Genomic DNA, 70,690 nt, shown 5'->3' with positions numbered 1-70,690 from the left:
TGCACACTGTTTTTAAAATATTTATCATTTTTTTTTCTATTGACTCTTTTGAGATGATTCTTTTTTTGTCTTTTCTGTAACACCCCAATCTTGCATAATCCAGAGAATAAAAAATTTCCTATGTAGGGAAATAATTTTCTGAAACAAAACAGCCAGCACAGAGTATGTAAAACAGGGGATTCTGTAAAAACTGGAAAAAAAACAGCAAGAGACCAAAAGATAAACACAATGGAATTAATGAAAAGGAATTTGTGTAGATCTAAACACAAATATGAACTCAAACTAAAAAAATAAAAGGTACCAAAAGATCAAAACACAGCAGATTCAAAACAAGTATTTAGACCAAAATCAAGAAACAATTAAGCCAAACAAAGTACTACTTATGATTTGATGACATTTTGGAAAAACATGACTAGACAAAACACATATGGATTCAGAAATTAAAAGACTCAAAGAGCATAAAATAAAACAAATAAACTTGCAATAAAGACTCAAATACCTAAAATAAAAACAGTCACTCAAAGGTGTATGGAATCCTACCAAAAATTGTACAAGGATTGCTCAAGATCAATTAAGCAAAGTGCACCGATTGGATTTTCCAATAGCACACCAAAACAAAGTAAAAATTAAAAACAGCAAGACAAGTATGAAAACAAGATGAACAACATGAAATAAAGAAGAACTCAAAATGAAAAAGACCAAGAACTACTCATCTTTGAAGAACCTATGCTCATGATACCAAATGATGGCAAATTCATGGAGCTCTTCTCGGAATCATGTGAAAATGGGTGCGGAAGCTATGGATTGTAATGTGCAAGATCCTCCTAGGAGCTATGGTGATCTTGAAGGTGCATGATGTGTATGGAAAGAGGGAGGTTCGGCCAGCCCTATGGTAGGTGATGAAGATGAAGATTAGATCCTAGAAACTAGGGAAAAGCAAAGTATGGCACAATGTTGGCAGCATAACTTTACTCTCATTAATCTTGAAAATACAAGAGCTAGGCATCTCCTTTTATAGGCTAAGGAGGCCGTAAATCCTAAGCTAATTACACATGAAATGTGAGAAAAATGAAATGGAAATGAGAAGGCACATGGCACATGGACCACATGGCCGTTCATGTGAGCTAAAGTTCTAGAATGTGCACAAAATCTAGGGTAAATCACATATAAGACAAGTTTGTGCTTTCTAACACTACACTAATTACTAAGCGACCCCTAATGGGCCTCCATGTAACATATACAAGGTCTTCTCTCTTCCATCCGTGGCTAGATCCATTTGGGCGTGAATGTGCTTAGCCATTGACCTTGTAATAGGTCCTAGACGGTCTAGGCCTCCTCCTAGACGCTCCATGTGTAGCCTCTCTTCATCATGTCCTAGACGCTCCCTTCTTGAGTCTAGACGCTCATCACGGTCTAGTCTTGGGTCTTGGCTTCCATGGTGAGGTGTGCTTGGCCCTCCTCCATCACCTTCCGCATTCAGATCTTCTATCCTAGGGTGCTATTAAAAATTAAATTTAGCTTCCCTTACATCAATTGCTTGCTTTCCAAGCAAATTTTAGAATTTTATTCCCCACAGTCTGGATAAGCTTCAAGATTTACGGGCCTAATGCAAGTTATCCAAATTGAACAAAAATTCAATATATAGTAGAGTAAGTTGAGAGGATTAAACTTCTCAACTGACCCCACCAAGATTGATGACTAAATCCTAAGGAAAAATAGAGAACAAAGGAACTTTATAGCAAAAATGAACTTACTCGGTTTGAAAATATGATCGGGTAGAAATGTTCCTTAACTCCTCTGCTACAATGTGGTATTATCAGATTCTAAAATAGATGAGGTATGAAGTGAGAAATTAAGAGAGAAGGGAGAGGAGAGAAGTTGGTAGAGAGAGAAAGTGATTTGGAAGAAAGAAGAAGAAAGAGATTAGGGTATGATGCTCGTATCACCTCTTCAATTTCCCAAGTGGAATCTCCAAAGATGAGATCCCACAATACTCTCACCATGGGAATACTTCTTCCACGAAGTTGTTTCACTTGTGAATCTAAAATTTTGATTGGCTTCACTTCAAACGACAAATTTTCTTTGACCTGGATGGAATCAGACTCTAGAATGTGGCTAGGATCAGACACATACTTTCTTAGTTGGGATACATGGAAAATATTGTGAATGTTAGCTAAAGGAGGAGGCAAAGCAATTTCGTAAGTCACAGGACCTATTCTCCTGAGAATTTGATAAGGTTCTATGAACTTAGGAGTCAATTTCTTGGATTTGAGTGCTCTTCCTACACCAGTGAACGGTGTAACTCTAAAAAAGACATGCTCACCCGCAAAGAATTCTAAAGATCTTCTTCTTTGATCTGCATAAGATTTTTGTCTGCTGAGAGATGTTTTCAATCTTTCCTGAATCATTTTTACTTTCTCATTGGTTTGTTGTATTAATTTTGGTCCAATTAACACACAGAGGTGTCCTGCACTTTCTTCCGTACAATGCCTCAAATGGAGCCATTCATCTGCTTGCTTGGTAACTATTGTTGTAAGTGAACTCTACCAGTGGTAGAATTTCATCCCAACTGCACAAATGATCTAACACACAAGTCCTAAGAAAATCCTCTAAGGACTGGATAGTTCTCTCTGATTGTCCATCAGTCTGAGGATGATATGTTGAACTAAGTCTGAGTTTAGTCCCCAAAGTTTCTTGAAGTGTTTGCCAAAATCTGGAGGTGAATCTGAGATCTCTATTTGAAACTATGCTGGAGGGTACACCATGCAATCTGACTATTTCATCTATGTAAATCTGGGCCAACTTCCGCATAGAGATTCTCAAGTCTATAGGTAGGAAGTGTGTCGTCTTTGTCATCCTGTCCACTATGACCCAAATAGAGTCATGCTTCCTCAAAGTACGTGGTAAGTGGGTAAAAAAATCCATTGAGATACTATCCCACTTCCACACTAGAATGTCTAACTGAGTTAACATGCCTCCAGGTCGTTGATGTTCAATCTTTGATTTCTGACAAGTCAAGCAAACAACTACAAACTTAGCTACATCATTCTTCATGCCATGCCACCGATAAGACTTCTTGAGATCTTGATACATCTTGGTCATTCCTGGATGTAAACTGAGTTTGCTTTTATGACCTTCAGATAACACTGTTTCCTTTAGTTCATTATCCTCTGGTATGCATATTCTATTTTTGAATCTCAAAATACCATCCACTCCTAATGAGAAGTCTTTAGCTTTGTCAGTATTTAATAAGCCCATGAAGTTCTTCAATTTTGAATCTTCCAATTGCTTCTCCTTCACCTTCTCCAGAAATTCATTAGTTATAACAAGTGTATTACAACTAATGCAATGTGAAGACATGGAAACCTGCAAAGTCATACTCCTGAAATCTTCAATCAATGCTAGCTCTCTAATCTTAAGCGACGACATTTGTATCTTTTTACGACTCAACACGTCTGCAACAACATTTGCCTTCCCGGGATGGTATATTAGCTTAAAATCATAGTCCTTTAAAAATTCAATCCACCTCCTCTACCTCATACTAAGCTCCTTCTGATCAAACAAATACCTCAAGCTTTTATGATCACTAAACACATCAAAACTAACTCCATAAAGAAAATGTCTCCATATTTTTAAAGCAAAGACAACTGCTGCCAATTCTAGATCATGAGTTGGATAATTTCTTTCATGCACCTTTAATTGACGAGAAGCGTAGGCAACAACTTTCTTATTCTGCATTAGAACACAACCCAATCCCTGATAGGAAGCATCACAGAAAACTTCAAAAAGACTTATTGGTATCAGGGATTGTCAATACAGGAGCATTAGTCAACCTTGTTTTCAACTCTTCAAAGCTTCTCTCACATTGTTCAGTCCATGCAAAAGGATGATCCTTTCTAGTGTATTGGGTCAAATGAGCCACTATTTTAGAAAAGCCTTCTATAAATCTCCTGTAATATCCAACTAACCCAACAAAGCTTTTGATTTTTGTAACTGTTTTAGGACGTTCCCACTGAAGTACAACCTCCACTTTAGAAGGATCTACTGATATTCCCTATGCAGAGATGACATGTCCTAAAAATTGTATTTCTGACATCCAGAAGTCACATTTTGAAAGTTTAGCATATAACTGTTTTCCTCTCAAAATGTTCAGGACGGTTCTAAGATGTTCTGCATGTTCTTCCCTTGTACGAGAATAGATCAAGATGTCATTTATGAACACTACCACAAACTTATCAAGAAAAGGTCTGAATATCCGATTCATATAATCCATGAAAATAGTTGGAGCATTAGTCACCCCAAATGGCATAACTAGAAATTCATAGTGACCATACCTTGATCTAAAAGCAGTCTTTTGAACATCTTCCACTTTCACTAAAATTTGGTGATAACCTGAGCGCAGATCTATTTTAGAAAAGACAAATGCTTCATGCAACTGATCCATCAGATCGTCAATTCTAGGAAGAGGATATTTATTCTTTATTGTTAACTTGTTTAATTGTCTGTAATCTATGCATAGACGTCATGAACCATCTTTCTTCTTCACTAATAACACTGAAGCTCCCCATGGAGAAACACTAGGTCGAATGAATTGTTTCTCTAATAAGTCTTCTAGTTGTTTCTTCAATTCAGCTAACTCTACTGGTGCCATTCGGTATGGAGAAATTGACACAGGGCCTGCTCCGGGAATCAAGTCTATTGCAAACTCTATCTCTCTTTTAGGTGGAAGTCCAGGAATCTCGTTAGGAAATACATCCATAAACTCCTGAACTACAAACATATCTTTTTGTACTTTATTAGTAACTATAGAACAAGACAAGAGCATAAAACATTTTTCACCTTCTTATATCTCTCTTTCAAGTTGTTGAGCTGAGATAACCTGCATTCCTTCTAATCCAGGAAAAATTAACTTCTTTCGACCACAATCTATAAGGATATGATTAGCAGACAACCAATCCACTCCCAATATAACCTCCAAATCTTTTAGAGGTATACAAATCATGTTGATTTTGTATCTCCGCCCATCTATAATTACTGGACACTCAGCACACATGGAAGAAGTTACTATAATACCTTATGTTGGTGTAGATACCACCAACTCAAATTCTAACTCTCGGACTAGCAACTTAAGCTTCTTAGCACAATCAAAAGATATAAAAGAACGGGTTGCCCCATAATCAAATAATACAGATGACTGTGTTCCAAGGATAGAACAAATACCTCTAACAAGGCTATCAGACTGTGAAGCTTCAGCTCCACTAATAGCAAAAACTCTGCCAGCAGCTTTGGGTTTTTTATTACTATTTTGTTGTACTTGTTGCACTCTGCCAGAATTTGGAGCTCCCAATTGGACACGACAGTCTTTTGTTTCATGACCATACCTGTGACATCTATCACATGTCACATTTGACACTGGATGAGGGCAAAATCTAACAACATGTGGCCCACCGCATCTAAAACATCTGAAACTAGGTGCTGATTGAGAACTGGGTCTTCCACTGCTATAAGATTGATGTTTGAAATAAGGTTTCTTTCTATCTTCATATTTAGGCATGCTTTTAGAAGGTCCTCCCACTAGAGGCTTAGCAAGTCTGCTACTATTTTTCAAACTCTCCACTAGTTTTGCTTTCTCCACTAGAGCAGGGAAATCTCTAATGGACATAGGAATCACCACTTCTTTAAGCTCTTGCTTCAACCCAAACTCAAATTTTCTACATCTCCAAGCCTCAGTCATGGTCTGGGTGTAAAATCTAGCTAGGTGTTTGAACCTAGTAGCATATTCAGTGACTGAAAGATTTCCTTGTTCCAGCTGCATGAATTCAATTTATTTTGCATACCTGACACTATCAGGAAAATACTCCTCCAGGAATCTTACTTTGAAGTTCTCCCAAGTGACATCTTCTCCTTTGTCTTCCATCATTTGCTTCATGCCTATCCACCAGAATTCAGCTTCTTCAGTTAGTATATAAATGGCATAGGATAACTTTCTCTCTTCAGGGCATTGAGTAGCTTCAAAGATTCTTTCTATGTCTCTCACCCACTGGTCTGCTCCATCTGGATTTACCTTGCCATTAAATCTGGGTGGATTGTGTCTCAGAAAATCCTCCAGACTAAAAGTATGGGGTTGTTGATGAAGCTGAGATGCTTCTGTTACTAATCTAGCTAATTCTAATTGATGAAGGGCGTCCTGATGCTGTTGTGCCATAGTAGCACTCTGTAGTTGCAAGGATGTTGCCATCATCTCTATTGCCCGAGCTAGGTTGGGCATATCTACTGGTGGAGGAGGAGTAGGTGGTCTACGTGCCATCTACTAAGCACATAAAGAATTGGGTTCGAAATTACTAAAATTTCCAACTACATCTTTAAGACAAATTAATTTCAAAGAAATTAATCATACGAAACAGGTAAAAACCAATCAAAACTTATCTCTAAAATGTACTTTAGCTATTTAGAATTAAGATAGAAAATAATCTTGATCCATTCATGAGTGTGCACCCTCACCACTCTATCAAGATTCTTTTCATTCTTAATACTTTCATCTATATTCATAACAATTAAATTTATTTGACTCGAACACAAAAAAGATTTCAAGAAAAAAAAAACTTTGTCAAACATCTTATTATAAACTTTTAACTAAGTCTGGAGGCTAAACTTAAACATAAATCTACATGCAGGAGAAACATAATAAACCCACTATCCTCAGGTTATCCTAAGGATGAACCGCTCTGATACCATTAAATGTAACACTCTGGAAAATAACATCTAACTATTACAATGCAAGTTCTACATATTTCTATACAAGCATAAAGTTTTTCAAAACATTCATAATACATGATGAGGACATATAGAAATACAAATATTTACAATATAAGTTTCAAAATCAACACCCTAAAGCTCTTCAAATCCTCAAACACCTGTAAGATCATCTGCTCATGTACGTAGTACAGTCATCGCGGTTCAAACACAACAAGAAAAACAAGGGTAAGCTAGTGAAAATAGAATTTTATAATATACACAATTAAATCAAAAGAGAAAACCAAGTTACATGATCAATTTCTCAAATTATTCTATCTTCTCCAAATCTCAACAATAAAACAATCACATAGATCTCACATGGATCTACACATTCACAATATTCAACAAACAACATCTTCCGGAAGACCCGTATTAAGTAAGTCCTACTAGAGACTAACACCTGATCCAAAAATTACCAATGAATCCAACAGAAAGGATCAAGGTAAGTTCAATACAACCCAAGTCGTGCATCTCATATGTCACGGTGTGCATGAACTCCCCCATCAACTTCTCACCACCTGATATCTTAGTCAATGTGACTTAGATCATCAGTGAAGCTCAGAGATCTTTGTTACCACATAGGCATTAATACTTAAGACACAACAAACATCCGTCCATACATTATCCCAAATGTGTGAATTCAATTCCATACCATTTTGTCATACAATATCATTCAAAAAGTGATCCACAATATTCAAAAGCGTAATTAATATAAAAAAAAAACATTTAAATATTAAACCATCAAAATATAATATTTTTACAAATTTAAATAATATATAAACATACAACCCAACATATAAACACACAACATCCCTGCAAGAGAAATTGAATATGGGGACCACGTCCCTTCCACATTCAGATCTTCTATCCTAGGGTGCTATTAAAAATTAAATTTAGCTTCCCTTACCTCAATTGCTTGCTTTCCAAGCAAATTTTAAAATTTTATTCCCCACCATCTGGATAAGCTTCAAGATTTACGGGCCTAATGCAAGTTATCCAAATTGAACAAAAATTCAGTATATAGTAGAATAAGTTGAGAGGATTAAACTTCTCAACTGACCCCACCAAGATTGATGACTAAATCCTAAGGAAAAATAGAGAACAAAGGAACTTTAGAGCAAAAATGAACTTACTCGGTTTAAAAATATGATCGGGTAGAAATGTTCCTTAACTCCTCTGTTACAATATGATATGATCAGATTCTAAAATAAATGAGATATGAAGTGAGAAATTAAGAGAGAAGGAAGAGGAGAGAAGTTGGTAGAGAGAGAAAGTGATTTGGAAGAAAGAAGAAGAAAGTGATCGTGTGGGATGGGGGAAGTGTGGGGTGGGGGGAAACCTTCTGCTTTTAAAAAAAAAGTGTTGTTACAAAGTTATATATAAATATACAAATTAAAAAGATTTCAATATCAATAAGATTGAATAATTATTTCATATAATTAAAACCATATTCATTTTTATAATTCAAAATATTTTTTCTTTAATCGCGTGTATTACAAGTAATAAACAAAAGATAAAGAAAGCTATGAAACACTACGTACATATACTTAGAAGAATGTTACCAAAATAAAAAATAATTATTAAAGAAAGAATTAGTTTAAAAAATAAAATTTCTTAACTGACGATTAGTAAAATCTCAAAAAACTCACTGACAAAAAAAAAGTTAAGAGTAGGAAAATTTAGAACAAAAATAGACATTTTAAATTAAATTTTGATAACCGGAACTGTTTTTAAATTTTACTACCTTCCAGTCGATAAGATTTATTTGCGAAGAAAAAAAGAGTAACAAATTCCTTAACAAAGAGACAAATTAAAGATGAGTTGAAAAGGGAATTGGTGATAAAAGAAAATAATTTGGAAGAAGACGAAGAAAGGGTGTTTTATCCACCACCCCATCATTTATAAAAAAAAAAAAAATCTTATTTAATTATTTATCATTATGGAAAGCTTTTTCCGAAATATAATTTGAAAATATTATTTCACAAAACATATTTTAGAACATGTATAATGTTCAAAAAAATAATTTTTCAGAAATATATTTTATAAATTCTAAAAAATATGTTTCGGAAACATTTTAGAAAAAATAATTTAGAAGTCCTTTTAAAAAGGTTTAAAATAATTTTTGCCAGAATATATGGGGTTGAGAGAGAAATTTGTTGGGTGCACAAAGAAACACCCAAGAAAAAATAGAAGATAAAAAAAAACTGGAACTAGGCCCAATTCTTGTGATAAATTTATTACATTTAAATATTTTCTCTAAAGTAATTTATTTTCTCAATAAATACATTACATTTTATACTATAAATATTTACATCGACATAATTTATTCAAAACAAAAAATAAAAAAAATCTTTACAAATTTAGAATATGAGTCAACCACGATGTTTACAAGAAAAACATTAAAGGATCCATTTTCTACTGAAATATGGTAGAAATTAAATTAATTTTAGAGATCTTAGATGTTAATGTTATGCAATGAATGACTCCGATGTTTAAAACATAAAAACAAATAATAGCGGGTGACAGCTAACAAAGGAAAATAATAAAAAAAGAATGAGAAAAAGAAGTTTCCTTCGAAATTCACGAACATGAACACCAAAACCAATGTCTATATATGTTCCTCTTGTTCAAGTGCTTTGAAATCCTGTTAATATATATATACATATATGGGTGGCTTAGCTAAGATAAGAAGACACCATGTTGTGAGCCTGGTGGTGGCAATAGGATTGTGCATCACTGCTGTTGAATGCACCAAACATGTGAGCATCAAGAACAGTCTAGGATCTGGAAAAAACATGAGTTTGCATTGCCAGTCCAAGGACAATGATCTGGGACAGCAAAACATAGAAAATGGGAATGAGTTTGGGTGGGACTTCTCTGACAATGTTTTTGGAAGCACTCTGTTTTTCTGTGATCTGGGGTGGCAAAATGTTGAGCACTACCATTTTGATGCTTATTCCTTCGGCAGGGACAGGGTACGATGTGATGGTGCAGGATGTTCATGGCTAGTATCTGCTGAAGGCATTTATGGCTTCAATGGACAAACGGGCTTCTGGGAATTCATGTTCCAATGGCCAAATTAATTCATCATTTCATGAAATTCAACCTAAATCACACATCTATTTTCTGAGAATGATTATAATAATAAACACCTACTTTCAGTCTCCTATGTTCTTTTGCTTCTTGTCACTCTTCTTAAGTCTGGGGTGATTATTATCACCTTTATTCTATTAGTGTTAGTTTAATATCGATAAGTATTTATCCTTACGTTCAATTTACATTTAATATTTTGTTTAGAGGTTAAGGTTAAAGACCATTTAAATACAATTTCATTTATTAATTTTTTAGAATATTTTTTTAAAGATAAAATGATGACGAAATCTTAATATAAATTGCAATGATTATCTTCATAAATCTATCTGAACGGATTCGAGTGGAACCATTGATATTCTCTATCCCTTCCTATGCAATGATGGAAGTAAAACATTAAGAAGGTGAGTAATAAAAAAAAATATCACATCGGTGATAATATCTCTTGCGTTAAAATATGTAAAGAAAAAAAAATAAAAGATGTAGAACACAATAAAAGAAAAGAAAACATTAATATAGAGATGTTATATTTAATCAAGGTATGCAATATTCAAATGTGTAAGTTGTGGTTTTTATTTATTTTAGAATATTATATTATTTATTCTAAAATATACTTTTGTTGCTAAAGAAACAAATTAATATATTTATTAATATCATAATATATGATTATTCATTCATATGTATAAATATTTAATGTTAGCATTATTATATATTTATTAGCATTTAATATATACTAATAAATATAAATTAATATGTTAATAAATATGAAGTATTATATTTATCTTAAACCTTCTTTATTAATGAGAGATAGTAGGAAGATTTTTAAGATATTTCCACAATTCATCTAGACGAATTATTTTCTTTCTCTACAGTTCATTTTCTTGAAATATAGTAATTAAGATTAATTATTTATTAAAACCATTAAATTTTAAGAAAGTAAATTATGAAAATGAGAAATATTTTCCTCAAAGTTTTTTTAAGAATAACTTAATATCCTTTCTCTATCTGTAATATGTCCAATATAGTTTTGATTCATGTGTTAAACCAAAATTTTAACTGCGGTAATTTAGAGGTGAAGGTGTGTGAGCTTCCAACCCTACTATCATTTTTCAAATTTCTTCATTTTTTTTAAGTAATCATGTCACTCCAATTTTTGTTTAGCTCTTTTAATTTTATTAAAAATATTTTAACTCTCACTGGGAAAAAGAAAATTTTGGTCCCTTTATATGTAAACCTCTACCTCACTGCTTGGATTGTTATGTTCATCATTATATCATTTGTAAAATTACTTCTTAACATCATATAAGTAAAATATGTTAAATATTCTTTAAAAGATAATGAATTCAACCACAAAAACATCACAAATCTAAAACTTGCACAACTTAAACTAAAATGAAAAATAATCACATCATTATAATATTTGAAAGATTTTTATGTTATACCTTTTTTCAATTTTTAAAAAATAAAAAATATTTCTTGATTCATGATGGAACCAATTTCATGCCTGAGATGGATATGGAAATCATCTCATGGCTTTTTTAAGTACAAGACCTTTTACACAGAGATGAAAATATTTTTTTTTTTATCTTCAATTTATAAAACTAATAAACATTTTAAAATTTGGAAATTAAGATTTAGACCTGTGTTGGGGAGATTAATAAAGCCCTGGATTCTATTACTATGGTCTTTCGATATTCTTTTTATTGATACTAGGCGAATCCATCTTTTTTATTTTTATTATTTATTTATAATTATATTTAATATTAAAAATAAAATAAAATATTTTATTATTTATATATTATATTATCAGTATAAATTAATAACTCATTTTAATAGATATAAATACACATTAGAAAACACATTTTTTTATTGTATCTGTGATTGAAAACATAACTAAAATAGTTGTTATATATAACAATAATTTAATTATGATTAGATATATTTAAAATCTTAGTTTATATCTTAATTTATAATATTGGTTGATTTATTATAATAAATATATTTATCATATAATATTTATAATTGTTTATTAAAATTTCAAAATTTCAAAATAATTAAAATAAAATAAAATAAAATATTAATAGAAAAATAAAATAGAATAAAAATTGTAAAAAAACGATTTTAAAGAGAAATTTTTTATATAAATATTATGTTATTTTTACTCAAATTAATCCTATTTTAATTATTAAACTTTGTTTTAAACTCTTTTAGAGTCTGTTTGGATGTACTGTTCACAGACAAAGAAGTGAGGAGATATCCGCTATTTAGATTTCGGGTTTTGTGGGGAAGAGAATGTTAGGATATATATGTGAATAGTAAATATTTTCTCCCCTCAAAATGAAGAGAGGTAGAAGGAAAGTGACATCAACATATAATTTACCCTCATTTATTTTTTTATTTTCCATCACTACAAGATTTTTAATATTAAAAAAATAGTATTTTGTTTATTTATACGAGATGTAATTTATTTTCTAATTTTATAATATGTATTTAATATTTTAATAAATTATTTGAGTTTTTGTTTTTATTTAATTTATTATTGTGTTTATATTAATATATTTTTGTGTATAATTATTATGTTTATGAATTATAATTTATTTCATTATAATTTTTTATGAAATTATTTTTATTATTAATTACCTTAATTTTTGTTTAGTATTTTTTATTTTTCATTAGTACAGGGTTTTTAATATTAAAAAATAATACTTTATTTATTTATATAATATCTGATTTATTTTTTGATTTATTTTTTAATTTTATAATACATGTTTAATATTTTAAGAAATTATGTGAAGTCCTATTTTTATTTAATTTTTTGAATACATATTTTTTTTAATTATAGTTTTTAAATTATATCTATTTATATTTAATACATATTTATTTTTTCTAATTATAATTTTTAAATTTATGATTATGTATTTTTAAAAAAACTCATTTTATTATTAAATTTTTTAATAAGTAAGGATAAATTTGTAAAGTAATATTTAACACCTTTAAAAAAATTTCAAAATTCTTTCAGAATTATTACATCACTCACAAACTTCCATTAATTTTTCTCACACATCTACAATCCATCACGTTAAACTCAACCGTAGTTATTTCTTGTTTTCTTTTCTTTCTTCTTTATTATATCTTTTGATAAAGTTTAACGTTTTGCCTTTATTTTCTTTGTGTCGCGTTTGTTTAAGTTTGTAAATCCAATTCTCATAAATTTTAATATTATATCTTACCTTAAAACAGTTAGTGAGTCAATGGTCCTAAATAATTAGAATAATTTTTAATTTAGATAAGTGCATTTTTATTCTATAAATATTTAATTCTTTTTTCTACTAATAAATTTGAGTTTAATATTGGTTTATTTAGTTAAGTATATAGCCTTTGATCAAAGTTTGATTTTATTTTATATTGTTTTAGGTTTCTAGAGTTTTTGTGTTCTCTAACCTACCTTTAGTTATTGCTTAGAATACAAGTTTCTTTCAAATAAAGATAAGTTATATTTGACAAACTCTTATTAATGACTTACATTGTAGAATTTAATTAATGAGTTACATTGTAAAATTTAAATGAATCTAAATCTAGGATGACTTTATGTATGTTATGAAAGGCATGAAAGTGACTTTGTCTTGATTGAATGACAAAATGTGATTTGACTTAAGTTAGGTGCATTTTGGATAAGAAATGTCTTTTGGTTGAGTTGTAAATGACTAGATTATTGTATTGAAGCATGAATTTAATAAAAGTGAATCTAATTTGAACTTTGAATGATAATTTTGAGTTGTAATATGTATTTGAGCATTTTGAACTTGTTAAGTAAATTTAAATGTTAGTATAATTTCTATTAGTTTTGGAAAAGTATATTTTTGTTCTTTAACTTTTATTCAATGGAGATTACGTCCATCACTTCAACATCCATTTCTTCTTTGTCTTTTATTATTTAGATTCCATATTATCCAATTCCATAAAGAACTAAATCCTCTTTTGTTGAAATTAAACATAATTACCAAACTCTCTTGTATTTTTTTATTATATTTATATACAATGTTATATTTTTTTTTTTATTTGTGTTTAATTTTTATGTTTATTGTTCATTGTGATCTAATCAATCATTAATTAGTTGAAGTTATAAGAGATTAAAACAAATTTAGTTATTCGACTAAGATAAGACAACAAATAAATCATTCATCAGGATATCATAAAATGACTTATTAATCATCTTTAAATCTCTTAATGCAAATTCATTTTATTGAGTTGACATTTATGGTTTCTTTTAAGAGATTCGAAAATAATTTTTCATGATAAAGATTGATGACAATAAAGAAGATAAAAGTCTTTATTTTTAAGCTTAATAATACAAGAGAACAAGATGGTGAAGTCTGATCCCAACAATATCCATGTCAATGTCTCACTAGCTTTCTTTCAAAAATACCAAAAATATTATGATGTTTAATTTTAATTTTTCTTTTAAGTTCTTGTCATTTGATTTTACTTCATGTTTTATCATTTATTTTATACATAGTATAATTATTAGTATTACACCAAATCTTATGAATTTGATATTCTTACTTATTTTTTAAACTACTAAGAATAATGATGCACTTGACAAAAAATCAACTATTTCACTAAATATTTAAATCATCTATATTAAAATCTCAAGTTCTGAGAAATTCAAAGATTTTATATACATTTAGAATATACAAAAGTTTGGATATTGACTATTTTAAATTATTTGTGTAGAGTTAAACCTAAAAGAAGATAGTATTAGAAGTTTATTTTCATACATTAACATTCTCACACATATGCTATATTTATTATCTTTCTAAAATAATTTTAATTTTATAAAAAATCGTTCTTAAATATTAGTGTAGGTCTTCCTTTTATGTATGAATATTTGATCATGTAACAAAAATTTATAGTTATTTAACTGATTTTAAGAGTACTAAGATTTTATTTAAATTATTGAAACTACAATGATTTAAACAATTTATTTGTTATTTAATAATAATATATTTTTAACTATAAATACATTTTAATTATTTTGACTTTATTTAATGAAATTTGTTCTAAACTACATAATCCCTCTTTTTATAAAAATTGAAATAAGTACACTAAACGATAATCTACTTATATTATTTTGACTATAAATACATTTGAATTATTTTGACTTTATTTAATGAATTTTTTTCTAAAACACCCAACTTTAATTAGTGCCTAACATTTGGTTAAATTATTACAATACGCGTATTTCGTTTAATGAGAAAACATTTTAGAAACAAAGTAACTGTTGGTAAAATTGAATAAAGTCATTTTTTCTATTACTAGTTAGATGATTATTCCTATTAGAAGTAAATATTTTGTCTTCGTTTGATCATAACTCATTTTTCTTAAGTAATAAATACCTCATTTTTTATTTATTTATCAATCATAATTAAAATATGCATTTTTCATAGAGTTTGTAAATATTAAAATAGACCATAGCCACCAAATATAGCTTAAGCATTAATTATTAATATGCTTTACAAATATTCTAAATTTTAATTTCCTCCGAAATTTTCAAAATTAAACTACATAATCCCTATTCTATAAAAATTTAAATAAGCACATTACGACAATGCGTTTTGTAACAGCGTGTTGTTTTTAAAAAAACAGACCCTGCACACATTATTCTTCCTTATCTCCATTCTCTCTCTACAATTCTCTTCTCTCCCTCTCTCTTAATTTCTCTCCCAATCTTCATCTATTTTAGAATCTGATCATATCACGCTGTAGCTGAGGAGTTCAGGAACATTTCTACCCAATCATATTTTCAAACAGAGTAAGTTCATTTTTACTCTAAATATTCTTTGTTCTCTGTTTTTTCTTAGGATTTAGTCATCAATCTTGGTGGGGTCAGTTGAGAAGTTTAATCCTCTCAACTTATTCTATTATATACTGAAATTTTGTTCTATTTGTATAATTTACATTAGGCCCGTAAATCTTGAAGCTTATCCAAACGGTGAGGAATAAAATTCTAAAAGTTGCTTGGAAAGCAAGCAATTGAGGTAAGGGAAGCTAAATTTTTTTTTTTAATAGCACCCTAGGATAGAAGATCTGGATGTGGAAGGGACGTGGTCCCAATATGCAATTTCTCTTGCAGGGATGTTGTGTGTTTATATATATTGGATTGTTTGTTTATATATTATTTAAATTTGTGGAAATATTCGGTTTTGATAATTTAGTATTAAAGTGTTATTTTTTATGTCAAATAAAATTTTGAATATTGTGGATCGTATTTGGAATGATATTGTATGATGAAATGGTGTGGAATTGAATTCATACATTTGGGATAATGTATGGACTGATGTTTGATGTGTATTAAGTATTGATGCATATGTGGTAACAGAGATTTCACTGATGATCTAAGTTACATAGACTAAGATATCAGGTGGTGAGAAGCTGATGAGGGAGTTCATGCACACCGTGACATATGACATGCACGGCTTGGGTGTATTGAACTTACCCTGATCCTTTCTGTTGGATTCGCTGGTAATTTTTGGATCAGGTGTTAATCTCTGGTAGGACTTACTTAATACGGGTCTTCCGGAAGACGTTGTTTGTTGAATATCTTGGATGTGTAGATCCATGTGAGATTTATGTGATTTTTTTAATGTTAGGATTTGAAGAAGATTGTATAATTTGAGAAATTGATCATGTAACTTGATTTTTCTCTTTTGATTTAATTGGATATATTATAAAATTCTATTTTCACTAGCTTACCCTTGCTTTTCTTGCTGTGCTTGAACTGCGATGACTGTACTACGTACACGAGCAGATGATCTTACAGGTATCTAAGGTGTCTGAGGATCAGAAGAGTTTTAAGGCGTTGATTTTGAAACTTATATTGTAAATATTTGTATTTTCATATGGAGTGTTTTGAAAAACTGTAAGCTTGTATGAAAATATGTAGAACCGGTACTGTAATAGCTATATGTAAATTATGGGGTGTTACACTTTTAACTACCATTATTAAACAAGAGCGTCTTTAAAAACGTTTCTTCAATACAAATGTTTTACCGATTTTTTTCTCAATTTTTATAATTTTCAATATCTTTAATCGTAGCTTGAATTCAACTTTTTAAAAGAAATGGCATAACATTAAATACGATAATTTAATAAACAATATTATAACGGTAGAATATTGAAATAAGCTTTAAATAAAGCTATAATAATTTTAATAAAGTATTGGAACTTTTAATTAATTTAAAAATCAGAATGTACTACAAATAATAGTAGGGATAATCGCGCTTCACTTTAGTTCAAATCTTTTTATAACAAATCCTTCCATACATAAGACTTAAAATATTATCCAAAGTTAAATGCGATTCAAAATTTATTTGAATTTGAATTTAATATAAAATTTGAGTTAGATTAAACAAATATTTTAAGTGAACTTGTCAAGTAAATAGATATGTTGTAAAAAAATTACATAATTATTATAACATCAATATTTTGAACTTGTACTTACATCTATAAACAAGTTACAGTTAGAAATTACAGTAGAAACAGATCATTTGAAAAAAAAAAAATCAAAATATTCCCCTTTGATCGATTTGTGATTTTTTTTTCCGATTTGTAGTTAATTTTTTTATTTTGACGGATCTGTTTTGAACACCTACCTCTAAATAATAATAATCCTAACGTCTGAACTGCCTGTTATGAATACTTCTGCTTTGTTGAAGCTGAGGTAAGTGTGAGCGTGTTGATGTCGTCAATCATATCTAAAATAAATTCTAACAAGGATCAGCATCAACCATCAATATGACTAACACAAAACACTGAAAGCTCCAAACAATGTTATTATGCCACCAATGTCAGCAACAAAAGAAACAACATAAAACATGAAAATGCAAAACCAGCATTTGAACGGTATTATGGAAGCAAATTAAAACTAAGCATGAAAAATCAAAATCAACATACAAAGATTTGAAAGACCAACAGTGGCGGTAAGAGCAAAAGAGCCAAAATCACAAGCAAAATAAAGGCTAGGTCAACTAGTATGTGACATACAAACATCATGAAGCTACGAGGTGTGTCACCAAGAGGCAAGCCAAACTGAAGAAGCAGGCATTGGTTTACTCTACCATCAACTTATCCTCCTACTTTCTTCTTTCTCAATGGATTCACAGTAAAGTACTTCAAATGAAGAGGAAATAACGTGGTATGGATAATCGGCCCAATCCAAACCACGAAGTATAACTAAGTCTCATTATTTGCTTTCATTTTAATACTCATTATAGCTTGATAATTATTGATCTTAATGTCCCCTCCCCACCCATTGATTGATTATTTGTAAGGCTCAAAAGTTCTTTTAAGTTGCCACGATTGGTGTTAAATAGGATTACAAAGTCTCCAACTCCAGTAACTGGCACAAATATGTAACCAACTTACCGGTTCGATTGAAGGATAGCTAAGTAAGGGTCAGACAGTTCCAATTCTCATTCTCATTCAAATACAGGTACAACAGGTATTATGGGATTTGAATTCAAAATTGCACTCTCAAACAGCCAATTCCCCTCTATGTCATCCATCACTAAGGATCAGCTATGACCATGATTACACCACAGAAACCACCAGTATTTTAATCAGTACTATAAAATGGCTGATGGTTTAGGACATTCTCCCTCTTTTACGAAAGAAAATCTTCTCTTAACGGAGTGAGAACCCTAAAATGTGAAAGCATTAGAGAATGCCTCTGCATCGTCGAGTCCCCTTGGAGTAGTCTATGGCAGTAACTTCGGTTACCTGGGCTGGGCAACATGAGTTCCAACCTAAACCTTGAAAGTAAGTGTTTTTTCGGTCCAATTTTTCTTTTTGTTCCTTCTATTTGTTTGTCTAGTACAAATATAAATTGATCTTTGAGTGCATTGACTCACGGTTTCCCGATTAAAGTTTTCACATAAATGACTCTAGTCTTTTATAAGTATTTGAAATGAACACATATTTTTCTTTATATTTTATATGAAAAGACTTATATAAAAAGCAATGAAAATTTTAATCCCCCAGAAACATTCTTCTTTCAAGGATCAATTTGGGTATTTAGTATTTTTTTTCCATTTCTTCATCCACTTTCTCATGTGTTTTTGCTCGTGTAGTTGCTGCTCTGTTTATATCATTCTCGTTACTTTATTTGTTCAAAATATCAAAACCTATTATTTGTTTGTTGTTCTTATGTTTGCTTATAAAACACCATTCCCAATTATAGGATAATGTCAAGCACCCGAAAGAAACCAAAGCAATGCATCCTCACATTACTAAATGAAATATTAGTGTTTTTATGAATTATGTTCAAGACTTTATATGATGACAATCATAAGTATTTTATAAATGTGTTCAATTTTTGTCAAGAAAATTCTGCCAAATCACTCTAGCATGAACAAATTCATTGCTCAATGTAATTGCTAAGCTGACATAACCTGTCATCATAATTCTATAACAAACATATGTTTAAACAAAATGTGACATATGTGAAATCTCTATATCCAAATGTACTATTTACCAGAACCTGTAGTGAACTAAAATCACCTACCTCGCAAATCTGTCGAGTCTCCGGCGGCGCAACTCATCCAAAGGAAGGCCGTCAGAACGGGAACTCCTCTGAAAAGAAGAGAACCCATCGACACCGTTACTCGTCCCACACATCTCACACACACTCCGCAACCCAGAATTGTTCTCATACGTACACGTCTGGCATCTCCACGCCCTGTTAGTTCCCACAGTCCCCCTTCCAGTGATCCTTCCCCGCCGTGGCAAGAACTTGAAAGGCCACTTCAAAAAATCAGTTACCCCTCTAACGAGCAACGTTATGGGATTAGAACCCGAATAAGTGTTCCTCAACTTGACATAAAGAAGCCCTGCGAGAATGCCACCGAGATGCCCAATAAACGAGACACCCGGCACGAGGAGCTGAACGAGAATCAATTCAGCCCAAGCGGCATAACGAGAGGGAACGATAACTCCATGGACGTAGGAGTAATCGCTGGATTGGGAATTGAGAACGACTTTCAAGGCGAAGAGGACGCCGGAGAAGCCAACGGCGTATTCGTTGTAGTAGGGTTTGTCGTAGTCGAAGAAGAGAAGCAGGGATTTGGATAAGATTAGGGTAACGCCCTGGGAGAGGAGAAGCACGGAAGCAACCATGGAAGCGAAATCGACGCTTCCCATTGACGTCTCCAACTGAAATCCTTTCCAGAGAAGCGATAGCATGTTGTAGACAAGGTGCGGTTCACCGATGTGGTAAAACGGCGACAGCAAGAAGCGTTTCAAGTCCTTGTTCTGTTGAAAGAATTAGAATTAGAATCTAGAAGCTTCAAATGAAACTATGATAGCAATAAGAAGAGGAATTGAGAAGCGACCTTGAGAATGAGGTGAGGGTTGAACCAGACTTGCTGGATCGGAGGAATGAGGGACTCGAAGAGGGAGGGGCGGAGATAGATGATAGTGTTGGCCGCGATGAGGGCGGCGGTCACCGGAGGTTTGTGCTCCGACCGGTAATACTCGCTGAAGGTGTGGAGAGCGAGGAGAGGGAGCATTCCCCGAGAAACCCTTTGCCCAATTCTCACTTCCATTTCCGTAAACTCTGAAATTCCAATTCCACACACACAAGAAAATTGAATTGAAGCCCAATATTTGACAGGGAAAACAAATAGTTAGGCCTTAGAGACCAAGGAACCTCAACCCTTCTAGAAGAATCCAGAGGTTTCCTTCAACTCTGAGACAACTTCTTCCACTGTTATTTATTTTTATAAAAAATATTCTAATTATAGTTTAATATTATTAACTACATTAATTGGTTATTTAACAATATTATAAATTATAAATTACATTTGAAAAAGGATCGATAGTTTATTTATTTTTACAGTCTTATACCTTGCTCACTATTCCTATTTTAGATTTTAAAGGTGTTTAAGTTTGTAACTGTTGTAATATGAGTTTAGGGTTTAGGAATATGATTTCAGAATAAAAGAAAAAGTAAGTTTCATAATTTATTTGAGTTTATTTTTCAAAAAATTGGGTACTACTATTAATTGATTAGAAACTATAATTGGTTTAATTTTTAAAGGAAGTACTTAAAAGTAAAAGAAAAAAACTTAGCTAACATTTAAGTCAGTTTATTTTTATAAATTATTTTTTCTTTATTCTAGATTTGTGAAAACAAATGTGTTTATTTTCTTACCTAATAAAAAATTTAAAAAATTAGTTATTATAATAAACATAAAAATAAAAATTTACTAAAATTTATATTAAAATTATTAAAAATGTGTCCATAAAAAATATTTATAACTTTTTTTATAAATTTTTTATCATTTTACTATGGATACAATTTAAAAAAAAAAGTTAATAAAGTACAGCTAATTAAGTTTAAAATAATAATAAAATAAAAAAATTGTATATAAAAATAGTTATGAAATAAAAGGTAATATTGTTCCACAAAGCACAAAAGCACAAGCATTCTTATGCTGGAAAATGTAATGTTGTTACTTAAATTTGCTTTTTCTTACAAAATTAATCTAACCAGGTGATTTGGGTTCTACGTTGTGTTTGTTAGGTGGATCAAAATTGCAAAGTGAATGAGTGACACAAAAGAAGAAATAGAATGGAAAATAGATAAGTAAAAAAATTGTAATCCTGATATGAAAGATTAAAGAACATATAGTAATTAGATAATTTAAGTAATTATATGCTATTGATTAAATCTATTCTTTCTTCTTCAACCATATGTTTGTTGGAAGCAAACAAAGAATAAAGGTTGAAAAATCATCCCAAAGTATAATGTTGTCGGGAAATTTCCTATTATTCCATTAGTTTCAACAATGAAAGGTGTTTTCAAGTCATAACTTAAGTAAAATTGAAAAAGAAAAAAAAAAGAATTATTTATTAGTTTTCAACCTGACAAATACTATCCAGTGTCATTACTAATAGTTTTGGGTAATATATTTTTATTTCAATTTATAGTTAAATTTACACATTTAGTTAAGTAACTAATTTTAACCTTTTAATAAGAATTTGGACAAATTTATTATTCAAATCACTAAAAAAATATTGGATGGGATTGAATTTTTATATTAAATCTAATTTAACTTATTGGTTGGATTGGATTGAGTTAAAATTTTATTTTTTTAAATTTTTAATTTTCAAATATTAACTAAATTAAAAACTAACACAATATTTATAAAAAATAATTGAAAGGTTGAAATAAGTTAATAAATCAAGTCATAACATATTTGTTTAAACTAATTTAAACATGATACAATTTGTTCATAACATGGGTGTTAATTTGTTTTTGAGTGAGTTGGTTTAGGGAGAGTAAGTTTTAACCTAATCATAAACTAAACATAACACAATATAATTGGATTGTATTAGGTCTAAGTCTAGATAGATTATCAAATAACTATATCTAATGAGCATCTTTACAACTAAGCTCATCTTAAGATCCATTATAAGCAGGTGTAATATTTTAAATAACAATAAATTTGAAAATGTTATATAATTAATAAACTTAATGTTACAACTAATAAGTGGTTGGGTGGAGTGATATTGGATATGTTCTTCTAGAATATATAAAGAAACTTAACTCCTCAAATTTATAGGCTATATTAATACCAAAGATATGGAAAATAAACAAACAGCATCAGTGGTTTTGTGGAAGAATGGTACCCTCCTATAGCATTGCTCTGAGTTTGATTCCAGGCTAATGCATTTGTTTTTATTTTTCATCACGGTTACAATGTTAACAAAATTTTATTCATGAAGTATACCAAATTACTAGTCAACATTTACAAGGGACCCTGCAGAACTGAAATTCCGAGGGTCTGCAGTTTTTAAATGCTGCAAAATTCTATAAACCTTTATTTCTTTCTTTTTGCTTTTTCCTACAAACAATTTGACATAGTAATAACACCAAATCATGGCTAAGCAACTTCAGCAAATCCGATACGGAGATTGCCATGGTCAAACACTGTGTGATATGCCCCCAAGAAAAGATCTCCAAGAACCCTGCAACCATACTTCAACTGTCATATACTATTTCAACTACTAACAATAATATGCTGCAGGAATTTCATTCGAATATTATTCATTACCAGAGGGGACCTTGTGGTGGTGGCACATCTAGAGGAACAAAACCACCATAGCAGACAGTGGAGCAACCTTCTTCAATTCTTAGCATATACTGAGAACAAAAAAGGAATATTAAATGTGTAAACTGTTAATATTAGTGGCCAAATATGGAGTCTAGCAACCAACAAAGCTTTGCTATATTTATTCAAGGAAAAATGAAAAGAGCCAAAGCAACTTGAACTAGGTAGCTAACAAACATAGTGCCTTATCCATGCTCATTTTTCTAGACCAATTGACCATAGAATTCAGACCTGTTTTGGAGAGAGGGGAAATGATTTGTTTCCAATAGTGAATGTAATTTGTGGCATGGTGTCAATACGGTTGCAGTCTATAAATGTTTGTCCCACAGGATTGGGAAGCTTCTCACACAGCTTTTACAGAAAAAAACAAAGAGCTTGTAAGTGCAAAATTGGAAAAAGTAGAGCTATTGAATACTCAATTCAAAAGTAAAATCGATCAATCTGAGATTTAACCATTGTGCAACAATTACCTCATCAACATATTTTAATATTTTTTCCTTTGTATTCTTTTGCTTAAGCTGAACTTGAATCCAAAAAACTATCATGTCACAAAAAGTACACAAGGGGCTCTCCTTTGTTCTTGACTCACCCCAACTTTCATTATGTGCAGCTGTTTCAATAACATCACTGCAGGTTAAAGGTAGACTTTGGTTAAGAGAATCGAAATAAAGGAACGAGTCTCAAAAGAAACAAGAGGAGGAAAGTGAGAGGTAGTGTACTTCTTTATATATGTTCTATTACGTGAGCAGAGTCCAATGTCAACGCATATAATTTCAGGCTTTAACTGAAGACATATAAAATATACAAAGAATAGTTAAATTCCCGTTGAGCTTGGATAATCACTGAGTATAAGGAGATAGGTATAGAGAACAAACCCCAGAAATTATATATTCCCATATGGAATCGCCATAGTTATGGACGATGTTTTTACATTCATAACTCACATATCCTTCTGCTCCAATGGCATGGTTAATTTGAGTCACAATTTTCTGCAAACAAAAACTTGTGAGAGAAGAGACACCAAACAAAAGTGAAGAACCAAAAAAAGTACCAAGACAATGTTTGAGATCATACAGTTGGACCGGCTATCAGAGATGTTCCTGAGTCAATAATAGCTGCACAACCACCCGCACATAGCCCTGCAAAATTCAAATTTTATTTTGTGAGTCAAGTCTATGAAATATTGTGAAGAAATGAATTAGAATCAGTTGTATAAGTTGGCAGTTAAAAACACACTGATACTGTGAGAATGAACCTATAGGAGAAATTCAATGAAAAATTAACACCCTGAACATTGTATGTAGCAACTTGTAACTGATATAGAATCTTGAGCAATTTCAATCTTTTCATACATTTTTTTATCAATATCTTTCATAACTATAAGCAACAATGAAAAAACAAGGCATGTAGATTAACATCAAGCGGAGTAGAAAATGAAAGGGAGAGAACCTGTTGGATTGTTTGCAAGTAGAATATCTCCCACGTCAATCTGGAGATGAAAGCACAAAATGTCAATATCCACATGGTTGATGCTAAGAGCCACACAGAAATAAATAAAGCTATAAATATAGTAGACCTGCCAATAATCTTTATGAGTAAGTGGAACATAAGTATGGTCACCCTTAAAGTGTTTCCAGTCAATACCACCAAAGACAATCTCACCCCCTATCTTTGACATTGGGTCTGGGTTTAGCCAGAGGGAGAAAATCTTTTGAGTCACGTGCCCTTGTTCTATCATGTTGTACCTGCATTCACGGAACTAATCACTGTATTTAAGGCATCAAAAGCTATGAGGGGATACTTTGATTTTTCTTCTATCCTTGTCACCAAAGACAATCACAGCACTAAGCATGTGCTCTTCTTCACTCATTATTGAAAGGGAAAAATTAAAGATCAAATATTGCAAGGAATAATTACCACACTGGTGTGACTTGTCCCACTGAGTTATTCAGGAATCCAAGTCCAAGTATCCCATCAAAATGATGTGCTAAAAACGCTAGAGGTCCTTCCTTTGTAATCTCAGCAAATTGCTGGATGGAAAGGAACTAACCATCAGAACAACCAACAGTACAAATATATTTGAAGCGCATGAAACCCATTGAATGAAAATACTAATTAGAGTCATAATACTGACCTGATCTTTGACGATGAGTTCCCCTACTCTTAAATTATCTTGGCTGAAGAAACCAGGAATGTGTCCACGGCCATAAGGGATCCTACAAGATGTTCCTGGAGTTTCCAAACAAAAACTTTAGTATAAGCATATCATGTACTATAACAAGTTAAATGCTAACAAAATATTATCTAATACACTCATTTATCTAGTGAAGTTCATGTAGGTCTCACTAAATATAAGTTTCATTTCCCATTTGGTAAGTCATGTTCTTGATTAGTAGGATTAACGTGAATTTCAACTAGTAAGACATAGTGTGTTGGTGCTGGCTATATCTCCTCAGTACAACAAATACAAGCTTTGAACATGTAAAACCAAATGGAATAACTTCATGGTCAATGTCATGCTAATTCAGACTTACCTATTTTCGTGTAGGTGTTAGATAGCTTGGATCTATACTTGGAATGAAAATAGCAAGCAATCTGCAGGTAGTCGTATATATCTTGTTTTAAAAATAAACTCAGTCAAAGAAAAAAAAAACAAAACTGAAAGAGTATTCAATTGCATCAGATCATAGGGTAGCTAACTTACAGACAAGATACATTTGGAAGAAGGAACCCAGAGATTCGAGCTTCCAGTATCAAACACAACTCTGAAGGTTTGAGGAGGTGACCCAATACCAATTTCTCCAAAATACTGTGCATCAAGATAATTCTTCAGATACACTGCATCTGGTTTTAAATGATGAACAGCCTCTCTGATCCTTGCAGAACTAAAACTGTTAACGTCCAAACTCCTCTTTTTTAGACCAACTCTTAATAACTCCTTATCAGAAGTTGTAACAACAGCCAAGGATCCAAGCCAAGCACACGCACACGTTACAACCAGCAAAAACTTGAAAGCCATGTTCTCAACTCATCTGTTAATTGGTAATTCAACACTTTAAAGGCATTTTCAGCTGTTCAATAGAATTCATAGCGCATGTATGTGTAGTTCTATAGTATAATATCTAATGATAAACTTGAAAAAGAAAAAGAAATACCTATTCTTAAAGCAAGGCCAATTGAGAAAGAGTTACGTTATAGTGCAGGGACGGAACTACAACACAGGTGTAACATGGCATTCATATATAAATCTAAGCATGATACGGTTGCTTGGTAGCTATTAATAAGTAGTGAGTAAGAAGGAAGTGTTAACATTTTGCTAGCCTTTCACCTAAAAAGACCAAAGTATGGCTCCTTCGAATTTTCACTTTGGTACTCCGAAGAGCACTTGGATTAACCGTGCATGGAAACCACAGCGTAGTTTCGCGTAGGATAATGCATTTTTTGGTACGGTAAACGAAGTAGCTGCAGCACTTGGCAACATACAATACAAGAATGGAGAGGTTCGATTAAGTGGACTATTAGGTATGTTATTCCACTTAAGTACGTGTAATACCGTTAAAAATTGTTGTCGCAAGGTTACTTATTCGGAACTTTTTAATGTTTTTATCTAATCCCATGCTCCTAATTAAAAAAGTTCCTACTTTCTATTCTGCACTGGGATTATTAATTATTATTTTTTCCCATAGGTTTCTGTTCTTGTTCAAAGTATATTGCTCCTTAAATATGAGCATTTCTCATCTCATTTCTCAAATCCTTATTTGTTCATGATAGGTATTTCATAAATGATTAATGTTTATTTGACATGCTCCGTATACTACACCCAATAAATAAATATTAGTATTTTAATTATTTTAAAAATTTATAATTTTGAAAAAAAATAACTTTTTTATATTTTGTATGTACTTTTATTAAGAGATTTTTTATTGTTATAAATATTAATCTTTAGTGTGATTGTAAGGTGGAATATGTTGTGAAAATATCAAAACTCTTCATAAATTATGTCAACATCTGCATGTTCCGTGATTCATATATTAATTTATTATATTTAATATTTAAATATAATTTATAATTTATTTGTCCCTTGAATTTATTTGTTTTTATTTAAAATTATCATTTATTTATTTTCAAACGAGATTTATATTTTATATATAAAAATATATGTTATAATTTTGTCTTTATAAATTTATTATATATATAAGTTTATAATAAACATAAAATTTATAATAGTATTTAAAAATGAAGATACATATAATAAATTAAAAATATTATGATATAAATTTATAATTGTTTTAATAAACATAAATATATATATATAATAATAAAAATAAAAAATACCTACTTACAGTTTTAAATTTTACACTATATAAATATAATTCAATAAAAACACCCAAATGTTAAACTTTTAGGGAATTGCTTCTTGCACCATATCACTGCACCCGATCACGGGGGAAAACCCAAAAATACCCTTAAAAAATGGGATACATATAAAATTACATTCTAGACCCCTTTTCCCAGAATATAATAATCTCTTCCAGATAATTTTTTCTGGAATGTATTATTTTCAGTCCAGGGTTTTTTATCCGAAATGGAATTTTGTTTTCTTTTTCCAGATTTTTATATCCGAAATACAAAAATCTCTTCTGGATTTATTTTTCTGTAATGCATTATTTTCACTTTCAAATTTTTATTTTCGGAATAAAAGGTATTTTTGGAACTTTTATGTTGGGTGTAGGTTAAAAAGTATTGGGTGGAGATCATTTGCCAACTTTTATCTCCCTCTCATGTAGAAAAGAAAAGAAAACTATTCTAAAATAATGGTAACATCTAAAACCCAAAAAACAATCAATTTTGAATTTATTAATTACTGAAGATGAATTTAGGAATAGTTTGACGCAAACACGAAGCAAGTTAGATGAATCGATGAACTGAACAGAGCAGCAAGCGAAGACGGAAGCGGGGTGTAGTGAAATGAAGCAAACGGAAACTACGTCTTCGTCGGTGGCGGCGGAAGGACGGAAGCGTGGGAAGTGGGGATACATATGGCCGCTGTGGACGACGTTGTTGCTCCACCTCCTCGCCATTCTCCTTTTCACCGCCGGTTTTCTCCTCACCCGAACCGAGCTTCCATACCACAGTCAATGCTCCGACGTGTCACTCTCCCCTTGCTTCTCTTCCAACAACGGATCTTGCTGGACCAAACCCGCAGTTAACCGTGTCGTCCTCATCGTTCTCGATGCTCTCAGGTACACTACCATGTGTGGATGATGTTCACAATTATCACCATTCATTAATGGCGTTATGTTCTGTGATTTGCGTTTCAGGTTTGATTTCGTTGCTCCCAGTACCTTCTTCGCAGGTTACCTATCTCACTTATTCTTCACTTGCTAAACGATTTCTCTTCTTCTTTTTCTCACAAGTTTGTTATGTTGTGTGACAGAGTCGAAACCGTGGATGGATAAACTGCCAGTTTTGAAGAATGCGGCGTCGACGCGACCGTTGTCCGCAAGGATTTTCAAAGCCATTGCTGATCCGCCTACCACTAGTTTGCAGCGCTTGAAGGTCTAATCAATTTCTTTTTCATGAATTCAACGTGTTACGATAATGAATTAGTATGATAACCTTCCCCGTTGCTAGATTGTGTTGAATGTCTATGAATTCGGGATTTGATGTTTAGTATCTTGAACTGATGAAGGGCTTGACAACTGGTGGACTTCCGACTTTCGTTGATGTTGGTAACAGCTTTGGTGCACCGGCAATTGTGGAAGATAACTTCATAAATCAGGTAGGTATTCTCTCTAGCTTCTTGCTTGTAATCTAGGTTTTATATTAGAGTTGTAGTAGCGATTGGGGTTTCGTTGCGATCCTTGATATTGTGGGTAAATGAGGCCCTGTGGCCACAATTGAGGTTGCGATGCACTCATAGTGAGTAGAGAGTCCTGGACATTGTGGTCGATTTTTAAACCTTGTCTGTAATGTTTGTCATCCAAATATTGCTTCACTACTTTGATCCCAGATTTGAAGCAGATTCTTGTTAAATTTCTGCTAATTTATGTGCTCACTTGCAGTTGGTTCAAAATGGAAAGAAAGTTGTTATGATGGGGGATGATACGTGGACTCAGTTATTTCCTCATCATTTTGAAAGATCTTATCCATACCCGTCTTTTAATGTCAAAGATCTTCATACAGTAGGCCTTCTTTCGTGTTAAACCTGACTTTTGATTAGACTTCTAATCCCTCCAGTATATGTGAATTGAGCATGGGTGGCTTTAGTCTTTTTGTTTGATCCATCATTTCAATGAATATTAAATATTGTTGTTTATTTTCTAGGTTGACAATGGATGCATTGATCACCTATTACCATCCTTATATGAAGAAGATTGGGATGTTCTTATTGCACATTTTCTTGGAGTGGTAGGTTTGATATTATTTCATGCTATTCACCTAATAATCCTAATATCCTCATTCTATACTTGTTATTCCTGTTCTCGTTCTCCTTACCAGTGTGTAAGCAATTTTCACGAGGTTGTGTATTGTATTCTGCTTGGTTCAGGATCATGCAGGACATATATTTGGTGTTGACTCAACCCCAATGATAGAAAAGTTGGAGCAATACAATACCATCTTAGAGGTATGTTTTTTGCAATCCTTGATTTACAATATTTGTGGAAATCTTGTATTCATGCTTTATCAAAATATGTTGGTTTAGTATTGCTGATTTCCATGGGTTAAACAAACTAATGTAAGTTGTTTTAGAAAGTTATTGAAGTTCTGGAAAATCAGTCTGGACCTGGGAGCTCACATGAAAATACTTTGCTTGTGGTCATGGGTGACCATGGACAAACATTAAATGGTGATCATGGTGGTGGGAGTGCTGAAGAGGTGTGTACAGCACTTATAGTGTCTTTTCATATGCTTTGTTTTTTCATTTATAAATTTTTCCAAATTTGACTTAGGATACTGGTGATGAAATCATGCAGGTTGAAACTGCCCTTTTTGCCATGAGTTTTAAGAAGCCTCTTTCGTCTGTACCTGCAGAATTTGATTCTTGTTCTATTCAACAGGATCTGGTATTTACTATTCCTTTTAAAGTTTAAACATAGACAATAAAAATGCTGGTGTCTTTTTTCTCTTTCCAAATTTCAACAATCTTTTGCTTCCTCTTGCACATGCTCATTACCTTTAGTGCAAGAAAAATCAAGAAATGGAGAGCATAATTGGGAGTGGAAAATGGTTATGCATAAATAAGTTATTGAGGAGACCACTGGTAAACTATAACACTAAGTTCATGCATATCTAACTTAAAGGATACACTTGGATAAATATTCATTCTACTCATAGGTAGTGCTATTGCACGAAGCTGACATTGATCTTTATATTTCTGTGCTTGGATTTTAATATTTTTATGGGTAAATTACATTTCAGGATGGGAAGAATGTTTGTATCAGCTCCATGCAGCAGGTTAGCAAAGTTTTTCCCTTTGTAATAATGGCATTTGAACACCTCAGATATAATTTAATATATTGATATCTGTATTCATCCAATTGCCTATCATCCTTTACAGCTAGACTTTGCAGTAACAATCTCAGCTTTGCTTGGCATACCTTTCCCATATGGAAGGTGCAGTGTAAGCAACCTGTCTATATTACTACTATCTTCCTTTGTCTTGCACTAGTATAGCTATATAATTAGCCTGATGTATTGACTCAATTGACTTTCTATATTTCTTTGTAACATTTTGTTTTCCTGTATGAGCTGTGGGTTAAATGGAAGGTTATTTTGGTCTCAATCTTGATTCAGTATTTCATGTTTTAAGGTGGTTTGCAAAGGCCTAGGATACTTTTTGCTTGAAAGTATTGGTTTTATGTGTTATTTGGTGTTGAGAATTTACAAAAATATTGGGAGTTGAAGGGGATTGAAATTTATTTTTCTTAAAATTTTTAAGAGGATAGATGAATATATAAGGAAATTTTGGAGCCATTGTGCCTAAGTAGATGTCTATCCTATCATTCAGCATTTAGATTTTCCAGAGGGCTTCATAAATTCTTGCTACATAGGCTTGATAGAAACACATATATATAAATGAAGATTATGAAATGAAGCACCTGTGCAATTCTTTCAGTCGAGTCCAACAAATATATCGTGCATCAGAACATTAATCTTGTGCATATAAGCCTCCATATTTATTGAGTTAAGCCTTGTCAATTCATCACTTTGCTGTCCCTATCTATATGTCCCGAATCCTATTCTCCATTAATTTCTTCAATCTGGAAGCTTCTATTTTGATGTCTGGTTTTTCATTTTCTTATTGAAGCACATTTTAAAAATTTATTGATGACTGTTGATACTCACAACGTCTTTTTCTTGGTCATCAGCATTGGTCATATCAATCCTGAATTATATGCTTTGGGAGCAGATAGTTGGAATTCGGATGCCTCTCAAAAGCTGTCAGAATCAGATGTCTGGATGCAGAATTATGCTAATGCATTGTGCATAAATTCTTGGCAGGTACTTGCTGAATCTTATATTCTTAATTACAAGTTACTCTTTCTACAACTTTTCTGCTGAAATTTGGCTATACAGTTGTGAAACGGACCTTGATGGTGCAATTCGAAAGTTAGAATACCTCCCTTTCCTGGATGCAGCATTTACTCTTTTCTCCTCAGGATATTTGTTGACTTGAAAAACACAGCATTCTTTCTTCTTCTTGTCTCATTTAACATAATTCTTGTTTGGACTTTTGAGAACCCCATGCTTACTTTATAAGAAACGGTTTTCTGTTGGAGTTTGTTAGTTGATACCACAATGTTGCTCAAGCACCAAGATAGACAAGTGAACTGTTTAATATGTTAATATTTTTTAGACTTAAACAAACATATCCCATGTTTTCTTTCCCGATTGAACATATGAGGACTAACAAATGCACACACAAATATGTATGCACACATGCATGTATGTACGTATATGCATTGACATTTTTGTATTGTGAGTAAACTGTGTCTCATATCCAATACACTTGCGTTATTTTTTCATAAACAATAAATGCAGGACATTTTTGTTATGCTAGTAAATTTTGATGGTTTGCACTGTGGTGCTGCATGTAAAAATATTATTGACAAGCTTACCATTCATGTGTTATTTAATCAGAAAAAACACGAGTCTTTTATGCTTTCAAAATAGCTTAATTATACTTTAAGGAAATCTTGGGTTTTACTACAATTTTGATATTTAATTACGGCAACCAATAATGATATAAGCATTTAGGAGAGTGTGTGTGTGTGAGATATCATTTAGTCATTAGAATAATGATTTTCTCCTTGTCTAGGTGAAGAGATATGTAGATGCTTACTCAGCATCATCAGCCGTTGGATTCTCTCATGATGAATTTTCACGAATAGCAAGCATCTATGCTCAAGCAGAGAATCATTGGTCACATTCCACCAAAAAGATTCTGCTTGATAGACAAAATAACAGCGATATATCAGTGTCAGCACTGAAGAAGCAAATTGATGAATACTTCAAATTCCTAACAGCGGTCACTGAGTTAGCTCGGTCTAAATGGACTGAATTTGATTTGAACATGATGGGAATTGGCATTGGAATCATGTTAATATCACTTATATTTCAAGTTTTTACTGTTTTAAGGACAACCAAGGAGCATGATGTGACACTGTCATCATCTGGAGGTTCTTGGATTGTCAATGGCTCAATTCTTACAATCTTTTTACTGGCCATCCGTGCATTCAGTTTCCTTTCAAACAGTTATATCCGTAAGTGTGAAGTTTTTATCAACATACATTCCACTTTGTTTATCCAGAATGTTTAAAATAGTTATTGTATTTTTCACTCTATCTTTTTGTCAGTGGAGGAAGGGAAAGTAGCAAATTTTCTTTTGAGCACATCTGGAGTTGTGACATTACGCCAATCTGTTATCAAGGGGAAGCTGTTAATAGAAGTATGTGTTTTGTTTAGTTTTTTTTTTCTGTCCTCTGTCTAAAAGCTTAATTTATTTCTGAACTTCCTTACATTCTAACGCATGTGTGCCTATAGAAGTCTTCTTGGAATTCTAATTAAATGGCTCTTTAACTTATTTATCTTTTCTGCAGAGCATTGGGTTTCTTATTTTGAGCACTTTTTGCCAATTTGCAATTGAAGTTGGGCTGTCCAAGCAGGCTGCCACATCTGCTTTCATGAAAGACTATACCTCATGGATCATCAACATAGCCTCAGGTTTACCTGTTTGGGACTATGCAGCTGAAGTTGTCCCAATCGCAGTTCTGATTCTGTTGGCAGCTTGGTTGTACAAGGCCACCCGTGGCAGCTTCTTTGATTGGCCATGGAAGTATTTCATACTGGGCACTATCTTGAGTTATATGCTAATAATTGCTCATTGGATCACAGACAGTAATAGATTTGATGGCGCATTGATACCTCAAAGTGTTGGAAGAACTTATATTCCTAGAATCATTTATGCTATTGCTCTGGGGCAGTTGTTATTTCTGACATTTGGTCAATTATTTAAGAAAAGCAATTTAGACTGCAAAACAAATTTAGTTGCAAAAACAACATCCATGTTATCTGCGTGGAGTTCAACTGTCATTCTTCTCTCAGGAAAACAGGGTCCCATGGTTGCTTTTGCGTCCATATTTGGAGGTGCTCTTTCTTTTTGTGCTCTTATGTTGTATAAATGGCCTATATCTTGCTGCATAATTCTCGAATACATTTCTTTCATGGCTTTGGTTATACCTTTGTAGATAAGGAATGGGTATTGCGGTTTAGTAGTCAGTTTCATGTGCTCAAAGCTGCATGCTCTTTAGTGAAGAAATGTTTGATTTTCAATGTATTCCAGGTTGTTTTATTATGAAGTTTGTTAACATAGAAGGTAAGGATGGACCTCATAGAAGTTTTTCTATCATGCAATGGAGCCTCTTTGCGACATGTCTCTTCTTCTGTAGTGGTCACTGGTATGCTCTTCAAGGTTTAATTTTGGAGTTATAATTATCATTTTTAATAGGTGTATAGATTTGCAACTCTCTGTCCTTCATTCCCATTGTCTTGTAATAATTTTGAAAACTATGGTTTCAGGTGTGCATTTGATGGTCTCCGCTACGGTGCTGCATTTATAGGGTAAATAATTATTAGCAATCTTGATACAAACATTTGAGTTATTATAAGATCCGCTATTGGACTTTTTTCCTTTGGCAATATATTGGGACTCGAAACAAATGTAACCATTACAATCAACCCTATTTTTTCCGTTCGAATAATCAGTTATTGGCATCTCTGTCGTTACTATTTCTATACAATTGGTAAATTAAATAATTGAGACACTGATTAATTTTCAGGTTTGAAGAATTTGTGCTAGTTCGCCAAGCAATCCTCCTTACTATTGATACATTTGGCTTTTCTATCATTCTTCCAGTTTTTGGACTCCCGTTTCTTGTAGCAAGCAAGTACCAGGCTAATCATGGAAAGCATTTTATTTTCACACAATTATCTCAAGTGAGTTTTCTTCATTTATTAGTATATCCATTAGTTGATCATTGCATGCATTACTTGTTCAATGCAATAACCACTCAATGTTTTGTATAGATGTATACAACATATGGGCTCATAACAGCAATTACAACCACTTTCACGATACTATGTGTCACAATTCAAAGGCGGCACCTGATGGTAACTTTTATATTTTTTACCTGAAATATATTTCATTTACCCTGATGTTACATATTTGATGCTTTTACAGTTTACTCAATGCTTAATCGTTTTTGCAGGTTTGGGGTTTGTTTGCTCCGAAGTTTGTTTTCGATGTGTTTAATCTTATTCTTACGGATGTCTTTATTTGTTTGGCCTCAATTTACTATTTTGATCAAGGGAGGGATGATCCAGAAGTGAAATCACCAGGTGGCTGAATAAACATACATATACTATGATCAATTTAAATTTTTTTGTTTTAAGTTTCTCACGATTTGAGCTTTTATCTTTTAGTGTTTAAAATAGTGAAACTGAGGGCATAGGGGGCATAGGGAACTTGCAGTCCTCCCCCTCTCGCTGTTGGGAATTTTGTCCGCTAATTATGTAATATAGAAATATTTATAGCTCATTGAACCGAATCCATCAATGCTTTGTTTTTGGTGATGCTAGCTAGTAAAATAATTACATGAACCTGATTATTTCTACGGACTTTTACTATCTATATCTTGGCAAGTGGTTGCTTGAGTCGGGGTTAATTTAATTTTCCATCTTTTGGTGTTGCTTGTCAAGTATGCCACGCTCATTCATATTCAGTAATCATTGTGGATCTTGTCAGTTAGCAAGATATGCAAAAACCAAGTTATTTCTACGTCTACCAATCTACTATTAAAACTGCAAGAAAGCTACACTGACAATGAAAATAAGACTCAATATTTCTTCTTTGTTACCTCAAAATATAAAGTAACCCTAACCTCTCTTCATTCGTTTTACCTATCAATTTCTTTTAAAGATTTTTTGTTTTTATTTATTTGTTGTTTCCCAATTTTGAAATATTAATTACTTTTTTTTGTTAATTATATCTTTATTTTTTGCCTAATTTTTAATTTATTTATGTATGTACATTTATTGAGGTAAAAAATTAAAAAAGTTAAAATAACAAACTTCATAACATTAGACAAAAGAATAATTACATATTTTTTAGTTTCGAAATTAAACCTTAAGTAAAAAGGATAGTAAAGAGTATTATGTATATTATCTATAACTATTCTAAATGTGAGCTACATCTTTAAATGTGTCGCTTTATTGGTACGGGTGTGCAAAATCCAAATCCAAATAAGTGGATTGGATTTAAAATCCATATCTACTTTAACTAGATCAAATATATTTGGATTTTTTTAAAATTCATTTAAAGTGGATTGAATCCAAATTAAATTCACTTTGTTAATTATATTAAATCCTCTTTGTCAATTACATTAAATCCATTTTGATAGGGATAAAGACTAACTTGGCTCAAACTAGGCCTAAGCCGACTCAACCTAAACACAGACCAATTCAGCTCTACATCGGCCCCGACCCAGATGACTCGACATCGGTCCGGGCCCGGACGACTCGACATCGGCTTGGGCCCAGACAACTCAACAGCGGCCCCGACCCGGACGACTCGACATCGGTCCGGGACCGAACGACTATACATCGGCTCGGCCCGAACGACTCGACATCAGCCTAGGCCCGAACAACTCGACATCAGCCTCGGCCGAACGAATCGACATTAGCCCAGGCCCGTCGACATCGGCTCGACATCAGCTTAAGCCCGCTCGGCTCGACATCGGCCCGGGCCCCCTCGACTCGACATCGGCCCTAGCCCACACAACTCGACATTGGCCCAGGCACACTCGGCTCGACAACGACCCGAACCCCCTCGACTCGACATCGGACCAGGCCCACTCGACTCGACATTGGCCTGAGTCCGGTCGGCTCGACAACGGCCCGAGCCCGGTTGGCTCGACAACGGTTCGGGTTCGGTCGGCTCAACAATTGCCCCGCCCCGGTCGGCTCGACATCAGCCTGGGCCCGCTTGGCTCAACATCTGTCCGGGCCCAGTTTGCTTAACATCGGCCCGGCCCCGGTCGGCTCGACATCTGCCCGGGCCCGCTCGCCTCGACATTGGCCCGGGCCCGCTCGCCTCGACATCGACCCAGGCCCGCTCAACTCGACAATGGCACGGGCTCGCTCGACTCGACATCTGACCGAACCCAGTTTGCTTGACATCGGCCCGGGCCCGGTCGGCTCGACATCGGCCCAGGCCCAGTCGTCTCGACATCTGCCCGGGCCCACTTGCATCGAAATCGGTCCAGTCTCGCTCGCCTCGAAATCGGCCTGGGCCCACTCGAGTCGACATCGGCCCGGGCCCGCTCGACTTGACATCGGCCCGGGCCCGCTCGACTTGACATCGACCCGGGCCCAGTTGCTCGACATCGGCCCGGGTCCAGTCAGCTTGAAATCGGCCCGGCCCGACCGACTCGACAATGGCTCGGGCCCGCTCGACTCGACATCTACCCGGGCCCAGTTTGCTTGACATCTGCCCGGGCCCGGTCGGCTCGACATCGGCCCGGGCCCGTCGGCTCGACATCTTCCCAGGCCCGCTCGCCTCGAAATCGGCCTGGGCCCGCTCGCCTCGACATCGATCTGATCCCGATCGTCTCGACATCGACCAGACCCGCTCACTTCGACATCGATTTGGATTCGCTCGGCTCGACATCGGCCTAGGCCTGAATGACTCAAAATCGGCCCGAGCCCGCACGACTAGACTTCGGCCCGGGCTCGCACGACTCAACATTGGCCCAAGCTCGAATGACTAGATATCGGCCCTGGCCCCCTCGTCTCGACATCGGCTTGGACTCGCTTGGCTTGACATCGGTCCGGGCCCATTCAGCTCGACGTGGACTTGGATCAACTTTGCTCAACCTGCGCCTGAATTGTCTTGGCTCAACCTGGATCGGGCCAAGTCAAAATCCAACCCAAAATACAAATTGGATAATCCAAAAATGTATCCAATCCATATCTAATCCATATCCAATTAAATGGATTGGATTTAAAATCCAAAAATATGGATTTAGATTTGAAATAAATCCATTTAAATGGATCAAAACTAATATGGATTTGGATAATTATGGATTGGATTTTGTAATTTGGATTTTTTCCCACTTACTTATTGGTATGATTCAAGAAGTGAATGTATTATGTGTAAATTCTAATAATATCTATTATTATTTTCTCTTTCACGTCAAAATTTAACTTTTCTGTATTCCTAGGTAGTATATTATTTTCTCTATCACGTCATTTGAATGGATGAAAGATGAAAACAAAAAAGGAAAAACAAAACAAAAGAGGGTTCTGAATGAAGAACCTTTCCTTTGAAGTAGTAGTAGATGCCCTATGATATACCAACACCATTATCATTCTTATAATTACAGTTACTGTTTTAGCATATACATAATTTGCCAACATAACACTCAATGGAGACTTGCCTTCTTACCATGCACATATGATTAATCATTACCATGTTTTCCGCGTCATCTTAACTGATGTCGGCAAAAAATAATCTAACCAATATTTATGAGAAAAACTCATTAATATTGATATAATAACTTTGGTCTACATTGAAAAAAAAACTCCAATTAAATCAACTGAAAAACTATTTATTCATATTAACTTAAAATAAACTATTTAATATAAGTCAAAAAACAATAATGTTGAAAAAAATCCCCATCAAAATACTCAAATAGTGTACACTTTACCCCCAATTCATGTGGTATGGGACAAGTAATACAAATTATTCAAAATGATTATGCATGCCCATTGTTTGACAAAAAGTAACTCATCTGCTAAACAATTTGCAAGAAAAGTCTTCTAACCCTGTCCAATCCCCTTCCTAGTTAATCTATTATTTCAAATTACCCTTTAAATCATCATGAATCTTTTAACGTGTTTTCTTTTATATCTTAGAATTCATGCAACAAAGTTCTATAATATTCTTATCGTGTATTTTGTATTTATAAGTAGAAAAAACGTTTTATTTATAATATGTTATTATGAAATACATGTGTTATATTTTAAAATATTTACATTATTTATTTAATTCTTATTTTCTTCCTGTGGTATATGAACATTATGTTGTGACTTGTTCTTGAAGCTCTAGGTAACATTTATATATAGGTGGGGTTGCAGATACTTGTAGAGTCTTCAAGTAGGTATTTTATTAAAAAATATTAAAGTTAACCATTTCACTATTTTTACTTGATGCAAAACATAGAGGATAATAATTTCACGTGATAGTCAATTGAATTATTTTAGTTTATTCTTCTATGAATTGAATTTTTATTGTGATATTGGATTTGTAATTTAACTAGCTATATAGACCTAGGTATAAAGTAAATTGCAGAGTTTTATTTTATATTTCTTGTGTATTTAAATCTGGTTAAATGGATTTTAGAATATACATTATTTAGATGCTTGATAATATATCATTGTACTTTAAATATATAATTTTCAAACATGTAATACACTTGAGAAAAAAATAAGACAAGCTATAATTAGAAGACATAAATTAAGATTTTTGAAGTACATTATTGTAATACACATGAATAAAATAAAACAAATAATACTGTAATTACAAGTCATAAATTAAAACTTTGAAATACCTTAGTTAGCATAGTCATTGTCACTGTAGGTCTCGTAAATTGGAGATTAAGAACTGAAGTAAATGCACTGACCCTTATTGAATAATTTTTTTTTATAATTTAAATCAATAAAAATCTCGTTCTTTAATTAAAGTTGCAAAGATGAACTCTTTTTTATCTTTCTCACTAATATAAGTGCATTTCATGTTTAAAAAGATTTTAACTCTTTTACTTCAAATTAGAAAAGTATCCCTTTTGGTTAAACAATTTTTTTTCATTATAAACCAAAGGTTGAAGCTCTAATAACATACTTGGGATAAACTCTTGAAACCCATTTCAATGTATGCATTATATTTATAAGGTAAGAAAGTAGGCAACCTAGGGTTTGAGCAATTAATTATATTAACTTGAATTTTGTTGCTTGACCTTAAAAGAGTTTAATTTAGTTTGAGTTTGGAATTGCCTTCTTCTTTATTTATTTAGTTGGTTAAATTAAGAATCCCCTCTTCTCAATTTTGCGTGGACGTAAATATCACTCCACCAATACAAAAAAGTGTAATTTGATTTTCTGTTAAGTTTCGTTAGCATGTTTGGAAACTTGTGTAAGATTTTATCTGTAAAAAAATATGGCTAATATACAATATCACTAATGGAAAAACAGTATTCCGTAACAAGGGTGTAGTAAACAATGAGATGATATGCTGATTTTAGTTATTATCGACATAGTAACTTTATTTAGTAAGTGTTCTATTTCTATTACATGCCATTATTTATTTAGGAACTTTTCTTTAGGAGAAGAGACATTAATTCTTCAACGATTTTTCCCATTTTTTCTTCTGTTTTTGGTCTTTGGCAGAGGAATCAGGTGCACCTACAAAAGTTTTTCTAATGTTTAAAGAACTTATCAATATTTTGATATAATAACTATCATAGTAATATCTTATTTTTATCTAGGTTGTACATATTTATAAAGTTTTATTTTATGGTTGAATCGAGATTAAATTATATATCACGATTAATATTTGTATTATCTTGTTATATCTTAAATATTAAGTTGCATAATAATATTTAACATCAAATTTTTTATTAAAAAAATTTATATTAATTTATATTTATTTTAATATATTTTTCTTGTAATAACCAGCTGGTACCGGATACCACCAGTAGATTTAGGACCATTCGGCCTTTTAACGGTTAGAAAGTATTTTTTGTATACTACAGAATTTATATATGTGGATAAATTTTATTTAAGTTTGATGCAATAGTTGTTATTAGAGCTGTAAATATCACGGTGCATGAAAGTTAAGAGAAGAGATAAAAGATGCAGTGTTGCAGAATAACTCGGATATTAACGAAGTTTGGTGCAGTTCATGGGCGGACAATGTTTTCAATCATATCAAACCTCACAAAATTCCAAAACTACTCTTAATATATGTTTGCCTTTAACAAAGTCAATAGTAGGTTTTGTCCAAGTAATCCATAATCACCATCATCATCTTTCTCATAATTAAATTTCATAGACACTTTTTTATTTTTACTATAATTTTTGCAGCCGGTTTCAGCATACCAATTTCCCAACACTATCAGCCAATGGAGATTTCCCTTCTTACAATGCATTCTATCATTACTCATTACCATGTTTTCCGTGTCATCCTTGTCATGAAAGCAACTGGGTGATCATTATAAATAAAGTACACTTTTCACACGGATTTCATCACAACCAAACTTTCCTTCCTATTTCTCTCACTGGTCGCTGCTTTCTGGCTGTGACATTCCATTCCAGAGTCATGGTAACTATCTGCACATTGCCTGAAATATGCAGTTTTAGACTTTGCCTGTATAAGGGTTCACAATTTTCTACTTCATGTTTTTCTTTAGCTAATCAACTCTCCATATATTATCCACTTACCTTCTATTATCTGTTTATCTTTGGCACATTCAAATGGTTCAAAAATGATTCTGCATGCTCATTGTTAACAAATCAGATCACTTTTAGATGTTCATTCATTTGCTTAATTAAATGTGATGTTTTACACTGAAGGATTTGAAAGCTGAGGATTACGTTGGAGATGTTGAGTATAAAGCAGATAAGACTCCGAGACAAGGAGGATATAGAGCCACATATTTCATCTTTGGTGGGTAGACCATGTTCCCCTCATTCACATTTTCTTTTTAACATTCTTCAGGTAAAATGGAATAATCTGTTTAACAAAGGCAAATTCTTTGGCTTTTTACTGCAGCAATGATGTTGCTAGATAACGTAGGATTTGTGGCCAACATGGTAAGCTTGGTTTTATATTTCATGAATGTCATGCATTTTGACTACTCTGGCTCTGCAACCACCACAACAAACTTGTTGGGTACTGCTTTCTTGCTGACGATCGTTGGAGGGTTCGTCTCTGATACCTATATGAATCGCCTCAACACCTGCATCCTCTTTGGCATAATTCAATTGTTGGTAAAGTATAAACAACTGAGCTGCTTAATTTTAATTTTTGAGGGTCAAAACATAGATAATTGAAATACAAAAATGCTAGAAATATATTTTCTCATGTATTTTTTCAACACACATACCATTATGTTGGTTGAACTTTGTGGGAGATTACTAAATGATGTTGGTCTCAGTAAAAGAAAACGTAGGCTTGAATCAATAAGAAAAATGTGTTAGAAAGAGGTGTCACAAATCGTTGCTAACACTTATAATTGAAATAACTAGCATACAAAAAAGAATCACTGCTATCTGTTGATACATAGTTGCACACAGACACAAAAGTGAAAGGAATTTTTTCTCACTGTCTTAATCTTGATATGTTTGAATTGCAGGGATACTCCCTACTTGTGATTCAATCTCACGACCATAAACTTCAGCCTGATCCATGTTTAACATCAAAATGTGTACATGGCACAAAGGCTTTTCTCTTTTATGCCTCAATATACTTGCTGGCACTTGGTGGTGGTGGAATCAGGGGCTGTGTACCTGCTCTTGGAGCTGATCAATTTGACGAGAAGAAACCAAAAGAACGCATACAACTAGCCAGTTTCTTCAATTGGTTTTTATTTAGCATCACAGTTGGGGCCAGCATAGGAGTCATTTTTGTAGTTTATGTGAGCACAGAGTATCAATGGTACTTGGGTTTTATCATGTCTCTGACATGTTCTGCCGCTGGTCTTCTTTGCATTTTCTCGGGAAAGAGATTCTATCGTACCAGGGTGTCGGGAGAGAGTCCATTGTTAAGTGTTTTACAGGTCTCTTCATTTCCCCTCAATGTTTCATTGCTACTCAACTTCATTCTAGTTTCATTTGAGATTGTTCTTGCAGGTGCTCGTGGTCACCATAAAGAATTGGAGGGTGAAAGTACCCGTGTATTCTGATGAGTTGTATGAAATACAAAGTCACGAGTCTAATTTTATGAAAAAAACCATCCCTCACACTAACCAATTCAGGTTGGTCTTTCTACTAGACCATTATTTTGTTCAGATTTTTAGTTGTCTTGTTTTCAAGTTATACCTTATTTTAATACTTGTTTTGTTCACGAACAGTGTTCTAGACAAAGCTGCTGTTCTACCTGAAGGCATTGAGGCAAGGAAATGGAAAGTCTGCACAGTGACACAAGTTGAGGAGGTGAAGATTCTGACAAGGATGATGCCTATTCTTCTAAGTACCATCATCATGAATACATGTTTAGCCCAATTGCAAACCTTCTCCATCCAACAAGGAACCTTAATGAACACATACATCGGCAAACTTAACATCCCAGCAGCTTCCATTCCCATAATACCATTAGTATTCATGACCCTTTTGATACCAGTCTACGAATTTGTTTTTGTACCTTTTGTCAGGAGAATCACTGGCCACCCCAATGGAATCACAGAGCTACAAAGAGTTGGGGTTGGCCTTGTTTTGTCAGCAATCTCAATGGTGATAGCAGGGATGATAGAAGTGAAGAGGAAGCACGAATTCAATGATCACAATCAGCATCGTATCAGCCTCTTCTGGCTCTCTTTCCACTATGCAATCTTTGGTATAGCTGACATGTTCACACTGGTGGGGCTGCTGGAGTTTTTCTACAAAGAAGCTCCTCAAGGCATGCGTTCTCTTTCCACTTCATTTTCTTTTCTTTCCTTGTCCATTGGTTACTACTTGAGCACAGCTTTTGTTGAGCTCATCAACTTGGTAACTAGAATCGGAAAGAGCAAGAAAGGGTGGCTAGAGGGACGTGATTTGAACCAAAACCATGTTGAATTATTCTACTGGTTCTTGGCTATACTCAGCATGCTTAACTTTCTCCTTTATCTGTTGTGTGCAAAGTGGTACAAATACCAAACTAGTGTACCATTTGAGAACAGGGGAATGTTGCACAAAGATCCACCACCTCGTAACGATGAAAACATGTCTACTATCCAAAACATTGCCTCCAATGAAGAACATAGACCAGAAATCTCCCACTGATCAGAAATTCTTGTATAGTTTTAACTCTATGGATTTACGTTCTAATCACGTGATCCCGATTAATTTATTCATGAGACAATTATGTTTTTAAAATTGATTAAATAAACAATAATGTGCCATGTAAAGAATGTTCAAGATCACATGGTGTAGACTATACAATATTGTTGTGACCATTATGTGTTTTGCAATACCAAAATGATAATTTAGGTCATTTCCCCTTCATATCACAAATGATTTCACTATGTAAATTTTATTTCCGCAAATTCTTCCTATAACTTCATACCTTCTTTTTTTCACCTCTATTTTTTTAATTTCAACAATATCCTTCTAACTATGGTGAAAAGTATTGTGTCTTCTTCTTCATTTTCAAGTGTTAGTGATTTTTTGTGGTGGTTGACGGTGAACATTAGTGGTTGAAGTAGTATTTTTACTAGTAGTGATTGTTTTCATTTGTTTATTGTACAATCTGAAAGCCACAAAATCTATAAAAAAAACCTTGGAGTACAAACCTAAAAAAAATCACACTGTAGAATAAAATTTTGGTTCCAAAGGTCCACAATTCGCTTCAAATTGCAATAACAGTTAATTTTATGAAATCATTGCAAGGTGCAACAATAATTATTTTTTATAGGATTTTTGTGTTGTTGTTTGAGTAAAACTTCTAACTACAAGAGACTCAAAGTTTTCCGATAGATGTGAATTTATCTTATGAAATTAATTAAAACATGTCAAATGATGAAATTGCTCTTTTGAACATTATGGTTGAATAATGATAAAAGTGTTGCGGTTGAAAGGGATGTATAAGTTTCATTTAGAGTTATTTAATTTTTTAAAAATGTTAAAATCGAATTTCACAAATAATATGAAAATGAAGGAAGTATTTGTCTTTTATTTTTTTATTTTAAAATAGAATTTATAGAAATATATTTGATCAAATTACTTTACGGGCTTTGTAGTGGACCTACCTTCATTTTCCTTTTGGGCTTTGTAATTCAGATGGGGAAATATGTGGGCCCATCTTATTTATTATGTAATTGTTGTACCGCATTTATCGCCGATTGATTCATTAATTAATTCTAAGACGGTCTGGCTAATGCTATTCACGTGACTTCAAATTAAAGCTGACAGCAAAATTTAATAAGAAAAAGTTCGTGTTTTCTAAAAATGCATTTTTGAACTTATTAGAAAAAAGAAGTTTTATAATCGAGTAGAATATAATAATCTTTTAAGCTAATAAAACAGAGTCTTGCGTTTAACTAGTTGTAAACTTCGATATATTCTTACAATTTGAGAAAAAAAAAAAATAACAGAACAAATATAAACTTCAATATAAACTAAGCTAACAACATAACATATGGTCTTATTTTTTCATATTAATCAGCTTTGCATTATTTAACAGAGTTTGTATATTGTTATTATAATAACTTTATATTTTAAATACACTCTAATTTTAAATTACGAGAATATTCCAAGAAATTCTCAGCATAATTATTTAAATAGACAATTGACACAGTGATAAATTAATTCCTGAATGAAAATTTTGAAGAGTTTTGTTATAATTAAAAAGGAATTCTCACAAAAAAAAGTCAAAATCAATCCAAATATTTATTTTTGTTGTCATCTTCTTCATCTAAAAAGACTTAAAATGCATTAAACACGACCCGTTATAGGATATTGTTGGATTCACCATCTTTGATAACAAAATGAAGTAAAAAAAAAAAAATAGTGTACCGGTATGGCCGAGAGGCCGAAACCTGAGAAGACTTGGCCGAGGGGCCGAGACCTTAGAAGGCTTGGCCGAGAGGCCGAGACCTTGGAAGGCTTGGCCGAGACGGCCGAGGGGCCGAGACCTTAGCAGACTTGCCCGAGAGGCCGAGACGACCGAGACCACTGGAACATGGCCGATGGCCGACCCATGCCATGATGATTTGGCCGATGGTCGACCCCTATTACAGTTAACGCTCAAACCAAGATCAGTGAAGTTAATCTATCATTAAGAATTAGGTAATGCAAACCTAAGAGGTGTCCACCTCGATAAATGGGCCCAACAAGGTAGGCCCACTAGAATAATATAAATAGTACGCATCCCAAGGAGTAAGGTATGTCATTTATCACTCTGAGAGCTGACCACCCGCTTTACTGACTTGAGCGTCGGAGTGCCTTCGCAGGTACCCCACCATCCGGTGTTCAGCCGAGGCCGAGGGCCGAAGGAGAAGCAGGAGGACGAAGAGAACCTCAGTTCACTACCCAGTCACCTGACCGACCGAAGGAAGGAGAAGAAGACTTCAACAGTTTTCTAGGTCCCATCTCCCTAGCAGGAACAAATAGTATTAATTTAAGTAAAAGTGTAAAAATCCCATATAAATCTTTTAAAAATGACAGGACATAATGAAGACTAAAAAAATACAATAAATATAGTTGAAGAAACTAGTGTAACTGTTATTGAAAATGACTTTATCATGAATTGTTTCTATCTGTTCTTATTTTTTTCCCTCTCTTATTTAGATACTAATCTATTTGCAATAATGCATGTATTATTTGTTTACAAAACAGTGTTATAACTGCACTATGTATCAATTGTATATAAATACTCATAACAATACATAAAAAAATATTTTTTTATAAAATTAGGCAAACGTAATTTATTTTTATAGTTATATGTATTTAGTATTTTCATTCTTATTTTGTGACAGTCCTTTTGTGAAATGATAAACTATAGTTCGCACTGAAAAAAATATAACTTGAAAAGTCTAAAACTCTCACTATTTTTCTCAAATCATAGGTTTACTCACCTTCGCATACAATAGACATTAAATTAACCTTCACATATATTATAATATAGACTGTTATTAAAAAAAAAAAAGTAAATCTAAAAGATACTAAAAGACACAGAGAGAACCCTTTAAATATTTTTTTAAATTACAAATATTTAATTGATAAAAATTGTTATCATGTAAATTCAAGAGAATAAATAAATTGTCATTTATTTTTTAAAGGTATGAACTACATTTTTTAAAATACACGATAATTTAAACAGAACTTTATCAAAGTTATTGCGGTTAACAATTTAAATGATTAATATTGTGAGAATAGAAAAATATACACACATGTCTACAACTTAAAATCCAGTAACTCTCCTAATTCAATGAGGCAAATAAATAAAATTAAATCTTTAAAAAGCTAATTTCAATAGTTATATTGTGTTCAAATAGCATTAAGATTACAATTATAGAATTTTTAAATATCACTTTATAAATATTTTTATAAGTTTGAATTAGATTTAGAATTATTTTTTTAATATTTTTCTAAATAAAATGAAACATTAATTATAATGTTATCTTCTATATTATATTTTTCTTATTTGGTGGTAGGGTATCTTTTATGTCACTAATCAAATTATGGTGTTTAAGATATTAATATCTAATGATTACGGCACATTATATTTAATCATGTGGTTAAATATAAATTTATTTAAATTGATATATATAATAATAAGACATTGGCATTATCATAATGTAATATAATAATATGATATTTTGTTATTTTTATTAGCTTACTCTTAAATACTTGTGTGTACTCTTTGATGAATGTACTTAGTATCTGTATAATATACCTACATAAAGATTGTAATAATATAGTATTACTAGTATTATTTTTCGCTTAGTTTTCAGAGTTGTGCCTTTATAAGATTTTGGTTACTAAATCAATAAATGCAAATAACAATAAAGAACACAGATACGATATGACATAAGTATCATTGATTCATAAATTATTGAAAATGTTTTCTATCTTTAATGAAAGACGTTCAAAATCCTCTAACCACTATTTAGCTTCAGAGAGGAATGATTTAAAAAACAAAAGCGGATCCTTGAAGTTAAGAATGTTTTTATTAATTAAAAATGGCTACATTGGAAGAAAGAATGTACTTTTTAAAGGTGATATTTTTATTTAGACAGAAACATCTTGAATCTGGGTTCCTGAAATACTAACGTGTTAAAGATTTGAAAAAGAACATAATTGTTATTAAATGTTCTGAAGAAATGTGGTCCTAAAAAAAAATCTTAAATTGTATGTGGTGCCACCAAAATAACAGGAACAGAACAAGCTGATAGCTACACTGGGACACACACACACACACACATATATATATATATATAGAGAGAGAGAGAGAGAGAGAGAGAGAGAGAGAAAGAAAATATTGATTTTATGAGTATTTGAAATGAAGAATACTGGTGTAAAGTTTAATATTGAATAAAGATTGGCAAAGTAAATAATGAACCTGTGACAAAAAAATTATAAATTTAAAAAAGTTAAGGTTCTGAATTAATTTAGAATTACTTGGTTAAAGATTGAATATAAAATAGAAAGAAAGGGTAGAAGATAGAATAAAAGAATTGTTGTGAGTTCTGAATTTGGAATGGGATTTTGCACAAGTCATGAAAGCAGAGGGCCCAGAGTTTGAACAGTGTGAGAGTGATGGGAGTGAGGTACAGCTCTGGCCAGCCTCCTCCTCTCATGTTTCATGTCGGTGCTGTTTTGCCCACATTCCTTTGTTTCTCTTTGCCTTCACTTTCTAAACTACAAGCTTAGTTCCTCTCACTCACTCATTCATGTGATGCCATTATTTACTCTCTCAATACTTTTCATTCCTTTCTTGCTTGCTTGGACTTTGCTGTTTATCACTTCCATTTCTTTTTAGTCCTAAAAATGTCTTACCTTTCTATGTTTTCTCTCTTCCCTTTAAGCCCCTCTCTGTTTTCTTCCAGCTATTATTGCTGCATTCATTGTTAATTTATTACCTTAGCAGAAAGCTTGCTTATTTATCTATCATTTCCTTTCTGCGATTCAACTTTGACAATTTCACAGCCTTTGGAAAAAAGTTTTGGCTTTTTGTTTCTCCCACTCCCCCCAAAAGAGTATACTTGCTCTCCATTCTCTTCTTCCCTCCAACTCTACACTCTTGAAATCTTTCTTTTCATGCTTAAAGTTCTGGTGAAGCAACCATTTTAGTTGCCCTCTTTTGTTTTTGTTTCTGTTGGCAATGAGCCAAAGAGGCAAGAGTTGTGGAGGCATGAAGCTGCTGAAGCAGTGGATGTTTTTACTTGTGGGGTTGGTGATATTGAAATGGGTTGAAGGCTTGGAAGATACTAATGTGACAGACATAGATATGCAATATGTCAGTGGAAAAGGTTTCTACAGACCTTTGATGGTTGGGCTTACACTTATTAATGGTGCTGCTGCTAAAGGAGCTGGTATTCATTCCTTCTTCTCATATGCTTACTTTCTTTGCCATTAATTTGGCCTAGCAAATTGAGTTTGTTCAAGTCATTTACTCTGATTTTGACGCCACTTTTGAGATTTACTAGATCAAATGAACGAGCTCATCAATGGTTGTTTTGTTCATTTGGTGCATTTTTTCGGAAGCATACAATTTTAGACATTGGGCCTACATGCTTCATAAACTTAACATTGAGAATGATTAAGAAACGTGTTCTTTGTTTCTAAAACACAGCTATTAATAACTTTTACCGGTTTTGATTGAGATCTGGAGATATGAATATGATATTTAATCAAACTTTTCTAGATTGCACGGTCAATTGCTTGTTATCATATGATTTTTTTTCTTCTTTTGTGCAGTCTGCCTGGATGGATCTTTACCAGGTTACCACTTCCATCGGGGATATGGTTCAGGATCAAACAGTTGGCTTATACAATTGGAGGTATTTGAGACTCCTGAACTTTGAACTGGGTGCACCAAAGACGGAACACAATGGTTGTTCTTAAGTTACTAACTACGATCGTCCTTTTCATTTTGTTTTTGCTGACAGTTTCTGCGATAAAAGTGGTCATGCACTAATTGATTAGAATTGCTATGCTAATGCAATCTTAAATTGACTCTTGAGCACTACTTAATTCATTGTAAAGTTGCATGTAATCTTCCCTTCTTTCTTCACCACTATATGTTGCTAAAGTTGGAAAATGGCTTGCTCTGTTAATAAATATACAATGTATTTAGATGTCAAGATCCTCAGTGGTGTTTGGTTTATGACATGCAATTTTTGTATCCTTTCTATACCTTTTGCTGCAAGTAAATTATGCACCGATTGACAACCCACCTGGAAATCAATGCACAGGCAATACAGATTACCTTTCTAAATATGTTGGATGATGTCTTTGTGAATGTATTAGATATGATTATGACACTATACCAAACATAATTTTGTAGTTGGAATGAGAAATTTCAACCAATACTTCTTCCAACGTACAAGGCTGTGTAAGGATCTTCCATATAGCATGTGGAGTTATGGAATTTAGCATTTTGCTGTGATGACAATGGCACTTGTATTGGCAGTCATGAGAAATTTTGTTGATACCATTTTTTCCGGATCTTCATTGGCCTAATTCTCATGCTCTTTCCTTAGTCATATCCTGAACATTAGAATAGGGAAATTAAAATTTGGTAATGCATGATGGTACCATTAGCATCTGCTGTGCTGCTGAAAATTTTGGTTTATTTTTTATGTTGAGACTGAGCAGTAAATATTGGACTAAATGGTCTATTGATGTAAAATATAGGAAAATTATAAGGTATATAACATTCCTATATTGACTGGATGGGCCTGATATATTTGAAACACTTACAAAATGTCAAAAAGAGAATATTGCCCTGGGCATTGAATTTCTGACTTTCTTGTAACATCCTGCTGATCTGTTTAGTCATAATAATTTCACTAAACCTTTTGGTGACAGGGAGGAGGCTGGTGTGGAACTATAAAAAATTGTCTTTACAGTAAGAAAACACGCCATGGTTCTTCATATTTTATGGAAAAGCAAATACCATTTATTGGGATATTGAGCAACAAAGCTCAGGAAAATCCAGGTTACAATTCTCACAATTCTCAGACTCAACAGCATTTCTATTTCTTTTTTCCATTTAGCACATACACACATAACATGCGTTTATACCAGGTCATGCTTATTACTCTTCATTTCTAAGTATAAATTAGCTTCATCTTTCTTTTGATGATTATATTTTCAGATTTTTTCAATTGGAATAGAATAAAAGTCCGATATTGTGATGGGGCATCATTTAGTGGGGACAGTCAAAATGCGGTAAGAGTGCCATCTCTTTTTCAACTTTAAGTTCCTCCTGAAGTCATACACTTTGCTATGTAGGATAAAACAAAATGCATGTTGCTTATTTTAATTGAAAAGAAAAAATATAGTTGTCAATGAGCTATAACTGTACTTTGATTCCCTATTCTCTTATCATATTTATTTTATGAGTCATCCCGTATGTTGTGCTATTTTTTTTATTTTATTTCACGCATTGTTTTGCACTTTCAAGTTATTCCTTTATTTCAATACTAGAGTTGTGTCAATTTATTTGATGTGAAATTAAATTGTTATCAAATCAAGACAACTACTTCATTCAAGTGTTTATCTAAGAGTCTTGTCTGTTTAACACTGTTTATTTGGGCTGATGGTGAATGCGGTTGAATTAATACTGAGTTCATCTTTGCTCCACAGGGAGCAGGATTGTATTTCAGAGGGCAACGCATTTGGCAAGCTGCTATGGAAGATCTAATGTCAAAAGGAATGCGCTATGCCAAACAGGTTTCCCTCTAGCCTCTGATAATTTCAGGAAAAAGAAAATTGTTGCCTGATTTCCTTTTGATATTATCTATGTTTTTTTCTTTTTCAGGCTCTTCTATCTGGATGTTCTGCTGGAGGTTTAGCTACTATTATACATTGTGATGAATTTCGGGAATTGTTTCCTAGGACCACAAGAGTAAAATGCTTGAGTGATGCTGGATTGTTCCTTGATTCGTAAACATCATCCAATGAACTTTCAATTCTAATATATTATTTATTGGATCTGGTCATAAATCTTAGTTCTGATCAGTCCATGTACTTTAAGAGATGAATAATCATCTTGAGTTGTATTGTTGCAGTGTTGATGTATCTGGCCGTCGCAGCTTAAGGAATTTGTTTGGAAGTGTGGTCACCTTACAGGTTTTTCTCATTTGAATATTTAATGTTGTTGTATTTTGTTTCTATTCCGTTATAGATGATATAGTAAAATATGGTGAATCAAATAACTTTATAGCAGAAAACAAAATGTCATGAGCTAGACCCAAACAATCATTTGCCTCAAGCCTGAACCACGAATAATCACAAATTAGAGACTTTCTTGGAGAACATTTTATATTGCCTTAATACACCAGAGCAATAATGACAACAGCGTTTGGTCAGTCTGAAATATGAGTTTCTTCATTGCTAAATAAGTACAATCAACAATAATATCATGACTCTAAGAAGATTCATACTCACTGTACAATCTGAAACTTCAGCTCTGATCCTCCAGTAAGAGGAAGGAAAAGAATAAAGATGTAATAATGCCTTAAAATTGATAATCACCTTATTGTGGAAATTTATTTCAATTTCCTGGTAGGAGGCTTTCAGTAACTTCTGATTACTTGATTATTAGCAATGCAATCATGTTCAACAACAAAAGTTAATTGGTGCATCTTTATGTCAGGGAGTGCGAAAGAGCCTTCCAAGAAGTTGTACCAGTCGCCTCAATCCAATTTTGGTAACTACTATTACTGTCATTCAAGATTGTAAAATTACACAACTAGTCTAATCAAGTTCTGATTATGGTACTCGAGATGAGATATATTTTATTGACATGGAATACTAGTATTGTTATCATCACTGTTCTTTTCAATACAGAGGCATCTCGTAATTATTTTTACTCTTTTCTGTATTTTATTTTTCAGTGCTATTTCCCTCAGCACTTAATTGCCAGTGTTAGAACACCACTGTTTCTTCTCAATGCAGCTTATGATACTTGGCAGGTAAGTTCCTTTCCCATATGAAATTTTTCCCATGACAAAAATTCTTGTTTACATTGGGAGCAAGATCTCATGAGCTAGTTTCTTATCACTTGTGGAGTATGGTTTGTGAATGACTTTGGAGCATGGAATTTCATGTTTTATGTTTTTGACTTATGTGCCATGAAGATGCATCAGATCACTGGCCTGAAAGGCTAATAGATGATTATTTCCACTTTTTTCAGATTCAAGCCAGTCTTGCTCCACCATCTGCTGACTACCGATGGAACTGGTATGAATGCAGAAAAGATTATGCACGTTGCAGTGCACCACAGATACAGTATCTTCAAGGTAATTAATTAGAAGCTTCAAGAGTTGTTTTCAGTTTTTTTTACGCATTTTAAATTTGTGCCTCTGGAGTAGGATTTCCGTGACATCAATTGTTCTCAGTATGGTTACTAATTAGTGTCAACATCATGAACTTTGAATAAAGCAGGTTTTCGAAATCAGATGCTTAGATCTACAAGAGCCTTCTCACGGTCTTATAAAAATGGTTTATTCATAAATTCATGTTTCGCTCATTGTCAATCAGAAAGACAGGATACGTGGTTTGCTCATGATTCTCCTCGTATTGGAAATAGAGTACGTCTTTCCTAACTAACTTTTTATGTTGCTTTTATCAAATTTTAAGGAAGACTTACACTAAGATTAGTTCATTGGAGTGTGACAAAACAATTACAAGATTTTAACTTCTCCATATCATTTTATGTCCTACACTGTCCATGATCATTGCTCTCACTTTATATTGTAAAACATAGATTTGAAATTTGTTTTAATTGTTCATATGCATCAAATAAAGGAACAAAACTCATTGTTTTTGTAAGGTTTCATCTCACCCATCTAATGTTTGTCTGAAAACACAATCAGGGAATCGCAGAGTCTGTTGGGAACTGGTTTTTTGACAGAGTTAGTGTCCAGGCTATTGGTTGTCCTTACCCTTGTGACAAAACCTGCCATAATTTGGTATTTAAGTGATCACTGCTCAAGTTTCATTCTTTCAATAGTCTTTTTCTGCTCCTACATTGCACAAGCTATTGGGATCTGAAAAAGAAAGACATTGCTAGAATCATTCTTGTTGCCATAAATTATAATATTCATTCTTGTAAAACATTGGCTGAGCTTATTAAGTTTTCATCTAATTTTTTTCAAGTAGATATTCAGGTTCCGCTCTCTGGAACATTTTGTTGGGATTTTGGGGTTTTGAAAATATAAGATATATTATATGAGAAGCTTGTGATTTATTTTATTTATGTACTGTGTATACAAAGCAAAATGTAACAGAATATCAAATATTAATATCTTAATCTTTATTTTTTAAATCTAAATAATAAATGGTTTATTTTTACGTAAAAGATATTTAAACTGCAGTAAACGGACCTCCTAAGTGTCAAATTATCATAAAGTTTAAATCTTATGCCTATTTATTTTTATTTTTTAAAATGATAAAAAGATAGGAAAGCAAATTTGTCAAATTTTCTAATTTTCATAATTATTTCATTCCATATTTGCCTTATAGTACGTGACTGACTGTGCAGGTTTTCACATACATGTTGGGATGTGTTTTTTTCTTTCTTTTATATAATAAATGATTGGTTAACTATTATTAATGAATGAGTTCGTTTGCATTTAATTTTTTTAAAGAAACACTTATCGCAAGAGTAAGCATTTTTTTTTTATTTTGGTAAGCAAATATCATCTATTTCTTAAATAAATAGTTATTTTAAAAAATATTTATTTTAAGTTCAAAAAAACTGATCCAATATCTTCCATTGGTTAAGAGGCATAATTGGACATATGAGCTGGGCCTTGTGAGTTTCCGTTTAACTTTTCAAACTATTCAAAGGAAAAAAAAAATATTTATAGAGTTGTGAATTCTTCACAAATGAGCTTTAACGAATAAATTTAAGCTTCAGTTAGAGGTTTACTTACATAAAACTCTCAGGCCTCTAAATAATAAAAGAACAAAATAATAATTATATGAAAATGATTAAATGAATATTTTTTTGGGTAAATGTGTGTATTTATAGATATTTGAACCTCCTAAAATAGGGTAAAATAAAAAGAAAATAACTTAGAGAGAAATTATATTCATCTCGTGTTCTGTTTGAAAAATAATTTAAATGATAAAAATGTTAATTTTTTCATTGATTGAAAAGAAAGACGTAACTGCTTTTATTGTATTGTACTGTAGATGTACGAAGATACAGAGAAGGTGTACAGGAGGGTGGTACATCGTTTTCTTTTGAAAGGAACATTAGAAAAGGAAAGTGTCTATTCCTGCTATCATCGAAATGCAAATGGAACTGCTAATTATGTTGTAAGGTAAACCATAAATGGTTATGTAGCGAAAAACAAATAGCTAGGATAAGAATAATAGTGCTGATAAGAACAAGACAACTAAATTATAGTAATAAGCCACAACAGCTGTAAGGAAAATGAAGTGCACAATTCTACAATCACTAACTAGGGAATTACTTTTAGATGTTCTCTTCACTTTTCTAAATTATAGTTTATAAAAATATCACTTAGCTCAAACCACTCTGCACCAATGAAATGTTGACATTAACTCCACCAATTTCCATAAAATCACTCCATGTTTCCCACCACACCAAAAGTAATTCTTCCATATTGACAAGTTCATCTGACAAAACTTGTGATGAGACAAGCTAACATTGGTTGAATCAAATGTTTAATCTCCCACCAGAAACATAGGAAAAAAAAATGTTTATTGTATAGTTGAAACCGGACTAGTGTTAGAAATTTCGATACCTAAATTGATGGATATTTTAAAATATAGTAAGAAAGTCTTTTACAAACATATAAATAATAACAACCATCCAGAAAAAAATATCTCATTATTATATATTTATTATATCGAATACTGAACATTTGCTTAAATGTAGGAACATCTTTTGTAAATGTTCTTCCGATCGAAGGCAAACAAAAAGAAGAACTTGATTGAAGTGCAAAGAGAGTTGAGAAACCGACCTAATCTAAAGAGTAAAAGAAAAAGTGTATATCAATTGAAACAAAGAAGTTAATTGTTCGACCAAGAAGAATTATCTGAGACTATTTTGTAAAGTTGCATTTCATGAATTAAAGTTGGTATATATGTAAGGTTCTTTAGCACTAACAAATATACAACATGGTAAAAGTTGTATTTTCTGAATTAAAGTTGGTATATATGTAAGGTTGTTTAGCATTAACAAATATAAAACATGGTAATGGTAAGAAGCAAGATTTATTGGCATATGGTGGTAAGATAAAGTGCAGAAAGTGAGAGAAAGATGTTTGAGGAAGGGAACTTTATTGGGTTTGATAAAGTGGCAAGGTTGGAAACCAGTTTGGTATGGAAAGAAGGCCATGTTGGTGATTAAGGGGAAGAATGAAATTAGATGTTAAGTAGGTTGGTGTTTAGGGCCAACAGAAAGGTGCAGCAATTGGGGCTCAATGCACGAGGCCCACCTCTTATTCCCACAGTGTGTCTTGTTGTGTTTTATGTGACTTTTGAAAGTAAAGAGAAGAAAGGGGAAGATGAAATCTACATGCTTAAGCCACACACAAAGTGCAATGTGACAAAAAAATGATGAAATAAACAAATACTATATAGAGCATTAAAGAAAAGAAGGAGATGTCCAACTAAAGCAACATTGGGGGAACAACCGTTTCTTTTACCCTTGTTTTTAACAAACCGAATCTTAAACCTCACTATCCCTCCTTTCTTCACCAATAATTCTGCTCCCTTCTTGCTATTTCATATGCAATTATGGTGGTGCCAGTACAAAACTACTCCAAACTCATGCTATGGTTCCATAGGTGTAATAAAAAAGAAGCAAAAGGGGAAAGTGAAAAATGAAAGAAGAAAGTGTTATTCTCTCTAGCTCTACCTATACTTAGCTACTGTTTATTCTGCATGCTAACTAACAAATGGGTTATTCACAAGTTTTTTTACTGGTATGAAATTATGTAAATAATGGTTGTGGTTAAAGAAGAAATGAGGTTTGCACATGGGTAGGCACATGGTTGTATATATGGAAAGAGAGTGCATGTTTGTTAAAGTTGGGGTCATGTAATGGCTTTTGTGATAAGAATTGCTTAGTTGAATTAAGAAAAAGATGTGTAATGAATCGAACGTATCAAAACTTGCCCAAATGAGATGAAAGACTATTTCTTGCTTCCAAGTTTCAAATTTTGTGTCTTCACTTTCTTTTCCTCTTTCCCTAATCATCGCTGCCTCCTACTCTTTTCTAAAATTTAAATAATCACCTTTGCTAACCACTTCCACACGCCTACACCTAATATATCTATTACATTTATTTTCGTTCAAATACCATTTTTTTAAACATCTATTCTCTCTTTCAAACCTACGTTTTTAACTTTTTGAGAATGCTTCAACTCAGGATTCTTGATTCTTGAGCTCACACAATAATTATAATAATAATAATTATTATTATTATTGTTATTATTGATCAATAACATTCTTTCTTTCAATATGATTATTATTCTGCAATTTCCTCGATCAGTTTCATTTTATAATGTCAAAACAATATTTGTGACTTATTTTTTCTAATTCCAAATATTTCTCTTACATCAAAACTCTGTTCGTCAGAGAGAAAAAATTAGTAAAAAAGAAAAAAACCGAAAAATATAATAAAAATAAATGTTATTTAATTAAAAAAATTTAAATAAGAAAAAGATGCTATTATAATAATAATTTTATTATTTTTATTTTTAATAATAGTTTATTTTATTTTATAGTTCACTGCAAGAAATTTATTAAATAACAATGAAAATTAGATAAAAAAATAATTAGTCATTATCTTAACTAAATTAAATACTATTTTAGAGAATAAAAATTATTTGTATCTAAAGTGATTTTTATTATTAATTAAAATTTATAAAATAATTTTTAAATTGGTATCTAAATTAGCTAATAGTTTTAATTACTAATATTTTAGATTCTAAATTAGTCGTCTCAATTAGTCTTTTAGAGACTAATTTAGAATCTAAAATATTAGTAGATAAAACCTTGGTAACTAATAGTTAGATACCAATTTAAAAACTATTTATAAATTTTTATTAATAATAGAAACTACTTTAGATATCAATAATTTTTTACTCTCTAAAATGATCTTTACTTTAGTCCAATAGTAACTAATTATTTTAGTCTCCAAAATTAGTTGTAATTTGATGATTTTCTTGTAGTGGTTATAATGTGTATTAAAAAACAATTAATTAACTATTAAATAATTTAAATAATAATAATTTGATACTTTTTACTTTATTTTTTATAATTATTGTGAATTTAAATAAATAATGACTAAGTTTTTTAATAAGTATATCTAGGATACATCTTTATCAAATATATGAAACATATTAAAAATTGTTATGTAATATAATTTATTTATATCATGATTACTAAATAGTACCTATTTTGGTCTCGTAAGATGATTATTTTTATTCTCGTATATGTATTTATTTTTAACACTACAAGAAAATCATGAAATAGAAATTAATTTTAGAAATAAAAAATAATTAGTTGCTAGAGTGACTGAATTAGAGACCATTTTAGGGACTAAATAAATTTTTTGTTTCTAAATTAGTTTCTATTATTGTTAGATGATTTCTAAATTGGTATCTAATTAACAATCAAGATTTTTGCTACCAAATTTAGAAACTAAATAATTGATAGTTAAAACCTTGGTTGCTAATTAGATAAACTATTTAACAATAATATAAATTAATTTAAAATTTTTTTTTTAGTTTATAAAATGGTCTCTAATTTAATTACTATTGTAACTAATTTTGATTTCTATTTGATGATTTTCTTATAGTAATATATGACTCGATGTAAGGAGAGTGAGTTAGAAATTTCATATAAACTATTAAAATAATTTATAATATATAAATAAAAATAAATATCACATTAATTATACATTACTAAGATTTGAGTCCAAATTTGGATTATATATTATTAAAAAAAATATCTCATTTTAATGAAAATTTTTATTCTTCTTAAAATTTAGTCTTAAATAATATAAACCAACATTAAAAACATTCACACATAAATTTTAATTAAACAATTATACAGTGTTTTTTATATTAATATATAAGCTTGAATCATTTAAAATATAACTTTAAGTCAAACATAATATTTATTTATATAACGAATTTATTATATTATTTGTATAATAAATATGTCATGTACGTAGTGTGAGACATGTTGGGTAGTAACTAGAGTATTTGTACCGTATCCATTAAGTTTTGCATGTAATACTCATCCCATCCCCCCAAATAAGTAGATACTTACCTTATGTTATAAATACTTTTGCAGGTGTTCATAAGATTCTATATACTTTCTCATCATTAATTTGTGGTCAACGATTAAATAATTTAGATTACTGTGATTTTTTTTTTTTTGGATAATATTAAAATTTAACTATTGCGTTAAAAGAAGTAAATCACAGCCAACTTGAAAAGTCATAAAAAATTGTGAACCCAATGAATATGTGTATTTTTTTTGTTACATAATAACAACTTATTTAATATAATATTTAAAACAATACATAATTAATAACTACTTATTTAATATAATATTTAAGTAGATATATAAGACCATAATTTTTCCGTTTAATATTATATTTAAGACACATAAATTAGACCATAAATTATTAGCGGTTATAGTTACTATTATAAAATTCATTTATATCTCATGATAATCATTCATTACTTAATTGTCTGAATCCAACAAGACCTATAAACCGGTGATGACTTTCTCAGTAAGAAAACACACTAAACTTTATCATGTCCTCTTACTCTTAACTCTTTATTAAGAAGAATTTATCATCATTTTTGTTCTTCTACTGACTTAAGCATCAGAGAGTCTTTTGCAAGTGGACATCTCTCTCATCGGAGACCAACTGAAAGTTCGTTCCCCGACGAACACGCAGTCCTCATCGAGGTACCCACCAAGTCAATTTTTTTGGTAGGAACATTTGGCACCCACCGTGGGGCCTGGTAAAACTTTTCCCAGGACCACTACAGAAATTCGGACATACACTCTCAATGTGAGTATCCAACAGGAAAACGCAAATCAATTGATAGGGGACCCAGAACAAACGAGGAAGACCTACCTAGAACTGTGAGAGACGCCTTACGCCAAATGCGGGAAAAAATGGAACGAAATTTGGCATCCCTAAGGCTCTGGTTGCTTCCATGGATGTACTCTTCACAAGGAAAGAAGTGAGAGGATATCAATGTTATATAAGATGTGTTTTATTTTCTAATTTTATAGTATATATTTAATATTTAAAAAATTACCTGAAGTTTTCTTTTTATTTATTTTGTTGCTGTGTTTATATTAATATATTTTTTTATAATTATTATGTTTATGAGTTAGTAATTTATTTGATAATAGTTTTTTATGAAATTATTTTCTATTGTTAATTACGTTATATTTTTTTTAATATTTTTTTCATTATTATATAGTTTTTAATAATAAAAAAATATTGTCTTATATTTATATAAGATCTGATTTATTTTATAATTTATTTTCTGATTTATTTTTCAATTTTATAATGCATGTTTAATATTTTAATAAATTATTTGAAGTTTTTTTTTATTTAATTTTTTGAATACATTTTTTTGTAATTATAATTTTTAAATTATATCTATTTATATTTATTATATATTTATTTTCTAATTTTAATTTTTAAATCTACAAAATATGTGAAAGTTGTTTATTTTAAACAAAAATAACTCAATTCATGGTTAAAAGAATTTAATAGGCAAGGATAAATTTGTAAAATAACATTTAACAATTTAAAAAATAAAAATAAAACTCCCTCACAACCATCATATCACTCACAAACTCCCATAAACTTTCCTCACACATCCACTCTAACATACCCCAATCCAAACAATCTTACTTTCTTCTCACATCCACTCCCTAATCCAAACACACAATAAGAGAGCAACTCAGGACAAAATTACTGGTAATGCATGATCATATAACTCGTAGGGACAACAACAACACTCGGAGCATACCGCCGAATCCTAGAGGGTCCCTCGAGAAAACTCGAATCAGCAGGAAAGGTCGATATCTCACACTCCCACCAGAAAATCATCTTGAGGGGAACCCCATCGAGCTCCACACAATGTAGGACAGGGCAAAGGAGCCATGGGCACGAGCATTAGCCCTTCAAGGCACTTCCTGACTTGTTGATCAACCGCACAATGAAGACCAACCTAAGGGGTTTTCATCCCTTCAAGGAAGAGGTTATGAGAGTCCAATTGCCCCAAAGATGGAGTTGGCCTAATATGGAGAAATACTCGGGGACTTCAGATCTTGAGGCAAATGTTAAGGTATATGACCCAGGCTCAGCTATTCTCAAAGGATATGGACATGAACTGTAGGTTGTTTCCCACCACTCTAGTCGGGGTGGCCTTGGAATGGTACTACTCTCTGCCCAAAAACTCGGTAGACTCATTTGGCACGTTCTGTGGCAGGTTCCTCGCCAGGTTCGCAGATTGCAAGCTCGTGGTCGCCACCTTAGCATCCTTGCACAATGTCGTGCAAGGGGAGATAGAAGGCTTGAGACATTTCATGACCCGGTTTGCCTGAGCTACTCTGAACATACTCGACCTGCACCCGATGTCTCCATGCACGCCCTATTGGTGGGGCTACGTCCAAAGAAATTCTTGGACACCCTATATGCGAAACCCCCCAAGGACATGGATCAACTACGGGCTAGGGTAACAAGATATATAAGCATTGAGGAGAACATGGATGCCTGGAGAAGGGCAATGAAAGCATTATGAATTCATTACCATTTTTATGCTCCTATTGACTTAGCATTGGAGAGTATTTTGCAGATGGACCTTCCTTTCTCATCAAAGATCAACTAAAAGCTCGTTACCCTACGAACACGCAATTCTCGTCGAAGTACCTCCAAGTACATTTTTAGGAGGGAACAATCTGCATGTTATGATATATAACTAACCGAAAGTATACACGATTTCATTTTATACCTTTTTTTCTTTCACTTTTTTATCAACTCAATGGTACATATATCATTTTTACCTTTTCAAAGCTACTGTTTGAGAAAGCTTTCAATTTAGGATTTTTAAGCCGACATATTAACGGTAATTGAAGATTCTTCCTTTCAAAATAAAAATTATTTGCAATATTCCTATACTATTTTAATTTTATAATTTCAAAAAATAAATTACTTATATTTTACTTCCAATTTTCTCTTTTACAATTAAAGCTCTGTTTGTTTGTGATAGAGGAAAAAATACTAAAAAAAGAAAGAAAAAAACGAGAAATGTAATAAAAATAAATATTATTTAGTAAAAATAAAAAATAAGAAAAAAATTGTATAACAAAAGTATTTATTTGATTTTAATCTTTTATGATAAAAAGTTAAAATTTTAAAAAAAAATTACACACCCTTTAATTGGTATTATTGTTTGGAACTATAGTGAATATTGACCAATTTTAGAACACCAAAATAATATATTAAAATTAAATATAATTTTAGGATCTAATTTTCATACGCATGGTGTAATGTAGTGTTGACAAACTTATCTTTCTCTCATACGTATTGCAACACATTTATATTGTGCATGAATAAAGTATACAAAATAACTGCTTAATCACTAATGACATTAACCTTTCTTTGCTTTAAGGTTGAGGTTCCTCACTTTTGTTAAGATCCACCTTTGTTTTTTAGTTTTGTTTTCTTAATTGATTAAGATAAAAGTCATCTAACTATTGTTATAGGTTAACTGATACAATTTATAATATTTCTCTCTTAATAATTATTTTATTAAAAATCAAATTCTTAACATTCACTCTAATACTAATACTAATACTATGTGTGAACAATATAGTTGATTTTTCTATCTCGTATTACAATAACACCAATGATCTATGAGGGTACTGAAGGATTGAACATGTATATCTACTTTCAATGAACATTGTAGACAAGAATATATTTACATGATCTATTGTAGTCATCTTTACATGTTTGGCTGTACATAGTATTTGTTTAACTATAACAAAGACTTTATATTATTGGTGAGACAAAATCAATATTCGATTCTTTTATCCATTGGTATATTAATTGTCAAATATTTATTTAAGAACCAAGAGCACTTCTATCCAAAATTTGATCTATATTGTGTTAAAAAACATATTTTATTAAAATAGTTTTTAAAAACTTGAAATTTCATTCTTAAATAATCCAAAACAGCATTAAAAATATTCAAATATAACATAAAAAAAAAACATTCAAAAATATGGTCAAGCAATTTTGTAATCTTTCCTTATATTAAAAATATATAAATAGTGATTTACATTATTATTATCATATATAACCCTTAAATCATGTAATGTATAATTTTAAGTAAACATAGCATTAAAAAAAATACTGAAACATAATATTAAAAGAATATCTTAAATTATACTCACTCCATTAAATTTTGCGAGTAAATACTCAATGTATACCTTTCTCTAACTAAATAAGAAGATACTTATTCTATCTATTGTGGATATTTATTTTGGAGATAATTAAAAGGGTACTTATCCCATCTATTGCGGATGTTTTTGTAAGTGCTCATAAAAATTGGGTATATTTTATCATTTCTAATACTCTTTCTACCAAATTAGTATGTGATTAACAATGACATAATTTAGACTATTGTGAATATTTGCTATAAAAATATTATTAAATAATAAATAATTTTTAAAAAAATAGTTATTATATTTATTAAGTTAGATATTATTTTATAAATTAAAAAATTATTGATATTTAAAATAATTTTTATTAGTAATAAAAATTTATAAAATAGTTTATAAATTTATATTTATTATGATATAAACTGATATATGTATTACATTTTAACGAGTAATGGAGAAAAGAAACACTAAAAAGAGGTATAGACATTACCAAAATCCTTATTAAATCAACGCGTCATGTTTTATTATACTTTGCTAACAAGATTAAACACAATGAGTTAAACTCCTTTAAAATGTGTGATATTTATTAGAGTTAATACAATTTTATTATATTTTTAATAACTTTGTTAACAACTTTTATCCTTAATGAAATCGTTAACAGAACCAGTATTAGTTGCTAGTAGATTTATTAATTGGATCTAATATATTTGAGAATGAAATCCTATTTTTTTAATAAAAAATGGATCTCGTTATTAATATAAAAACTAAAACCGTAAAAGAACCCACAGAATTACAGTGAGTTAATGATAATTAATTAAGAATGAATTGATTGATTAGATAAAAGATCCGTGTTAGTTGATTCTGTGAGATAGGTAATGGAAAAACAGTGGATATAAATAAGTTTTTGATTGTATATTAAAAAAATATAAAAATAGTAAAGGATTTGTGGTGGTCCCGTTGTATTGAATAAAGAATATGTTAGTGGGAGGAGTGATCTTAAGATGGCCACGTAGGCATAATTTGTCGGATCAATTAAGGTTTGTTGATAGATCCATAAATGGGTCCGTGGGGTTTGTTTGGTAGAACCATATTTAGATTGGAATTAGTATTTAATTTTTGCGATAAAACGTAATTATGATGCAATTGCAAAGCTTGATTAAGGGCTTGCATGGTCCATTTGGTTATATTTTTGTTAATATGTGTGTTGAAAAGGAAAAAAGGTGAAAGGGTGGAAGTGTATAGTTTTTTACGAATAGGAATAATGATAATTAAAGGCAGAAAACGAAGAAACATGTAACAGAGAGAATGAAGTGTGTCTAGTCTGCAAATTCCAAAGAGGAGACTGTGACTTTAAATCATGTTTCTTTGTCTCACCATTTCTTTATTTCTCTTTATTCCATCTTCGATCCTCATAGCCCCACCCCACACGTTCCCTCTATTCAATAATAAACCATTAATTTCACCTCTACTCTATTCTATTGCCATTATTATTATTATACTCCATCATTTATCATATCAAAAACTACTTTAGTTTCATTCACTTCAAATATACATGCATATGCCTCCCTCGCCATTGCTTTCAAAATTTTAAATCATTCTCACAACTTTGAGGAAGATTATATATAGAAATTTTCATTCTTATATTCTTACTTACTTATAGTCTCACATCAATTAAAAATAAAAATACATTTTATATTATATATGTGAAAATAAACATTTGATAAATCTGTTCTATAAAATTAAATTAAGTAGTAATTGTTCTGATATTCAAGTCAGTATTTGATATTAGCGTTAAACTTGATAATTAGATAGATATCCTTTTAAAAAGTTGAGACGTGTTTAGCTGTGTAAACGTCTTATATCTTGATATATCTCAAATACATACGAAATCATTACTTCAATTTCAACTTTTAAATAATAATTTTGCAACCTTACCAAACTTAATCAATTTAAAATACACATAATATATCACATATAAAATGCTAATATTTTCAACTTTTCCTTTCTTCTCTTTTATGTTTAACATTTTTTTCTCTCAAATACTTGACATTACAACATTAACATCTTATGTAGAGATTAAAAAGTGATTCTAAATTTTACCTTTTTTTTCTTAATTCTCAAAAATTTGTTTAGGTTTAATAGTATTACATTACTTAAAAGTTAAAATAAAAAATAATTTGAATACATTTGTTCTTTTAGCCTTTTGAAGAATTATTTAAAAATAAAATCATAAGTTCCTAAACTAACAACACACCATTGAGTTAAATTAACCTTTTCTATTTTGTAATATAAAAGCTAAAAAATATGCTCATATTCAAATTCATACACCATTATTGACTTGTAGAGCTGATCAAAAGAGAAACATTATTATAACACCAAAAATAGCCGAATACAAAGATAATTTATTCCAGCGTTTGGCAATAAAATACGCATGCAAAATGAGATAAATATTCAAATTCATGATTACATCCACCTAGTTTACACCCATGTTATAATTTTATACTATTTCTTAATATGTTTTTGGTTTGACTAATTTTTTTTTATAAAAATAAAGAAGCTTAGGAAATGAATTTCTTTTGGTTCAATTTGAATTGCATACCATACAGTCAACAAAAAAAAGATTCTTTTTTATTTTAAAACATTTTTCATTATTATTTAATATGAATAATTTAAGGCATGCAATCAATTCAGTACAAGTTTAGCTTACAATTCTTTGAATAACATTTTTAATTTAGTATTGTAATAAAACGATAATTTATGCTTTAAAATTTTAATTGCAGAAGATAACGTTCCAAAATTTTAAACCAGTCTAAATGTGCATTTAAAAACTACACTATACGGTGCTTTAAATAGGTCAGAAATTCCAAAAATTTATAACTACCAAATAATTTTAACTCTTGATAAAATGGCTATGTCTTATATATAATTAATAAATTACGTAAGTCAACTTCATTTTAACATATAGTTGGTTCAAAGGTAGGTGCGTGCTTGTTTAGTGAATCGAAATTCAGTAAAAGTAAACATGTATGCAATCAAAAGACAAAAGAAGAAGAAAAAGGAAAAGACCTAAGCAAAACTTCCTTTAATCTAAACACATATTTTTGTTTCATGATTCCAAATAGATCAGTCCTTTTGAAATGAAGTTTACCAAATCTTCTTAAATACCTAGAAAAATATATATTAAATCATCATTTTCTGTCTTTTTGTACTTTTGATGCGAAAAATTAGAAATACACGTGTTTTCAATAAAGTGACCAAACACACACTAAGATATACACTTTCAAATTAACACTCATAATTGTTATATAAATAAATACAAACTTAATTTTATAAATCAATCTTAAAAAATTGAGTTAACTCGTATTATACAGCCTAATAAATGGAAGAGAAAAGAAGATAAAGAAGATTGAAAGGCAAAAAGAAGTGGTAACTGGAATGTGATGGTGAAAGTGAAGAACTAAGCTTTGAACAAGAATGACAACTCTTGTACTGGTGTCCAATGTTTGAAATGCATGAGTGTTTAGCTACAATTAATGCGTCTGAGTTTACTACATATGGCTGAACATCATAGTTACTCCAAGTTGCCTATCTGGGGTTGGTGATGCTGTGGATCAAGCTGTCAATTTAATTCTTTTCTACTTGTAATGCCTTGGGGAGTTGCTATGGGGTGCTTAGTCCAAGACTCAATTCAATGGCCCTTCTACATTGTCTCCATCATTCTCTTCCAACACTTACGCACTGCCATCACTTTGGTTTAACTTTACTTCAATTTACCACAACCATTTCGGCAATCCCACTTTTCCTATTAGCAAACAAGGATACATCCAAAAGGGGCACAAAAACACTGTAATTAGATACTTCAACTCTTTCTATATTCAAATCTCCTTTTCTCAGAAATTGCTTCACACCATAATTGTTAAGCCTACAAAGCCCTTCAAAGTGGATTGGTTTTTGAGATTTTCACCAGATCAACGGTACAAATTATAAAACTTTTCACCCTTTCATTCGTTTAGATCATATAAAAAAAACAAAGATAAATCATAAAGCTCCCACTCAACAAAGAAAACAGTGTTCTGTAGTCCAATATTTTAGAGAATCCTTAACTAAACATCAAAACCCACTAAATTCTCCGATGGATTATTATAATATATATACACACACATACATACATTAGTATATCAGTATTGAAAAGACAAGATATATATATTTATCCAGAAATTACTTTTCCATTGTTTGTTATTTTATTAATCATATGGTACATGGTGTGCATGACCATAGAGGCAAACCATTCACCTTTTTTCCAATTTAATAATAGCAAACCTGATGTCCTCCCATAATGATGTGAAGACATCTTCCATGGAAGGCAAAGTTGATTAAAATAATATAAAAAGCTTCCAAAGCTAAAATAAACAGGAAGAGGGGTGGAATATGATTAAGAGCTGATTAAAATAAACAAGTTTTGTTGGTTCCAACCAACCAAAACTTCAAAATAAGTAATTAATTAAAGACCGTGTAACTTAGGCCTTGTGGACATGTCGCCCACCCTCATGGCAAATCAAAACCAAAGAGAGTCTGCTCAATGTCTGACTTGGCTTTGCTTTTGCTTATCATTCTCTCTCTCTCTCTCATTCTTTCTTTTTGGTTTAAAGTAGCTTCTGTTGTGTGTGTGTATATATATATATATAAAAGGACCCTAAGGTGGCGGCTTTTCTTTTCAGTCTTGATCAGTTTCATTCATTGGAAGATATGGGAACATTAGAACAAATCGATGTTCCTCATACCCAGTCATCATCATCTTCATCTTCTTCCATTGATAGCAACAACCACCCTTCTAGGACTCCACCACCCTCTTCCCCTTCATCAAGTGTCTGCAGAAAAAGAACTGATTTGAGCACTGACCTCAGACTTGGTCTTAGCATATCTCCTTCATCTCAATCTCAACCACCTTTCAATTCAACACCAAGGTAAATACACTCCTATCTGTTTCTCCACACCAATGCTAAGCCTAATAGCTTGGATTCTTTTATGTTCCTTGATCCTATTGTTTGGGTTGGATATGGTGATGCATGTATGATGAATTGCATTAACATGATAATCTATTATCTACCTCTCAGGGAGGAAAGTTTCAACTGGCCACCAATTAAGTCCATATTGAGGAGCACCCTAGTGGGGAAACAAAGCCATCTGAGCCAAAGACCCTCTTTATTTGTCAAAGTCTACATGGAAGGCATCCCCATCGGAAGAAAATTAAACCTTATGGCACATTATAGCTATGATGGACTTGTGAAAACTCTTGGCCACATGTTTAGGACCACCATTCTGTGTAAGCATTTCAAACCCTCGTAAAAGAATTTCCTTTTGCACCTTCTTTTGGACCATCATATTTACAGATCAAATTTGTTTTTTCAGGTCCAAACTCTCAACCACTCAATTCTGGGAATTTTCACGTGCTAACTTATGAGGATCAAGAAGGGGACTGGATGATGGTTGGAGATGTGCCGTGGGAGTAAGTGATGCATATGTTGTCTCAAAATTCAACTCTTGAATCTTACTACTAGCTCCGTTTTTCAGTGTATTTTGTTTGACCCATTTTTGTATTTGATATATTAATGCAGGATGTTCTTGAACAGTGTGAAGAGGCTGAAGATCACGAGAGCTGACAGATGCTAGTTAATTTAATAATGTATCCAATCTCTCACAACACAACACAACACAAGCTCCTCCTCAATTTTCATTGTTCATAAATTTTTGTTGTAGATCTAGTTAGTTAATTATAGGTGGGTGAAAGGCGTTTGAAATATTTCACCAAAAAGAATGGATATGGATCCCGTGATTGTCATATCTAATAGCTTTATACACCAAAAAATATAGATGTATAGCTCTTCTTACCTAATAGTCAATTCAGTGCATATTTCTTAGTCTCTGTTTGATAATAGAGTCGTCTGATTTTGGGTTGGACCTATTGCTTCTCCCTTATATCTTCTTACCTATAATGCATGATGTTTCTAGGTGTATTGCACCTTGAAGAATAGTGATTTGGTGTATTGCAGCTTCCTTGTATGAAGTTGAAATACGAAATACTGAAAAGCGTGTGTTGCTTAAAATGTGTGAAAGCTAATAGTGGAACTATAAAAAGCAGGTATGATTTTCCTAATTTCCCTACATGGGCCTTTTTTCTGCTGTCTCTGCTTTGATGTGTTTGGCTTTGTTGGGTACAACGTAATGATGCTTATGGTGTCCACACCCCTCGTGTCAAGAACAGTGGTTTTGCTTTCATTGTCATGATTTGAGGAAGATTCTAAACATGAATTAAACAATCCACATTCAGACACCTGTCTGCCGGAGAACTGTACTCATTTTGATTCTTCATCAAACATTCACCTACTGACATTGATATTTCATCTTCACAATCATTGATAGCCCTTCAGTTTCAACTTTCAACTCCATCACAACCCCAAAACATTAAGTTTAAGGTATACATTCTTCGTAAACATGCAGTATACAATATATTGTACATGAAACAACTGAGAATTAGAAAAAATAATTAATATTAGTTTGTTTTTAGATATTAGCTTACTTCTAGATACGATAAAATAAATTATATTAATTTCTTTCTAGATATTAGCTTCCTTCTAAATATGATGGATGAGCTCACGAAACAATTAAAAGTTAAAAAAAAAAAATTGATATTAGTTTCCTTTAGAAGTTTGTATTTTTTTTTTTACACTTCTATCCACAATCCATTGAATATTCGTATATATTACCACTCTAACTCTTTTACAATATTAATTAATTAAAACCGTTATTCATTATACCACTTAATTAATATGTATGAATTATAAATTTAGTAAAAAAATTAATTATGACATTTAATTAATATACCTCGAAGTTTTTTATTGGGTGACTCACATATATTCACTACTCTCTATATATTTGAATAAAAATAATCATAAGAAAATAGATTTTGTACTAATCAAAATTAGTTTATATATTAGAAATTAAATTAAAAAAAAGTCTTTATAAGCTATCTTATAGAGAAGCTGTTGTAGTGTTTTAGGTATTTCAAAGATTCTCATTATTTTTTTAACACGGAATTTTTTCAGGAATTTACTTCACAATTTATTTTATTTTACTTATTTATTCCTTTGTAATAGTCTTTTGAAATATCTTCACTCAAATAAAACAACACATTTTACTTTTCTTCTTTTTAAGAGAGTTAGCTTTTAAGAGAGTTGACTATCATTACAACACAATCATGAAATAAAAATTAATTTTAGAAACAAAAAATAATTAGATGATATAATAATTAAATTAGAGACCATTTTAGAAACTAACAAAAATTTAAGTTTCTAAATTAGTTTTTATTATTGTTAGATGGTTTCTAAATTTGTATCTAATTAGCTACCAAGATTTTTGTTACCAAATTTAGAATCTATATAACTGATAGTTAAAACCTGGTAGCTAATTAGATACCAATTTAGAAACTATTTAACAATTTAAAAATTATTTAAAAATAATAGAAACTAATTTAGAAATTAAAAATTTGTTTAGTCTCTAAAATGGTTTATAATCTAGTCATTATAGAAACTAATTATTTTAGTTTCTAAAAATTGGTTTCTATTTCATGATTTTCTGTGTAGTAGTGTGTAGTAGTGTATTATGCCCTTTCAATT

General features: G+C 31.8%; 9 protein-coding genes and 1 long non-coding RNA gene across 12 annotated transcripts; 6 read left to right on the top strand and 4 right to left on the bottom strand.

The window, feature by feature from the left end:
- Positions 1-1,672: 1,672 nt before the first annotated feature.
- Positions 1,673-2,408, bottom strand: LOC137805542 (uncharacterized). Its single transcript, XM_068605486.1, has 2 exons — positions 2,001-2,408; positions 1,673-1,705 (listed from the first exon to the last, which is right to left on the bottom strand). Exons 1-2 carry the CDS (start codon positions 2,406-2,408, stop codon positions 1,673-1,675), a joined length of 441 nt encoding a protein of 146 aa, XP_068461587.1.
- Positions 2,409-5,074: 2,666 nt separating this feature from the next.
- LOC137805541 (uncharacterized) lies at positions 5,075-5,554 on the bottom strand. The gene has a single exon (XM_068605485.1). The coding sequence runs from the start codon at positions 5,552-5,554 to the stop codon at positions 5,075-5,077; it is 480 nt and encodes a 159-aa protein (XP_068461586.1).
- A 3,907-nt stretch (positions 5,555-9,461) lies between these two features.
- On the top strand, positions 9,462-9,878 carry LOC137805539 (self-incompatibility protein S1-like). The gene has a single exon (XM_068605483.1). It carries the CDS (start codon positions 9,462-9,464, stop codon positions 9,876-9,878), a length of 417 nt encoding a protein of 138 aa, XP_068461584.1.
- Positions 9,879-15,543: 5,665 nt separating this feature from the next.
- On the top strand, positions 15,544-16,904 carry LOC137807112 (uncharacterized). The gene is made up of 3 exons (XR_011080471.1): positions 15,544-15,697; positions 15,849-15,923; positions 16,694-16,904. It is a non-coding gene; the product is annotated as an uncharacterized lncRNA (long non-coding RNA).
- Positions 16,905-17,300: 396 nt separating this feature from the next.
- On the bottom strand, positions 17,301-20,626 carry LOC137807110 (rhomboid-like protein 14, mitochondrial). The gene is made up of 3 exons (XM_068607568.1): positions 20,274-20,626; positions 19,448-20,193; positions 17,301-17,639 (listed from the first exon to the last, which is right to left on the bottom strand). Exons 1-3 carry the CDS (start codon positions 20,484-20,486, stop codon positions 17,630-17,632), a joined length of 969 nt encoding a protein of 322 aa, XP_068463669.1. The 5' UTR covers positions 20,487-20,626; the 3' UTR covers positions 17,301-17,629.
- Positions 20,627-22,597: 1,971 nt separating this feature from the next.
- Positions 22,598-26,353, bottom strand: LOC137807111 (cyprosin-like). Its single transcript, XM_068607569.1, has 14 exons — positions 26,213-26,353; positions 25,762-26,089; positions 25,592-25,652; positions 25,192-25,286; positions 24,975-25,087; positions 24,634-24,802; positions 24,507-24,546; positions 24,132-24,196; positions 23,933-24,046; positions 23,777-23,841; positions 23,528-23,684; positions 23,289-23,408; positions 23,001-23,089; positions 22,598-22,914 (listed from the first exon to the last, which is right to left on the bottom strand). Exons 2-14 carry the CDS (start codon positions 26,074-26,076, stop codon positions 22,830-22,832), a joined length of 1,488 nt encoding a protein of 495 aa, XP_068463670.1. The 5' UTR covers positions 26,077-26,089; positions 26,213-26,353; the 3' UTR covers positions 22,598-22,829.
- A 1,467-nt stretch (positions 26,354-27,820) lies between these two features.
- LOC137807109 (uncharacterized) lies at positions 27,821-35,243 on the top strand. 2 transcript variants are annotated; one of them, XM_068607566.1, is made up of 20 exons: positions 27,821-28,300; positions 28,379-28,413; positions 28,495-28,616; positions 28,750-28,839; positions 29,123-29,242; positions 29,385-29,468; positions 29,608-29,685; positions 29,811-29,936; positions 30,035-30,124; positions 30,480-30,515; positions 30,619-30,674; positions 31,430-31,562; positions 32,380-32,824; positions 32,918-33,009; positions 33,161-33,707; positions 33,904-34,018; positions 34,140-34,181; positions 34,400-34,556; positions 34,647-34,730; positions 34,829-35,243. In XM_068607566.1, the coding sequence occupies exons 1-20, from the start codon at positions 28,026-28,028 to the stop codon at positions 34,964-34,966; spliced, it is 2,865 nt and encodes a 954-aa protein (XP_068463667.1). In that variant the 5' UTR covers positions 27,821-28,025; the 3' UTR covers positions 34,967-35,243. The 2 variants fall into 2 exon arrangements, with proteins under 2 accessions (XP_068463667.1, XP_068463668.1); XM_068607567.1 differs by lacking the exon at positions 29,123-29,242 and having other exon boundaries at positions 27,916-28,300.
- Positions 35,244-40,878: 5,635 nt separating this feature from the next.
- On the top strand, positions 40,879-43,798 carry LOC137807108 (protein NRT1/ PTR FAMILY 4.5-like). Its single transcript, XM_068607565.1, has 6 exons — positions 40,879-40,998; positions 41,250-41,343; positions 41,449-41,666; positions 42,032-42,454; positions 42,528-42,652; positions 42,749-43,798. Exons 1-6 carry the CDS (start codon positions 40,996-40,998, stop codon positions 43,656-43,658), a joined length of 1,773 nt encoding a protein of 590 aa, XP_068463666.1. The 5' UTR covers positions 40,879-40,995; the 3' UTR covers positions 43,659-43,798.
- Positions 43,799-48,040: 4,242 nt separating this feature from the next.
- Positions 48,041-55,622, top strand: LOC137807107 (pectin acetylesterase 10-like). 2 transcript variants are annotated; one of them, XM_068607563.1, is made up of 13 exons: positions 48,071-48,910; positions 49,296-49,378; positions 50,409-50,538; positions 50,698-50,771; positions 51,189-51,275; positions 51,364-51,488; positions 51,614-51,674; positions 52,201-52,254; positions 52,442-52,519; positions 52,741-52,846; positions 52,992-53,137; positions 54,747-54,877; positions 55,459-55,622. In XM_068607563.1, exons 1-13 carry the CDS (start codon positions 48,700-48,702, stop codon positions 55,511-55,513), a joined length of 1,341 nt encoding a protein of 446 aa, XP_068463664.1. In that variant the 5' UTR covers positions 48,071-48,699; the 3' UTR covers positions 55,514-55,622. The 2 variants fall into 2 exon arrangements, with proteins under 2 accessions (XP_068463665.1, XP_068463664.1); XM_068607564.1 differs by lacking the exons at positions 54,747-54,877; positions 55,459-55,622 and adding an exon at positions 53,423-53,784 and having other exon boundaries at positions 48,041-48,910.
- A 12,049-nt stretch (positions 55,623-67,671) lies between these two features.
- On the top strand, positions 67,672-69,046 carry LOC137807106 (auxin-responsive protein IAA31). The gene is made up of 4 exons (XM_068607562.1): positions 67,672-67,981; positions 68,132-68,340; positions 68,427-68,523; positions 68,633-69,046. Exons 1-4 carry the CDS (start codon positions 67,764-67,766, stop codon positions 68,685-68,687), a joined length of 579 nt encoding a protein of 192 aa, XP_068463663.1. The 5' UTR covers positions 67,672-67,763; the 3' UTR covers positions 68,688-69,046.
- Positions 69,047-70,690: the final 1,644 nt, after the last annotated feature.

The sequence above is a fragment of the Phaseolus vulgaris genome, chromosome 3 (genome assembly GCF_000499845.2).
Source record: "Phaseolus vulgaris cultivar G19833 chromosome 3, P. vulgaris v2.0, whole genome shotgun sequence".
Taxonomy (NCBI): Eukaryota; Viridiplantae; Streptophyta; class Magnoliopsida; order Fabales; family Fabaceae; genus Phaseolus; species Phaseolus vulgaris.
This window is presented reverse-complemented; position numbering and strand designations above follow the sequence as displayed.

Bases quoted from the DNA above. Each gene is read 5' to 3' on its own strand.
- LOC137805541 (XM_068605485.1), bottom strand. From the start codon at position 5,554: ATGCCTAAATATGAAGATAGAAAGAAACCTTATTTCAAACATCAATCT.
- LOC137805539 (XM_068605483.1), top strand. From the start codon at position 9,462: ATGGGTGGCTTAGCTAAGATAAGAAGACACCATGTTGTGAGCCTGGTG.
- LOC137805542 (XM_068605486.1), bottom strand. From the start codon at position 2,408: ATGATTCAGGAAAGATTGAAAACATCTCTCAGCAGACAAAAATCTTAT. The intron at 1,706-2,000 runs GTGAGAGTATTG...ATTTTTCCTTAG, and splicing joins GTGGAAGAAGTATTCCCATG to GATTTAGTCATCAATCTTGG.
- LOC137807108 (XM_068607565.1), top strand. The intron at 41,667-42,031 runs GTAAAGTATAAA...TTTGAATTGCAG, and splicing joins TTGGCATAATTCAATTGTTG to GGATACTCCCTACTTGTGAT. The intron at 42,455-42,527 runs GTCTCTTCATTT...TTGTTCTTGCAG, and splicing joins CATTGTTAAGTGTTTTACAG to GTGCTCGTGGTCACCATAAA.
- LOC137807109 (XM_068607566.1), top strand. From the start codon at position 28,026: ATGAAGCAAACGGAAACTACGTCTTCGTCGGTGGCGGCGGAAGGACGG. The intron at 29,686-29,810 runs GTATGTTTTTTG...AAGTTGTTTTAG, and splicing joins AATACAATACCATCTTAGAG to AAAGTTATTGAAGTTCTGGA. The intron at 34,182-34,399 runs GTAAATAATTAT...ATTAATTTTCAG, and splicing joins TACGGTGCTGCATTTATAGG to GTTTGAAGAATTTGTGCTAG.
- LOC137807106 (XM_068607562.1), top strand. From the start codon at position 67,764: ATGGGAACATTAGAACAAATCGATGTTCCTCATACCCAGTCATCATCA. The intron at 67,982-68,131 runs GTAAATACACTC...TCTACCTCTCAG, and splicing joins CCTTTCAATTCAACACCAAG to GGAGGAAAGTTTCAACTGGC. The intron at 68,524-68,632 runs GTAAGTGATGCA...ATATTAATGCAG, and splicing joins GTTGGAGATGTGCCGTGGGA to GATGTTCTTGAACAGTGTGA.
- LOC137807111 (XM_068607569.1), bottom strand. From the start codon at position 26,076: ATGGCTTTCAAGTTTTTGCTGGTTGTAACGTGTGCGTGTGCTTGGCTT. The intron at 24,803-24,974 runs GTAATTATTCCT...CCGTGAATGCAG, and splicing joins GGACAAGTCACACCAGTGTG to GTACAACATGATAGAACAAG. The intron at 22,915-23,000 runs GTAATGAATAAT...GTATGGTTGCAG, and splicing joins CCACCACAAGGTCCCCTCTG to GGTTCTTGGAGATCTTTTCT.
- LOC137807107 (XM_068607563.1), top strand. From the start codon at position 48,700: ATGAGCCAAAGAGGCAAGAGTTGTGGAGGCATGAAGCTGCTGAAGCAG. The intron at 49,379-50,408 runs GTATTTGAGACT...TTTTGGTGACAG, and splicing joins GTTGGCTTATACAATTGGAG to GGAGGAGGCTGGTGTGGAAC. The intron at 53,138-54,746 runs GTACGTCTTTCC...ATTGTACTGTAG, and splicing joins CTCCTCGTATTGGAAATAGA to ATGTACGAAGATACAGAGAA.
- LOC137807110 (XM_068607568.1), bottom strand. From the start codon at position 20,486: ATGGAAGTGAGAATTGGGCAAAGGGTTTCTCGGGGAATGCTCCCTCTC. The intron at 20,194-20,273 runs GTCGCTTCTCAA...TTCTTTCAACAG, and splicing joins ACCCTCACCTCATTCTCAAG to AACAAGGACTTGAAACGCTT.